At 42.0% G+C, this 72,089-nt stretch overlaps 1 protein-coding gene across 1 annotated transcript; it reads left to right on the top strand.

The window, feature by feature from the left end:
- Window positions 1–37,226: 37,226 nt before the first annotated feature.
- Window positions 37,227–46,355, top strand: LOC308092340 (hatching enzyme 1.2-like; the record flags this gene model as incomplete). The annotated part of the gene is made up of 3 exons (XM_080438191.1): window positions 37,227–38,025; window positions 45,691–45,800; window positions 46,284–46,355. The coding sequence occupies 3 exons, from the start codon at window positions 37,227–37,229 to the stop codon at window positions 46,353–46,355; spliced, it is 981 nt and encodes a 326-aa protein (XP_080294317.1).
- Window positions 46,356–72,089: the final 25,734 nt, after the last annotated feature.

Raw genomic sequence — 72,089 nt, 5'->3', positions numbered from 1 at the left:
TTTTATACTTTGCAGTCTCATTCAAAAATAGCTAAAATAAACAATCTACAACCTCTACAACATAGATTTTCTTTTTTCATTTCCTGGAAAGGAACGGTTCCGCCTCACAGCAACAATTTACAAGAGTCCTTTATAGCCAGAGAGACGTGCAGTGAGTGAGCAGTGAGCATGCGGTTCAGTATTTTCCCAAAGGCAATTTGACACTACACACGTTAGCTGTGGTGGGAATCGAACCTGTGATTTCTTTGCTTACAGGAAGGTCTGTCAAAAAGGTCAATTCATTTCAAGTGCTACAGTACATCAATATATGTCCTTCATATGACCGGCATATGTTCTTGCAAAGTGCATTGCACATACTATAGTATCTTCATGTAATGTGTCAGCAGCCCCGTGTTGAGGGTTATTTTAGTCAGACAACTTGCGTATTGCAAGAAATTATTTATGATATACTATGTCAGAGCGGTTTTATTTTTGGCATCATTGGCTCCAATTCAGTGTGTGTTTGTGCAGGGGTGGGGGGAGGGGGGTCATGGCACTACTGAGACGTCACTAGCTACAGAGACTGGCTATAAAGGAATACTCTAAAGGAATACTCTGCTTTCAACCTCATCGTCATAGCATTATCAATAGGAGAAACACGTAGGATCAGACAGCAAAAGCTCCATTCTCAGAATGGAACGGAAACAATTTGTTTTCTTAGGTGGTATTGCATGTAATCGAGACGTTTTCATCAATAGACACAATTAATGACACAATTTCACTGAATTTGACAGTACGATGTTCCTTTTAACAACCCAGCATCCGTATTGTAAAATAAAATATCAGATCTACAAGCTCACAATGCGTCAATATTTAATGTAAAGCGTAAACAGAAAATACACTTGTATAAAGCCCTAAGGGACTCCAATCAACCATGTAGGGTTTAAGTGGATAATGTTGGGTGGACACTACACCATGGGTTCAGACAGGGCCATGCACAGATGTTTTGGAGGGCAGCATAACCTTTCATTCTCTATAACTGTACTGCCCTTCAGCCAATTAGATGCCAAAGCACAATGTGCTCCACAGCACATAAATAAATTCAAACACACAACAAGAGCTAAACCGATATACGGTAAATAGGTTAGCTGATATATCCACCGTTATTGTAATCGTTTTACATCAGTATTGGCAGTTACGCAGCGGATGATTTTAAGCGGTTTCAACGTCCTTAATTTGGGTATGTCGTTATACAGAAGATTTCTTTTTTTTTACTACAGCTCACATTGCGACGCTCTGTGAGTTTATAGATCGGCTATTTTTGAAAATGTGTGAATAGTGGTAAAAATAAAATAAAACGGTTCATTTGATGTTAATTTTGTATCTATCAAAGTTATTTGTGTTCCTGTTTTTTTTTCTTTTCTTTTTGCTTACAAGTTAAATGTTCTGAAATAGAAGTTAAATGTTCTCAAATGGAAATAAAATCTAAACTTTTCATATCAATTAGATGATTTTGCACGTTTTGACTGTTGCGACCTACTGGGTCTAGGGCAAAGGGCGTGGTATAATGCAACTAATTTAGATTATATTAGTGAACAGCTTTACATAAATCAAATAAAGGTTAGTGAATTAAGGCTATGAACAGAGGTACTAGTAGTGCAGTGGTGAACAGGGCAGAACAGGAGCAAAACAAAGAACTCAACAAAACCCTAACACTTCCCTATACAACCTCTAAATCTACACACCTATCTAACTACTAACCAGAACACGATGAACGACACCTACCCTATCAAACTACTCTATTCTTACCTAACCAAACAAAAATACAAACACTGGCACCTGCTCTCTTACCTGAAGTGCTAACAAACAAATCCCTAAGTGAGAAGAAAATATTAATAATTTATACAGTTACTAAACCTGGCCCTGATTCTCCAACAGATTGCACTTACAGTACATGTAAAAACAGCAAACCCTAGAACAAGCACGTTTGTGTTAAGCCAAGACTAAAGATAACGTTTGCTACAGATGGCGAGTTGTCACTACAGATACCGCACACACAGACGCCATTACCCAAATGAATAAACCAACGCTGCTCTTATTATGAGGAGTGCTGGTTGGACAGATTCGGAAAGGGGCGAACCAATCGGGGAACGGAGCAGATGGATTTGAATGTTGATCATTCAGTTCGAATAGCCTCACACACAGGAAGCCACTCCAAGACTTTCCTTTTAGCCTAAATATCTGATTGTACCTCGTGCTGTTTACATTTCTGGCTAATAAAGTATTCCAAAAACACGTGTGCACACACATACACAGAAGACGAAACACATTCCGGATCCCCATAACCATATTCGTAACATTGACAAAATATTGGTCAAAACATTGGTAGCCTAATCGGTGGTTTAGGACTCCCCAAAACCAGGATCGGCATCGGACCCACAAATCTGGCATTGGTCAGGCTCTGCACACACTTTCTACTGTTTCAAAGTTGCTGTAAGCTCTACTGAAATGAATGACAGCTTGGAGGTGTGTTTAATGACTATATCAGTCCACTGTGGATTAATAGGATAAGTGGCCGACTGGCCGTAGGAGAACTGAAGTACTCTGTGAACAAGGTTAATGAATAGTAAATTAATGAGTAAAACAGTATTTCTATAGCTTCAAGAAAGACTCATAATGCTGTGCATTTTCAGTGATTAAAATGCCCTGTGAAATCTGGTGTGAACGTTGCCATGGGAGACGGTATTCTTATATTTCAGACATTTATAGCGGACTCACTCATTTACACCTATTTACATTATGTGCAAATATAGAGTCAGAAACCCAGATCACAGCACAGATGAACCCAAGTACCACTCAGAAATGCTGCTGCTATCAGGTTTTGCTGTCATCTTAGCCTTCACAATAATTGCAAGATAGTGAGCTGAAAGATGTCACAGTGGTGCTTTTAGTGGCGCTTTCCTTCTCCTTAACCCCAGGCCAAAAGGCACCACTCACCCCAATAATACTCCTAATAATAATACTTATAATAATAATAATGTTCCTATTTTTGATTTTTTTATCCCACTCACTATAGGGCCTTTTTACAATTTGCCGTCGCGACACGGTCGAACTGTAGAACTGCTATTTTCAAATGGCCGAAATATATATATAGGGCTGAAGTGTAAGTCTTTTTTGTAATAATAATCAGTATACTAATAATAGTAACTAGTAACTAAAGTTTTCATATAATTTTAGTGGAGTAAACATACCATATTTTCCTCTGAGGTGTAGTGGGGTAGAAGTAAAAACTATGAAAATTGTAAATACTGAAGAATACTTTACACTAGCCATGGTTCACATGACGCTTGTATACAAGCGTCATGGTGCCGAGTCCCCCTGGTCTAAAGTTGTGTTCGATTTTTTCACATTGCCATCTCTCACATAAACATAAACGTTCAGATTTCAAATATAAAGTGCTTACCACCGAGCCACGGATGTTACAAGGCGATGCGGACCGCGATGAGTACCCGTATCTCCCGTATTGTTCAATAAAAAGCATTTTAATCCCATCGCCGGCCATTTTCTCCAAATTGTCTCCGATACTTTCAACCATGCGACACTAATGGTTGGGAGGTGTATTGCACTCTGATACATTACAAAAAATAAAAAATAAAAAAAAAATGGCCGGCGATGGGATTAAAATGCTTTTTATTGAACAATACGGGAGATACGGGTACTCATCGCGGTCCGCATCGCCTTGTAACATCCGTGGCTCGGTGGTAAGCACTTTATATTTGAAATCTGAACGTTTATGTTTATGTGAGAGATGGCAATGTGAAAAAATCGAACACAACTTTAGACCAGGGGGACTCGGCACCATGACTGTCATGGTATGACAGTCATGTTTCAGGGCTAACTTTACACCACTGTGTAGGACTAATGCAGGACAAATGCATTAACACACTCACCGCCAAAGGGGAGAATTCTCCCCTTTTCAGTCAATGGTCTTTACCGCCAAAGGGGAGAATTCTCCCCTTTTAATTATTTTGTTTTATTTTGTTTTTGAATTCCTAAAATGTTTCTCTAATTTTTTAGTATAAATGTATAACCATAACCCTAACGAATTAATTAAATTTAATTAAATTAATTAAAAAAAATCCATTCACTTCAATGTTAAAAAATAAACGGACAAATAATTCACAATTTTTCTATAAAAAAATGATTAAAAACCCTGCCAGTGGGTGATTTTATTATGAAAAAACTTTGGCGTACCATATACCAGTGGGTACAGAGGTGAGATAGAACAACCTTTATTGATCCTGCGGAGGAAATGCAGTTGCCAGAGACAGTACAGCAGTTAAGATGCAGACGCAGAGTAAGAGAAGTACTGTAAGATACAGTACTTCTCAGCACTGTAAGATAATAATAACTAGGGGTCAGAGGAAGAATAACATCACAAAAAAAACACTATCAATAATGAACAATAGGGGGCACGGTGGCGCATTCGGTAGCGCTGTCGCCTCACAGCTAGAAGGTCCTGGGTTCGATTCCCGCAGGGGACGCTGTGGGCGCTGGGGGCGTGTTCTCTCCTCCGCGTCATCAGTGCCCACACCCTAGGTGGGGTTGGCGAAAGGGCCTTTCTGTGTGGAGTTTGCATGTTCTCCCCGTGTCTCCTAGGGTAGGTACCCTCACAAAAAACATGCAGTAATCCTGGTCACTATACTGCCTCCCCCTGGCCAGCCGGGGCGCCTGATGGAGGGGAAGGGAACTGGTTGGAATAACGTGTTCCTTCCACGCGCTACGTCCAACCAGGACGTAACTCTCCCCTGTCAGGTGATAAGAAGGTCAGACGGCTCTCATGCATTGAAGGAGGCATGAGCTCGGCCCTGGCCTCCCTAGGTTGGCAGAGGGAAGGTAGTGCCCAGGATTACACGCTTAGGCATTGGCACTAGGGTGAAAAAAATAAGGGTTACAAAATCGTGGGATAAAAATTTAGTAAAAAAAAAAAAAAAAAATGAACAATAATATACAGTATTACACCCTGTGCCTGCCTGTACTATGCAGAACAAAATACACACTGTCACAGTGACATTACAGTATCCCGCCCTATGCATATAGGCTAATATACAAACCGTGGAGACTGGGAATTAAGTCTTGCACTAACATGGCTGTTGTACTAGGTCTGTGTGTCACTTTCTTGTCTTTGTGACTGGTATATAAAAACTTAATATGACTATATACTGTATACACTAGGGCATTCACCGAATAGTCGAATATTCGAATATTCGAATATCAAACCGACTATTCGACAAACCACTATATGATTATAAAAAAATATTTTTTTATATTTTTTATAATCAAATTGATTAATCGAATATTCGAATACTTATAGGTCGAATAATTCGAATGCTAAAAATCACTATTCGTGAATGCCCTAGTATACACGTGTATGAAGTTGTAATTGTGCCACTGATTATTTCATAGCATCGAGACCCAGAATTCTCCTTCAAGGAATAATTGTCTCTTCTCATTCTGTTTTGTATTCCTCTACTGCAGGCAAGCTTGAGATAGAAATCCAACTTGCAGGGCACAATTCAAGTTAGGGTTCATTGCTGGTTTAGTTTTTCTCAGTTTTTGTTACAAAAGTCTAATCATATTTTTATAACAGCTGAATTAATCAACACATTCAGTTTTAATCAGTAGTTCAGCTACAGTACATTATGAGTTTTTGTGTGCCATGTTCGATGCCATTAGTTCATGTGGTTATTGAGTGAATATATCTGACAGGCAGGTTGTAGTTACAGAATTTGATTTCCACATAATTCCCTTGTGGGTGGAGCAGAGATGCAGCAATGTAGCACTGAGCCTTTGACAAGGCTTTGATGTTATGACAGGTTGAAATAATCTGGGTCTACTGTTGAAGTTAGTTCAACAGTAGCTAGGACTATTGAGACCAGGTTTAGACAACACTGACCACATTACTGTACATCATCCTGGGATTTCCATCTGGTCTGTCTTGCTTGTCAACCCACCTTCACAATTTTCTCCCCTGTTTCTCGGTAGGCTATATCAAATCAAATCTAGCATGTCTGATGTAGCGTCTCTACTATATGATCATGTAGGCCAAATTGATGAATGCTGAAAGTATCACTATTCATAGAGTTTTACGTTGGTGTATTTTACAAATGTGTTTCTGTCTTAAAAATGAATTGCATCCCGAAGGTAAACTATTTGTTACAGTCACTCCCTCTAAACATTCCCAGGAAATATTGTATACAGTTTGATAGGATATGTAACAATTTTATTTGGAACGGTTAAAGAGAAAGAATGCAAATAGAAAAGCTACAGCTACCTGTTGTTCAGCGAGTGCTTTGTAAGAACACACACACACACACACACACACACGCCCTTATTGGACCCCGTCTTGTCCATCTATTTGTTGCCGTTGGTAGTCATGGCTGCCAGCTCCCACCTGATGTCGTGTGTGAGTTCTGATTGGTCCAGATCGTACTGAATAACTGCTAGCTTGCATAATGTCTTCAGACTAGGACTGAAGTCTAACATGTACAGGTCATCAGGTGTGTTGTGTCCTCCAAAGAGGATGGCACGATCTCCCACAATGCAACAGCACACACTGTCCTTTCCCTTTGGGCTCAACCTTCCTCCAGGAGAAGGTCTCTGGACTGACTTTCCACAGATCTTTGAGGGTAGTATAATAACTTCCACCACATATGTACAGCTCTCCATTGTAAGTAAAGGCTGAATGCCACCAGCGTACATATGGGAGAAGCTGTGTTCAGCCAGCAGTTGGTCTCTGTGTCAAACACTCTGATGATGTTGTTGCCGGAGCGGGCTCCGCCCCCAAATACATACATCTTTGTACCGATGATGGTGGCAGAGTGATCATGTGAAGCAGGTGGTGGAGTGCCTCTGGTTTTAATTAAAGACCAGACCATTGTGGTGGTGTCCATCTTGTACATGTCATTATAGAATCCAGTACCACGGCTGCATCCTCCATGAATATACATGACCTTCCCCAAGAAACAGGCTGAGTGGTTCTTCCTCGCTTCTGGAACAGTTCCAGAAACCTTGGGCTTGAACCATCTGTGGGCGTCGACATCAAATGCATAAAGCACATTATAGTTATTTTCTGTGTCATAACCCCCCCAGATGTAGACGATATTCTCTATAAGCACAGCTGTGTGGCCCCAGCGCCTGGATGGAACCTCAAGGTGACATTCTCCTCTTCCAGTTGTCATTGGGGTCAACTTCCTCCAGCGTAGAGACACTGTGTTGAAGACGTGAACATCAATCTGATCCTAGTTGATGTTCGTGACCCCTCCAAACGAGTAGACTTTGTCCCCCACGGCAACAGCAGCATGACCGTTAAACTCTGGTCCTCTGTTCAGATGCAGCGTCCAGCAGAACATTTCTCACAAACGGCTCCTCCAGGGATCAAAGACGATTCCTCAAATTAGTCTGGTTCACTATGTAATTTTGTTGGATTTTTTTTGAAGATTTGCAAAACTATACATTTTTGGAAAGGTTATTGTCTAAGGAATCAGAAAATCAATGTTGCCATTTGCCCAGATGTGTATATGGCGGCCATATTGGCAATTACAAAATGGCCACCCTAAAATGTACGTTTTTTAATATCTCGGCCTCTAAATAAGCTGGAACATTGATTTTAACTGCTAAACCTAAATTGTCAGGGTCAAGGAATCCAATGGTGCAAGTTATTATTTCATTTTTTGTATCATCCCATTGACATAATCCACCATATGGGTAAAAAAACAGCACAGCCCAGGCAGTCAGTCAGATACTAACTGTTCTTTTTATTTATTTTAACTGTGACTCTATGCATCATCATCATCATCATCATCATCATCATCATCATCATCATCACATTCATGCATCACAGCTTGGGAATCATCATCGTTCTGGCACTGGCTGCTGCACTGACACATTTCAGTACAGGCTAAGTCCTTAGCTTTGCAGGAACATCTGCCAGAAGAACAGTCTGATTTACATTTGCATTGAACCATCTCAAGGATGGCCTTTGGAGCTGGGAGGACCTCTGTGGTCGTTGGTTTCAGCATGCCATCTGAGTGTTTGAAGTACCCATTTTGCAGGGGATCCAGCTGTGGATCCTGCAGAGCAATGGCTGCTTGTGCCCATGCCCTTGTTTGGACATGGACTCTCAAAATGTGCTGCTTCAGAGCTCCAGGTGTTGGAGGGAGCTTGTCACTTTCTGCCCTGTTTTTGCAGAACAGATGCCATCGCAGTTCAGGGATTGTCTTGATGTTGATACCCTTGGGTGAGTAAGCTGCACATACAAAGGACTCCAGTGTTGACAGCATTCCTTCTGTCACTTCTGCTTCATCCAAAAGCATCTGCAGAGCGTTGATAATATCTCCATCCATTTTGAGGTAGACCTGCAGCCAGGTTGCCTTGCCTATACGGGAGAACCTCCCTGTGTTGTCGGCCCCAGTGAATGCATGGAAGGCTGGCAAAGCCTTTGCTCTTTCTTTACCTAGAGCTCGCCACAGTGGTTCAATCTGCACAACACCAGAGGCCATAGAAATGGACGTGTTCTTCAGCAGGAGGTCATAGTTTGCTGTGACTAGCACTAAAACGTCCGTATCTGGGGAGAAAAATACCAACTGTGCATCAGGTGGGTTTTGCTGTGAAGCCAGCACAGCCTGGTGGATCAGCAGTGTGTCTGCTTCTTCGTGGTTATTTTCTTCAAAGACCAGGTCTTTGTTGCTCCTAGTGTATCCAGAAGCAGACGTGATGATCAGCTTGGAGGATCCCCTGTTGTACTCTAGAGTTTTGGTAGCTAGATAGTCAGTCAGATCAGCCTTCGTCTTGTCATGGGAGAGGAACCTGCTCATCGGGATGTGTTTGATGTTGGTGTCATCTCTGACTTGATACTGAATAGAAGCTTTTCCTTGTCTTCGTTTATCTCTGGTTGCACTCTTCAGAGAATCTTCCCTGTATGTGTCGAACACGAGGATGATTTCATCATAATCTCGTGTTAGTTGCATCAGTCTGTCATTGAAGCAGCCACTCAGATCCTTGACTGTCACTACAGTCGCTGTTTTTTTGCTCAGCTTCTGGACAAGCACCATGCCATCCACCAGTGCTATCTTCCGACTTGGCTGATCAGTAGATGTGGGGTCTGTAAATCCTGTATCAGTTGAATCTTGGTGGGTAGAACTTCCAGCTTGAGGTGGCTGGTCTTCATGGGGCATGTCTTCTTTTGTCAGCTTCTCAAGTTGATGGATTAACTTGGACTTGTCATGGCATGGCAGAATTGTTCCATCAGGAGCAAACAGTGCCCGTGGTGTCAGAGTGAATTCATAGTTTCCTATGGCCTCTTTCTGGTTGATGTCTCGGCTTGACCTGGCAAGTACCATCAGCCTTGCAAACAGGTCCTTGGTCTCCTTAAGATCCACAGTATTGTCTCTGAGTTTCACTGTAATCTTCTTGTTCCCAGAAAGGAACATCTTGTTGTTCACTTTCTTCACAGGGGCCCAGAGGCTGACATCTCCATTGATCCGCTCTGACACGTAATCTTCATACAATTTCTGTCCGGTGACATCAACATTCAAGATTTGTGGTACATACTCATCTGGGATGTAGGCATTAGTGATCACATTGTGCAGCTTGTCCCCTTTAGTGGTAAAGGGGTTTCCATGGCTGAGTATGGCTTCCTTGATCTTGTCGACTGTACCATGTGCCCTCTTGACTGCACTTGGCCCAAGCTCATGATGCTCTGTGATTCTGTCAGCTTCCATGTCAAACTGACTCTTGAACTCTTTTGACAGACGTGAAAGTTCTGGTGTGACCAGGAAAAATCTTTGTCTGGCATTGGCATTGTTGGAGATGCCAATGATCCCAGAGCTAGTCTTCATCAGCTTGTTCAGGTGTTCACATGCATGGTCTGCCCCAACAGACACAAAGGGAATGACGCTTTTGGTGACTGATATATTGCCTGCTCGTAGTTCCTCCCATGTCTGAGGGTGATTGGTCCTCAAGTCATGCATATCTGCGATGTATCTTGGCCAGAGTCGCTTGTACTTGATGCGGTCCATGGCAAAGAACAGTTTGCTCAGTGCTTCTCCAGCTTGCAGATGGAGTTCCAGGTCAGCATTCCGACTTGCCGCTACGAAGAACAGAATTGCTTCCACCCAATGTAGGTACCTCATCATGGCCTTGAACATCGCATTCTGGGATTTCTGTTCCTTCCATTTTTGGAATGCTGTGATGACCTCAGCAGTGGTCAAGGTTTCCAGGAGGGTGCTGTTTGCTTGCTTCACGGATTCAGCCTTCATGTCTTTCCCCTCAGAGCAGGCAGCTTCTACTCCCTCTGTTGCCTTCAGGCACACGTCTTTCAGTTGTGGGTTGTCCTGGAAGAACTCCTCCAGAGCCATTTCATAGAGTGCTATATATGAGTAGATATGGGCATGGAGAGCTCGCTTGTAGTGTGTGCATTTCAGGATTTGCCTTGTCGTGGCAGGACCATACACATCAGCTTCCACCCAGGCATCATCTATGCCCAAGTTCTCCATGGAGGCACCAAGAGCTCTGAGGGCAGCCATGATGATATGCAGCTCACCCAGTCTGGGAACAACCATCCGTTTCAAGTCAGGTCTGGCATCTAGGAGCTGTACCACCTTCTCATAGAGAGCCATGTCAAAGGTAATGACTGTGGGGTGATCTTCCCCAACTGCCAACTTCCTCAGCTGATTTGCTTGCATGATCACAGTCAGCAGAGTTGACCACTCGTGTGCCACCTCTGGGAGTAGTGGCAAGGCTCCAACCTGTGTCAAGGGAAGGCTTTCAGACAGCAGTGAGTTGTATCCTGCCCATCCTGGAATCTTGCTGGAAGTTCCTCCTGCTTTCATCCTCGATAAAGCAGATGCAACAACCCATCCAAGCTGTGTCAGCTGATAGGATCCTGAGATCCCCTGGCTGATGGCAAACTGTGCTGACCTCTTGGTAAGCTGTGGTTTTGGCTTGTCACAGTGAAGCATGTCTACATGGTAGGGTGTGACTGATAGACTCTTTGCATCACCTATGATCAGAGGTTCTGCAATAGGTTCTTTAGAAGGATCAACTTTCTGGTACACTGCAGTGATCGTTCCGTGGGTGGTTCCTTTCCCATCAGGAGTGTCCTCTGCAAAGTCTGTGTTATCTACTGCAAAAAACACGAAGGTCCCCTTCTTCAGGAATGGTGGTACATAGAGGCCTTGGTACGCTCTGGTGTTTTCTACAACAGCATTTGCCAGAGCAGTTTCCATGAGAAGGGTACGGCCATGTGAAACAGAGTAGCCATTAGCATTGAGAAGATCCATGAGATTCTTGTTGCGTGTGTCATGGTGGACAGTCAGTGCCAGTCCCAGAACCTGAGGGTTCTCTCGTGCATGGGGTGACCTGAATGATGCTGATTCACTGCTTGGCTTGTACTTTACCTGTGCACTGGATTTGAACCCATACATGATATTCTGGCTCACCGTCAGTGTTGCTCGGTCAACAACTCTGGTTCTCTTTGCAGTTTCCAGCTTTTCAGCAGGCCCAACCATCATCCAATGGATTAAGGTATATAATTCAGCTGGAACATCATCAATGTCACTAGATACCTGCATGACATTTCTCTCCTTGGTCTTGGTGAAGGTTGCAATGCTTTTCCTTATCACCTGTGCTGCTTTGTAGATTGTCTTCATGCTTTTCGCCTCCTCCTTACCAGTTGTCATTGTGGTATTAACCATGTCCTCTTCACATGCATCTGGGGAGTAGAGGACTGCAGGCTTCCTTCTGTTTGGACGAACAGACTTCACGTGTGGCAAATCAGTGAGGATCCTTTCTTTCAGCCATTTTCTACTGAATGCAGGTACATGACTTTGAAAAACTTCTGAACCAAGCATATTGACATACGTGGTTTCAATATCATCCATCCCAAGGTACGCTTTGTTTTGTGTTTCCACATCAATAAGATTGATCAACTCAAGCAAACTCGACCTTTGTAGAAAAGGTTCTTTGGCAGTTTTGCTAGTCTTAGTATCTCGAAGAGCATTGAACACATTTTTTGTCCAGCAAGCTTTGTGGTATAGGACATCAATTGCATGTGCATCACCTGGTGATATGCAGGTGTTCAGCCTTGTCTTCAGTGCAGCATTATGGGACCTTTCCACAGCATCTTTGAGATTTTTACCAACATTCTCAGTCCTGACCTGGTACAGTGGTTGGCCATTGTCCTGTTGGCAGAAGAAGCACTCTTCCTTATCTAGTGGATTTGTATGTGATCGTGTGAATGGCAATGAAGAACCGGAGGTAGAGGGTCCTGGCACAGCATTTTCTGTGCTTCCTCTTTTCTGTCCAGGCTTTTTGGCAGTGTAGTGTCCTGTAGCTAAAGCGTGTGCATTGCGATCTCTTGCACGTTGTATTTTGCTCTTGCTAGTTGCACTTGAGTGACAGGAGCGATGCCAGATTGCCTTCTCTTCGCACATTGTTTCTGGTGTGCAGTTTTGCAGTCGCCTTTGGACTTGGACATAGTCCCCATCATTCAAACTGGCCCTCTCTAGAATTACCTGCAGTATGAGCCCATATGACTCTAATTGAGGATGTTGGACCAGGACTCCTTTCTTTTTATCCTCAGACTGGCAAAGAATGCACTGCTTCCAGTTAATGGACTCGTTGGTTTGACATCCCCCTTCTCTTCCTTGTGACTGATCACTCATGCTTGACCTACAAAGACAGAACATAATCTTAACGTCATAGTTATTAATACAGTAATCTTAGCTAGCTTAGTTAGCAGTAGTCATAAATGTGCAAGTGTGTTGTTGAAATATATAACATTTTCTGAGGTAGAAATTAAGATAATACTTACTATACATGTATCAGATGCTGTGTAAAACAATGTTCTTGAGGGCTGACACTTAGTATGTTGTGTGGTCCACAACATATATCAGCAGAATATCAGAACTCTGAGTAAAAAAACTGTCATGAATGACATGCACAATGATAATGTTAGCCAGCTTAGTTACCAATAGTCATAAATATGCAACTATGCAAATATTTCACCACCCTTTTCTGTACATTTGTGTGTGGTTCTAATGACAAAGGAAATAAAAGCATTCACATATGACTTAACCAAACAATCATCAGTTTAGAATAATCAGAAATAGGCTACATGAAATATTAATAAAACTCAAACAACATTTGCATAAACAAATCGCAAAGTGATCAAAGACATGTAACACAAATACTTACAAATAGTTGCACGCACACTAGGTAACATCTCTGACATCTCTCTCCAACAGAGGACTAACATAGAATGATGCAACCTATTCATACAGCAGGCTCGAATCAGGCAATCAGCACTGATCAAACAGGAGACCTAATTGACCACACCTGGCCTGTGGGTCACGGTGACATGATTAGGTCATGGTGACATCAGCCAATTAAGAATGCCTGAACATGCCACAACATAAAATAATTAACAAATACAGTCTGAGGGCAATGATTACTGGCCTTTTGTACAGTCACTGCAAATAAAATGCTTGCAACGGGAACTATGGTGTGTGGATCTACTCTCAAGTATACACTACGTGTAGGCTACACTTTTTGATTCAGCACCCATCCTAGTAGGATTGGGATGTGCATGTCTTTGTAATAATTTCTGCAATAAATATCAGCCATAGTTTGATCATTTTGGACACACTTATGGAAGCTTAGAGTAGCAATAATACAAAAACAAAAATGTCTTTAAAAGTATCAGTGGTAAGTTAACATTTTCTTTAATTTTAATAAGCAAGTGAAACATGTTTTAGGAACAGCTGGAATATGAATTGATAAATGATTTTTTTTATTACAAAGATACTGCAAGAAAACAACCACATCTGGTAATTTTGGACTCAGTCATGCATCTAAGGGTTAATGTTGTAAAGTTTTGTAGCTTTACAATTACCACCATTGGATTCCTCGACACTAAAAATGTAGGTTTAGGAGTTAAAATCAATGTTCCAGCTTATTTAGAGGCCGAGATATTGAAAAACGTACATTTTAGGGTGGCCATTTTGTAATTGCCAATATGGCCGCCATATACATCTGGGCAAATGGCAACATTGATTTTCTGATTCCTTAGACAATAACCTTTCCAAAAATGTATAGTTTTGCAAATCTTAAAAAAAATCCAACAACATTTTAAATCAAAGCATAAGGAACCAGACTAAATACTTCTGTGTAAATGAATGGCATCCTGTTGAGTGCACAAGCACTTATATTGGTTCACTGATGCAAACATCACATACGTTTTGGCCAATCAAAGAAGCCGTTGGCTGTTGAAGTCCCTAATATGGCAAAATCATGAGTGACGTCATGAAAATGACATCATTAACATGGCGTCAGAGACCCACATTTAAACCAAACTGTTAATAGACCCTGTCCTGTAGAAAATAAATGTAATAGGCCTATTAGGCCAAATAAGTAGACTTTTTCTCCCACGGCAACAGCAGCTTTACATTTATTTGGCATCCATTCAGATGCAGCTTTCAGCAGAGCGTACGAATCGCATATTTCGCATCGCATATTTCCGCATATTTCACAACTTTTCGCATATTTCAATATTCCGCATATTACCGCCTATTTCCCGCAATTTCACCGCATAAGATTGCTAAAAATAACATGTATTTCATTGCAAAATCAAGGAATTTAGCCCGCATAATCAAGAGTATTAGCCCGCATAATCAGGGATTTTTGCCCACGTTTTTCTGGAGGGTCTAGTTAACAATGATGTAGCACCAGACACACTGCAGCAACATGGCCTGACAGTTACACTACTGTGTCATATGGAGCCCAATCTGGGAACCCAGAACCAAATAAGAATGAAAAACAGCGCCCTCTGCTGTTTGTACTATCTTACTTGGCTCTGGGACAATGGCGACGTAGCACCCGTGCGCAAAGGAAACCGGGGTTTTGGTCTGCCTTCAGCTTTCACTTCCGGTGGTGCCACTATGTTTTCATTCCCACTAACAATATTTCTACACGGAACACTAACACCACTTCTCCCAGAGAACAAGGATCGTTTTGGTTATAAGCCCACTTGTTTCTATGATGAAAGAGTAAGTTAAAATGTGAATATCTTTCCGTGGTTTTGTCTGCTCCGCGGACGCTATTGTTAAACTAGACGCGTCGCAATTCAGGGCAATTGCAGAGTGTGGTTGCGCCGACGCGAGTCGCGGGTCGCTGCCACCGGGACTCGAGGAATACGCTGGGAGGAATACCGTCGGAGGCTGCGCCAATTACATTGTCACATAACTCCTGAGATCACTTGCGTTTCATTTTGAGAGGATTGATCCCCCCAACATAAGGTTTTTGCATCAAATGGTTACATTTTCAGCATTTGTGGCGCCCCCTATGGATCAAAGTGGAAATGCTTTTGGGGATTTGTTGAGTAAACCACCCTTGACATGTGATTCAAATTTGGGATTGACTGGACGTTTCGTTCGTGATTTGTGGCCTTTTTTGTAAAACGGGCCCCTTCCGCTAACTTTGGAAGCCATTTACGGACGAACGGTATGGACTATCAAAATTCTGTTTCGGTCCAGATTATCGCATGGGTCCAGAGATCATTTGTTACACTACTGTGTCATTTAGAGCCTGATAGTTACACTACTGTGTCATATAGAGCCTGATAGTTACACTACTGTGTCATATAGAGCCTGATAGTTACACTACTACTGTGTCATATAGAGCCTGATAGTTACACTACTGTGTCATATAGAGTCTGATAGTTACACTACTGTGTCATATAGAGCCTGATAGTTACACTACTGTGTCATATAGAGCCTGATAGTTACACTACTGTGTCATATAGAGCCTGATAGTTACACTACTGTGTCATATAGAGTCTGATAGTTACACTACTGTGTCATATAGAGCCTGATAGTTACACTACTGCTACACCCAAGACGATTCCCACAAACAATGTTGCAGTGTTGATTTTGACAGCATATTTCTATTTAGTCTTAGTCATAGTCTTTTGAATGAAATTCCATTTAGTTTTAGTCATATTTTAGTCATCTGAAAAATTGAACTTTCTGTCCGTCTGTTTTAGTCGACTAAATGTCATAAGATTATAGTCGACTAAATGTACAGTTGATTTAGTCGAATAAAATGTATTTTGTCGGTGCCTTGACGGCGTCGTAATGGCTGATTTTACACTTGGTTGCATGCTGAAAATAGTCGATCTACAAGCTCACAACGCAGCGCAACGCGTTGTGAGCTTGTAGATCTGCTATTTTCAGAGCATGACACCAGAGCGCAACCAAACATAAAATGACTTGTCTTTTAGTTCTACTGGATCTCTTCTCCACTTGTCCCTCACTAACATTTTGGTCTACTTTTTATTCGATGACGAAATTGTCAAGTCATCATAGCTTAGTTTTTATTTCGTTTTCGTCAGTGGAAATAGGTAGTCGACGAACATTTTTCCTCTTAGTTTCAGTCGACGAAATCAACACTGCAATGTTGTCATGTTAACAACATGGAATATTTGTCCTGAACGACACTAATAGAGCCGATATTGTACAGTGCATTGTCTTCTTTACTCAAACTATTGTACATTGTACACAATTATTGAATAGTGGCTCTCCACACTGTCCTCTCGCACATGGACAACAAGCTGCTGAAGGACAAATATGTACGTATGCTGTTCGTGGACTACAGCTCAGCATTCAACACCATTGTCCCAGCAATACTTGACAAAAAGCTCAGAGACCTAGGGCTACACCCAAGCATGTGCGACTGGATACAGGACTTCTTGTCCAACCGACATCAGGTGGTGAGAATGGGCAGCATCACATCCGACCCCCTGACCCTCAACACCGGAGCACCCCAGGGATGCGTGCTGAGCCCTCTCCTCTACTCCCTGTACACGTATGACTGCATAGCCACACATGTCTCCAACACCATCATAAAGTACGCGGACGACACGACAGTGATAGGCCGAATCGTCAACAACGACGAGTCTGACTATAGAGAGGAGATCAACTCACTGGCACTCTGTTGCCGGGAGAACAACCTTGCTCTTAACGTCAACAAGACCAAAGAACTGATCGTGGACTTCAGGAGGCCGCGGAGAGACCATGCGCCCATCCTCATCGACGGTGCTGCAGTGGAAAGGGTCAGCGAGTTCAAGTTCCTCGGAGTACACATCGAGGAGGACCTCAAATGGGAGACGCACACCACACACGTGAGGAAAAAGGCTCAGCAGCGACTGTACTGGCTCCGCCGCCTGAAGAAGCTCGGAGTAGGACATCGCATCCTCAGGCTGTATTACAACAGTTCTGTTGAAGGCATCCTAACAGGCTGTGTCACGGCCTGGTACGGGAACTGCACTGCCCGAGAAAAGATCAGCCTACAGCGAGTAGTGCGATCGGCAGAGCGGATAATGGGAGGCGAGCTCCCAGCGCTCCAGGAACTGTACAAAAAGCGGTGCGTGGTCAAAGCCAAGCGCATCATCAAGGACAAGCACCAACCAAGTCACAAACTGTTCAAACCCCTTCAACGACCGCGACCGGGCAAGGGGCTCTACCGCAGTATCAAGAGTTCCACCACCAGGTACTGGTGCAGTTTTAATCCGGCTGCTGTCAGAATGCTGAATGAGGCATAAGCCTTGTTCAGCAGCCTGACAACAGGCGGTACTGTCCAGCTGGTCGCAGACTTTTCTGGCTCTTCCTGAACACACCTGTGGATTATACCAGGGACAAATGACTTTGACTTAGCTCCCCCTCGGACATACCTGTGGACTACACCAGGTACAAATGACTTTTTGTTGCACTCCCTCATGGAGCTACTTGCGGATTATACTAGGGTCAGTCCACCCTAGGTGGACACGCATTGACCTTTTGCACCTTAATCCCATGTATAACGCACTGACTTTTATTGTCTTTTTTTATTGTGCTCTTTTTTTTTTCTCTAAGCACCTTAACGTCCATAAGTACATCATGCACAGTATAAGTATATCATGCACAGTATACATACATTGCTGCTATGCTCAGGCACCTTAGTTTTTTATTATCTCAGGTACTTTGTAAATATGTAGATAACTTGTCTGGCCTTCTGTTGTTCTCTTGTTTTTGATCTCCTTCCCACTTGCCCCCCACCCCTCTTCTTCTCCCCCCCCCCCCCTCTTCTTTCTATGGAAATTAACGTTGCGATGGGAACGATGTACAAAAACGAATTTCACCCACTTTTTTACCTTGTAAACCTGTGATGTGACAATAAACCTGATTCTAGTGTTTTGTTCTCGTTTATTTAATTATTTTTCTGCTGTTTTGTGATTATAGACCAAAGCACATGCAAACTTGTAATCATGAGTTTCAGACTAACCAGACAATACTAATGAAAAAAAGATAGTTACCTACATTGGCATTGCGGAGAAAAATTATAATTTGCAACTGTAAAAGAGAATGGATAAGAAAAAAAGCATTTTTTTTAATGACCAACAACCAGCAGTTGAAAACCCTTGAATGAATAGACTAATGGTTGTGTACCATATATGAGGAAGTGACATGTATTGATGGTGACACGGTTCCTGCTTAGAGACAGAATATCTTCTTTTTTCTTTTTCAGTTTCATAAAATATATAGCTTTAAAAAAATATATATATTATTAAATAATTATAATGGAAGTTATTGGTGCTCTGATTGGGCTGAAACGGGGCTTGACATTGAAATATTCAACTTTAATTTCATAATGGAAGTCAATGGCAGTCGGATCGGGCTGAAACCATGCCCAAATATGGAGTCATAGATACATCATAGGTGACTGACGTAATAGATTGGTCATATGAAGTCTGAGATCAAAAGGCCACGCCCTAATTGGACCCCGTCTTATTTTATTTATTTGTTGTTGTTAGTCATGGCTGCCAGTTCCCACCTGATGTCGTGTGTGAGTTCTGATTGGTCCAGATCTTACTGAATAACTGCTAGCTTGCATAATGTCTTCAGACTAGGACTTAAGTCTAACCTGTACAGGTCATCAGGTCTGTTATCTCCTCCAAAGAGGATGATACGATATCCCACAATGCAACAGCACATCGTATACATCCCACACGGTCCTTTCCCTTTGGGCTCAACCTTCTTCCAGGAGAAGTTCTCTGGACTGAATTTCCACAGATCATTGAGGGTAGTCCAAACTTTGGTTTTGCCACCAAATATGTACAACTCTCCATCGTAGGTAAAGGCTGAATGATACCAGCGTTCTTCTGGAAGAAGCTGTGCAGAAGGTGTGTTCAGCCAGCAGTTGGTCTGTGTGTCAAACACTCTGATGATGTTGTTGCAGAAGGGTCCGCCCCCAAATACAAACATCTTTGTCCCGATGATGGTGGCAGAGTGATGTGATGAAGCAGGTGGTGGAGAGTCTTTGGTGTTAATTAAAGCCCAGACCATTGTGGTGGTGTCCAACTTGTACATGTCATTGGTGCTTCCAGTCTTGGTCCATCCTCCATGAATATACATGACCTTCTCCAAGACACAGGCTGAGTGGGCAACCCTCGCCTCTGGAACAGTTCCAGAAACCTTGGGCTTGAACCATCTGTGGGTGTCAACATCAAATGCATAAAGAACATTGCAGTACCCCCTCGTTTCAAATGTATAACTCCCCCAGATGTAGACGATATTCTCTATCAGTACAGTTGTGTGATAGCAGCGCCTGGATGGAACCTCAAGGTGACATTCTCCTCTTCCAGTTGTCACTGGGGTCAACTTCCTCCAGCGTAAAGACACTGTGTTGAAGATGTGAACATCAAGCTGATCCTTGTTGACGTTCCAGACCCCTCCAAACGAGTAGACTTCGTCTCCCACGGCAACAGCAGCATGACCGTCAAATTCTAGTCCTCTGTTCAGATGCAGCATCCAGCAGAACATTTCTCACAAACGGCTCCTCCAGGGATCAAAGACGATTTCTCAAATCCTTCTGTGTAAATGAATGGAATCCTATTGAGTGCACAAGCACTTATATTGGTTCACTGATGCAAACATCACATACATTTTGGCCAATCAAAGAAGCCGTTGGCTGTTGAAGTCCCTAATATGGCAAATTGTACTGAGTGACGTCATGAAAATGACATCATCAACGTGGAGTCAGAGACCCACATTTAAACCAAACAGTTATCACATCGAGTGCCAGGATGGACCCGGATGTAAACAAATGGTGTCTGCACGATGGTCGAGGGTCCCGTCTAACGTCTGGAACAATAATATTTCTTCCGCGATCCGCCATTACAGAGTGATCGCACGTCGGAAATGTCTCGTTTTGACCACTGTAAAAAGATATGGAGATATGGACCTTTTTCTCAAGATCCTATCCTTGGAGGGGATGGAAGTGACTTTTTTTGGGCCGACGTGACGTCGGCCCAAAAAAAGTCACTTCCATCCCCATCCCGTCCATTCCATCTTAAAGGAACCAAGGATCATTCCTAAGTTTCGTTAGAGTGCCCCTTGTGGAAAAAATTATAATTAAAAAAAAAATGTAGAAAAACCGGCTATGGCACTCAATGTGTTAACTGATTCACTGCCAATCACGTAGATATACGCGAACCTATTTAAAGCCGACACGTGCCAATCGCGTAGATCTACGTGAACGGGGAAAAAAAAGAAAAAAAGTTTTATTTAAAAAAAATTCTTCCAATTTGACCCAAAGACCAAGGAGATATGATTTTTCGAAGATCTAGACTCCTATCCACTTCCTTGTTAACTTAAAACTTTTCTGTATCTCGGCCCATGAGTACTTTTTTTTTTCAATGAAAAACTCTGGCACTGGCTAAAAAAATATGAAAATACCTCTGGCAGTTAATGACCCTGTCCTGTTGAAACTAAATTTAGTAGGCCTATTAGGCCAAATAAGTAGACTTTGTCTCCCACGGCAACAGAAGTTTTACATTTATTTGGCATCCATTCAGATGCAGCGTTCAGCAGAGTGTACGAATGGAACCAAATGGACCTTCAGGGTCCATTTGGTTCCATTTATAAACAACTAGCATTAAATGAACACTGAGCATTGTACATTAGAGATCGGGGGGCTAGATGAGACCTGCCCACTGCGTACAGTGCAGGTCATTTTACCACAGATGTTGGGGGACTTCCATGAAAACAAGGTCTCGAACCTCTGGGTCAGAGTTAGTTTGTTGGGAACATTGGTAAAGCTCCTCACCTTCCTTTTGATGAGCTTTTATATGATGGTTTCATGTTAACAATGATGTAGCACCAGACACACTGCAGCAACATGGCCTGATAGTTACACTACTGTGTCATATAGAGTCTGATAGTTACACTACTGTGTCATATAGAGCCTGATAGTTACACTACTGTGTCATATAGAGCCTGATAGTTACACTACTGTGTCATATAGAGCCTGATAGTTACACTACTGTGTCATATAGAGTCTGATAGTTACACTACTGTGTCATATAGAGCCTGATAGTTACACTACTGTGTCATATAGAGTCTGATAGTTACACTACTTTGTCATATAGAGTCTGATAGTTACACTACTTTGTCATATAGAGCCTGATGGTTACACTACTGTGTCATATAGAGTCTGATAGTTACACTACTGTGTCATATAGAGTCTGATAGTTACACTACTGTGTCATATAGAGCCTGATAGTTACACTACTGTGTCATATAGAGTCTGATAGTTACACTACTGTGTCGAGTCTGATAGTTACACTAATGTGTCATATAGAGCCTGATAGTTACACTACTGTGTCATATAGAGTCTGATAGTTACACTACTGTGTCATATAGAGTCTGATAGTTACACTACTGTGTCATATAGAGTCTGATAGTTACACTACTGTGTCATATAGAGCCTGATAGTTACACTAATGTGTCATATAGAGCCTGATAGTTACACTAATGTGTCATATAGAGCCTGATAGTTACACTACTGTGTCATATAGAGCCTGATAGTTACACTACTGTGTCATATAGAGTCTGATAGTTACACTACTGTGTCATATAGAGTCTGATAGTTACACTACTGTGTCATATAGAGCCTGATAGTTACATATAGAGTCTGATAGTTACACTACTGTGTCATATAGAGCCTGATAGTTACACTAATGTGTCATATAGAGCCTAATAGTTACACTACTGTGTCATATAGAGTCTGATAGTTACACTACTGTGTCATATAGAGTCTGATAGTTACACTACTGTGTCATATAGAGTCTGATAGTTACACTACTGTGTCATATAGAGCCTGATAGTTACACTACTGTGTCATATAGAGCCTAGTTACACTACTGTGTCATATAGAGCCTGATAGTTACACTACTGTGTCATAGAGTCTGATAGTTACACTACTGTGTCATATAGAGCCTGATAGTTACATTACTGCTACACCCAAGACGATTCCCACAAACAATGTTGCAGTGTTGATTTTGAAAGCATATTTTTTTTATATTAACTTTCTGTCTAGTTTCAGTCGACTAAATATCATAAGACTTTAGTCGACTAAATCTACAGTTGATTTAGTCGACTATAATGCATTTTGCCGGTGCCTTGACGGCGTCGTAATGGCTGATTTTACGCTTGGTTGCATGCTGAAAATAGCAGATCTACAAGCTCACAACACGTTGCGCTGCGACGCGTTGTGAGCTTGTAGATCTGCTATTTTCAGAGCATGACACCCGAGCGCAACCAAACATAAAATGACTTGTCTTTTAGTTCTACTGGATCTCTTCTCCACTCGTCCCTCACTAACATTTAAGTCCAGTTTTTTATTTGATGACGAAATTGTCAATATATTTAGTCTTAGTTTTAGTCATCATAGCTTAGCTTTTATTTCGTTTTCGTCAGTGGAAATAGGTAGTCGACGAACATTTTTCGTCATAGATTTAGTCGACACAATCAACACTGCAATGTTGTCACGTTAACAACATGGAATGTTTGTCCTGAACGACACTAATAGAGCCGATATCGTACAGTGCATTGTCTTCTTTACTCAAACTATTGTACATTGTACACAATTATTGAATAGTGTTTTGTTCTCGTTTATTTAATGTATTTATTATTTTTTGTGCTTTTTTTGTGCTTTTTTGTGATTATTAACACATCGTGTGCCAGAGGTTTATTAAAATAGGGTACATCTAGTGCCAGCATACCTTCCATCCACATACGCTGATATTATTAATGCTGTAGAAGCCCCGTCGAGGACGTGCATGTAAACAAAGCCTGCGTGCGAGTTGGGCCAAAAACGGTCCGGACCGTTTATGGCACATAACGCATAGCTTCTCAAAAACGGTCCGGACCGTTTTTGGCACTCAATTTGTTAACCAAAGTACATGCAAACTTGTAATCATGAGTTTTAGACTAACCAGACAGTACTAATGAAAAAAAGATAGTTACCTACATGGCATAACGACTACATTGGGGAGAAAAAAAGGTATAAATAATTGGCAACACTAAAAGAGAATGGAAAAGCAAAAAATGTTTTGCTTTTTTTTCATGGGCTACAACCAGCAGTTAAAAACCCTTGAATGAATAGACTAATGGTTGTGTACCATATATGAGGAAGTGACATGTATTGATGGTGACAAGGTTCCTGCTTAAAGACAAAAAAATCATCTTTTTTCTTTTTCAGTTTCATAAACATATAGCTTATTGTCTCCGCCAGGCCGACAGGCATGGCGAGAGAGTATGTTTTGCCCCCTGTCCGTCCGTCCGTCCGTCCGTCCGTGTGTGTGTGTGTGTGTGTGTGTGTCCGTCCTTCTGTCTGTGACCAGCTAATCTCTGCCACCGTTTGTCCGGTTGCTGTGAAACTGCGCACACACACTCCCTGGATGCCACAGCAGAACCTCTGCCCCACATTTTTCAGATCAGCCTGTCATAGCGCCACCATGAGGCCGACTTTTGCAAAACACATTTTTTGCTATTACTCCTACAGATTTTGTCCAAAAAACACACAAATCTGTACACAGTATCTCTATAGCCGTGTGATCAACACGAAAGTGTCTGATTTTCCATATTCCATCATGATTGGCTAAAATTGGCTTCCAAAGTTTGCAGGATTGGTTCATTTTGAACAAAATGCCTCAAATCATGAACGCAGCATGTGATTTCCGTGAAATTTTCCACAGATTCCCACTTGGCCCAGGAAGAAATGCCACCCTTTTCACATTGGCCTGTTATAGCGCCACCAGCAGGTCTAATTTAGCAAACCACATTTTTGGAACAAAATGCCTCAAATCATGAATGCAGTGTCCTATTGTCGTGCAAGGCACGAAATGGCACCCTTTTCACATTGGCCTATTATAGCGCCACCAGGAGGCCACAATAACCTACCTGACCTGGCGGAGACTTGTGCTCCGAGGAGCACTTTTTCTAGTTTTCTATTATTATGCTTTTGGTTTGAGACACTTGGCTCAGTGGTCATTGCCTCCAGAGAGGGTACCCCCCTGGTTAGAGGTGGAGCAAATCGGTTTGCCCTCTTTACCCCCCCTTGCTTGCCTTCTGGCCAATCTGAATTCTGTTCCCATCCTATTTATTATAACCCATATTCAGATGGTTTGGAAGAAAGTCTCCCAGATCACTAAACCCAACCCATACTTGAAGTCTGAATCGGGTATCTGGTTGAACCCCAAGTTACGCATACAGTAGGTAAGGTTCCCTTTTTATGGAAGGACTGGTATAACAAAGGGATCTGTACCCTTGGTGATCTTTATGAGGGGGACTCTCTACAATCTTTTGAGACATTAATTCTAGAATGTAATCAACCCAGGACACAGGCCTGGCTATCTACAACTGAAGCATCTACTGGTCAAAACATTTGTCTCAATCTCGTTCCTATCTGCTTGGCAACATAATCAAAGTATTTGGTCTGGGCCATGAAGCATCACATTACTATGCCATGGTCTTTAATCAAGCCCATAAGGGGACTTCTGCATCAAAGCGGGTCTGGGAAAATGACTTAAAAACTTCAATTACAGATAAGGAATGGGATAGCATCTGTCAGAATATTAAGAAAATATCTTGGGACATTAGAGTCAGACTTATTCAATTTGAAATACTCAATTGGTTTTACTGGACTCCTTCAAGGTTACACAGAATTGGACTAAAAGACTAAAAGACTAAAAGTTGTGAGAAGGCAGATGGTACTCTTACATGCAGTATGGTCCTGTTCCGTTATTGAAGAATATTGGTCCCAAGTACATAAGAAAATCTTCGACATTATGAACAGTGACTTTATTTTCAGCCCTAGGCTGTATGTGTTGGGTGACCCTAGCTCTGCTCCTTGCTAATTGTAGGAGACCTGATGCAGAATGGATCCAGACCAGTATTATGGTCGGAAAGCAGATCATAATGAGGGTGTGGAAGACATCAGGGGGACTCTCTCTGCAGGAATGGCTGATTGAGCTGGGAAAGGTTGCAGCATATTATGATCTATCTTACGGGATGCAAAACGGAATCGGAGGCGTTTGAACTGAAATGGGGGAAATATCTCATTTATATCATTGGGCGTGAGGTCTTGGGCAGGCTCCATGGGGCCCTGCTGCTTATGCGGCTTGGAGCCTGCACGGGGGGCATGCTGGCCCGGTGGAGGGCGTGCTGGCACGGGTGCTGCCACACACCAGGGCGCCTGGGCACCGTGTACCCTCTGCTGACCCTGCGAGCCTCTCTGTGGACTTTGCCCCTTTTGGTCGGTCGGTCGCAGGCTGGCCTGGGGTCTCCACCCTCTTTGGGTATCGATAGCCAAGGAGAAGAGGCATGTAGGTGTGGCACATAAATGTAATTCTGTCATGATCCTGTTGTGGACTGAGTGAGTGAGGCTTCGTTTTGGGTCGAGGTGTGTGTGTGTGTGTGTGTGTGTGTGTGTGTGTGTGTGTGTGTGTGTCTTTACGTGATTATGTTTTGTTTTTTTGTGGGATATTTGTATAGTGTTTTTGTCTCCAGTTGTGTCACTGTCTTAAAAAAAATATGAAAAAGCCAAATAAAATATATAAATCATAAAAAAAATAATGTGTTTCTCTCACCCTCTATATTTGGAAAATGCTTAATGCAATTAAGTGCAACCCTGTTGGCTATCGTTGCTGTCGGTTTGAAACCTTACTATGTCCAAAACTATTCCTTTTTAATTAACATTTTTAATAGGGAAAATAGCTGATCTATACAAGCTCACAATGCATCACGACACATTGTGAGCTTGTAGATCTGCTATACTATGTCCAAAACTATTCCTTTTTAATTAACATTTTTAATAGGGAAAATAGCTGATCTATACAAGCTCACAATGCATCACGACACATTGTGAGCTTGTAGATCTGCTATTTTCACTGCTTTTGTGTGACACTCTTGTATGATGAAGTAGTGCATTCCTTTACAAAAATAAGAGGTTTCTGCCCGACAAAGTTATGCAAGTCTTAGTGTGAAGCCACCCCTGATTTTCTCATTTCTGTGGAGAGATCAACATGGTCACAATGACATGCTCTTGGAGTTGAATATCCGGGTGATCTTATACCTATTCAGGCATCGTGCTGTCTGTGAATTAGACGCATGACTTCAAGCTTTAATGATAATTTGGGTCTGGACGGTTGTCGGTTGCTGATGTAACCTCCTGTATTTCTCATTTGTCTTCCTCCTCTTCCTACTTTACATCAAAGAGATGGTTCTTAACCTGTAATAAGTCTAGAAACTAGTAGTTTTTCGGGGTCTAACCCCTCTAACTTTGTACGGGACTTGCTGGGCCATGTGTGGTTCTAGTTAAGGAGAGAACTTGAATGTCTGTTGAAAGAGCTTAGGTCTGTCACAACAGGCTCTGCCACCTTAACGTCGCCCATTCATCCTTCTTCCTTTTCCATTTTAACGCAGTGTATTTTGACTGTTGAATTCATGCCATCTTGGAAAATACATTCCTCCATTTTATGGAGGAACATATACTTTACATGTAGTGTATTTATATACTGTATATGTTTACCGTGTGTGTTGGGACTGGGTACAGTATATACTGTAATTGTCTCCACAAGTCACTGATTACTAATACAATAGTTTCTCATTATTAGTGCCACCGTCTTGAGTTTTACTGTAAGTCGTTAGCTTTTCCTTTTTTTTCTCACCCTCACTAGCTCTGCCACCACCGTGCTAAGAGCCTTGGAGCCAATTAGTCTTCCTGCATTAATAATTCACTCTCGATTAAAAAATTGATTGAATTTCATATGGGGAGATTTTCCAAATATGTTTCTTAACTCCCTCATTCAATTCCTCCCCACAGTTTCTCAAGCCCTGGGGCACAAACTCGTTTGCGTCTGAACTGGAAGCTCAATTGAAGTCCTACTCACAGGCCAGGTGGCCGAGCAGGGAGAGTGTGTCTGTACCGCAACCAACAAAGTTGCAGGTTGACACCCTCAACAGCCTTTGAGCAATTATGCACCAAATCCCACAGTCTGTCTGTATAGCAGAGACTCAACAATGACCTAAAATGTAAATATATTTACAGGCTTGTGAACATAAGGTTGCCCGTTCAAATCCCGGCTATAGGACGAAATTGTACCATACATCTCTAGCACGTTTGCTGTCAGAAAAGAGCTTCAGTCGATGTTTTCCCCGGAGAAATATAAGGGAAAATGCAGCCGTGGGAGCGAGGCTTCAGCGTTGTCTTTTGATCCTGTTGAGAAGTCTCCTCTACCCCCATCGATCCTCGTCCTGGGAGCTTTTCCTCCACTAGTCACCAGACGAGAATCATTTAAATTTTTATGACAGGATGAGCGAGTGCTCAATCAATGTGTCCATACACATTTTAGTCGTTGTGATTAATTAATTCAGCCAATCTATGCATACATAAAAACTACAGCCCTGGGTGATCTGTCTGTGCGATGATCTCCACATCTATGAGAATGATTCAATAATTCATCGGTGCAGCTGTGAATCTTTTCCAGATTCTCTGTTCCTCCCAACTGCATGAAGTGCCAAGCTGTCCCATCGCTCACAATCTACCCCCTGCACTTTGTTCATGTTCCATCAGGGGTAGATGGTGTCAATTGTTTAGAAGAAAGAAGGTATGAATTTGACCTTTTATGGTATGGATTTACCATGCTGACTGAAGGAGTTATTTTTTTCCTGCAATACTTGATTGTTTTTCTTTTCAGGTTATTTCTTATAAAGGTTATAAAGGTCTGTATTATGTGAAATATGTCCTAGTAGTACATTTAATAGTACCATAATCGGTGTTAGGCAGTTTCCATACCAGTTCTTCACCCTTTCCAGAAGCATTTATATATTGAAATGTTAACAAAATCGAATACTGTCATACTGTATATATTGCTACTGTCAGTGCTTCAAACCGTGATAATACATTTTATTCCATGCCACCCAGCCCTACATACCATGAAGCAACACAGACAACATTTCTACCAGTGAGCTATGATGGAATACCTGCTTGGGCAGGGGAGATATTGCACTTTGAGCTTTAGGCAATACCACTTGTCAACCACTAGTGTTTCTACCCAAACGTAGGGTCTACATTTCTCAATGGAAGTGTAGGGTACTTACCTCCTAAGTAAGTAAAGTAACAAAAAATTGATTTATGAAAGCATGTGAGTGTGGTTAACTACTTAATTTTGACTAAACTGCTATTTTCAATTGTATGTTTTCTATTCCGTCATGGCAGAATAACAGTTATCTGGGTCCCCAGGACCTGAGCTGAGAACTAATTAACTTGCTGATACAGGAACTCAGAGTTTAGAACCTCCCCTATAGAGGTCCCCTGCTGAGCATTACAACATCTCCATGGAGACGCCATCAGCAGAAAATCGCTGTAATTCATGTTATTAAACACAGCAATTTGGTTTCCCACAAAATTGTTTCCACACACAAATGAGAGATTACATGTCAATCTGAACAATGGTGAAAGAGGTTTTTAAGATTCCCAGGCTTATCTCGCTCTGTGGAGGCTGCGTGCTTTGTTTTGTTTGACTGAAAGGTTCCTTCACAATGTTTCAGCCTTCAGACATTGTTGGTCTTTGTGTACTTAAAGGCACAATCGGTGATCGGTTTCTTTTTTCTCTAGCTGATTGACTGAGATCTCGGTAGAAGGACTAACATGATTTTTTAAATTGTATTCGCTGTATTGTTGGACTGTAATAGCTGCAATAATATTTTTTATATCGGCAATGTTTGTAAAACATACCTATATTTTAAATTATGATGGGTAAGAACATGTATGATTGTCTGATTCTTTTCCCCTGCTTGTACTGAGAGCTGCACACTGCATGACATACGTAGGGAGTGAGTTCATCAAGATGTGTATACAGTACGTACAATGTGGGTTGGGGTTCATCAATACAGTATTTACAGTATTAATTTCAGTAATTATACTGAAAAAAATATGCGTTGGTATGGTATTCATGTTCCAGCTTGGCTTGACAGACGTGTGGACTGAGCATTCTAACTTCAGCTGTAATGCAGATGTAGCAAATGTGTTTATACATGTTTTTCCCATTTACATAAAGATAATCCCACCTGGCAGTGAGTCAAAGTGGTTCATGGTCACAAATTAACCACTTGAACCATAGCAGCCCTATTCCGGGGTGTACTTTCAGCGGAAATAGCATATGGGTCACCTTGTGAGCTTATATATCAGCTGCTATTTTTGGCGAAGATATTTTGTGAAGCCCATGGGAATACGGAAAACCGAGTTTAGGGGTTAAGTGATTAAAAGTGTGAGACCTATGTTTCAAAGTCTGTACTCTGAAATGTTTGTTGATAAATAAAACGTAAAGAAATGGGAAAAACATAGACGAGGTGACGTGGTGGGGGGTTCATGGGTTTATGTCTGAGCCTTTGTCGGTTTTTGGAATTTAAAATGTTTTTTTCAATGTAATGGGCATCTAGGTGGCTATATAATATCTGGCGAACTTTCAATAAAAGTTGCTCACCCAGCACATACTCACCTTACCTTCTTCTGGGTTTGAGCCCATGGGTTTGATGACATCATGGGCCCATTCGTATTAGTGTCCTTTATGTATCTATGTCACGAACTACTTCGAACCACTCGACTCGTGCGCAAGCCTGTGAGTCGAGTCCATTGGTCGAGCCCGTTTTGCTTGTTCATGTTTTGGACCTAAGCCAGCTCAAACTTGCAGTATCTCATCCGTGAGACAGGGAGCTGGGGGAAGAAAGGTTGACACAGTATCTATTCACCCACCAGTGCACCCCACAAGTAATGCTGTTAGTTGAGTTATGCTAATGTGGGGCAAAGAAACAATCTGGGGTCGAATCTGGGTGATGACCTGTGTCACACATCAACCTTCATCTCTCTCCCCATCTCTTTCCCTCCCTCATTCACTCGCTCTCTTGCGCTACTAAAATACCTTTAAAAACCAAACGGCATCGCTAGCTCATCATGAATCTCCTGCTGGGCAGATGGAAGGTGTGAAGAGTGATGTGGAAGCTTGAAGTTGAGCTGGGACCAGCCTCTGTGGACCTGGTTTGAAGTCTGGCAGGACCTCTCCTGTTCTAGGTTCAGGCACCCGCTGGGATAGTTTATATCTTGTCTCTTCAAAGGTTTGGTGTGTTAAAGGGGTTGGATGTAGAGAAACGAAAGCATTGGTGCTGTGGAGAAGCACTATTCCCTGCTTAGCTCAGTGGGTAGAGCAATGCACCGAACTATTGGCACTCAATGGAACTGGGAGACAGCCTATATATATATAGGCTCATACATTGATTTTAAACTAATTTAACCATTATGAAACTAAGCATCCCTATTCTGGGCATGTCATAATGTTAACATTCTGCCAAAATAGGCAAACATCTAAAAGATTGTAGATCGGCAAAGAGATTTGGTCAAGAGGACAAAAAGTGTAGACCCTGTGGGACCCCGATCACCTGAGTATAGAGCGTTTATTTTAGTTTATTTGCACTTGTTTATAATCACATGGTTAAGGAAGAGACAATAAAACAACTCATTTGAAATGGTTGGATACAAAAGAAAAGAAAAGGCAAAAAAGACAAAAGATGTGCCGGAGAGCCAAAAAACCCGAAGGGGTTTAAGTTGTTAAAGTGCCACTTTTTGAACTTGGTGTTGTAATGAGAATCTCGTCGTGTCCAGTAGAAGCAATGAAAGCTCTGTGTGTGTCTTCAAACCCACCCAGTGCGGAAGCTCTTGCCACTTTCTGAATTATTTTCATGTAGTTATTCTAGTTTTACAGTGAACTCTATTCAACTCTTTCCTTTTCTTCTTCTTGCCATTAGATACCATACCGCCGGCGATGCAGGAGTGGGTCATTTTCTGAAATATAATTTCAGGCTGCACACAAAAAAAGTCCATAAACTGAAGCACAGGGGTACAGTTCCTACCCTCCAACGTGGAGACTGAGGTTTCCTCCGCAGGGCCTGCGGCTGGGCGCTCCAGTGAACACAATTGGCTGTGTTTGCGGGTGGGAAGCCGGCGAGGGCAGGCGCATGGGGAGAATTGGCAATGTTTCAATTGGGTAGGAAAAAGAAAAAACAGTTGATCATAACAAGTCCATAAACTAACCTTCTTTGCAACTGTATGGCTATGTTCGGCCTGTCAATGGATCATGTGGGTGAATATTACACACAGCATAATACTGATTTGTCAAACACAGGCAAGCGTCCAATGCACACTGTGCCACAGTGGCAGTTTGTGTGCAAAGTCTGTTTGTTTATTTATGATCCAAACCTCTACTGGCTGGTCTTTCTACTGGCTCAGCCAGTTAGTACACAGACCATAATCCTTTTTTTGAGAGCGCGAGGACCTGGGATCAAGTCCGAACCACGTCTTGTCTCACTCACGTCTCTCCTCACGGTCTGCCCTTGATTTCCTGTCTCTCTACATGGAACTATCTGAAATAAATTATAATCTGCCAAAATAAATATAAACAAAAACAAAACAAACTAGTTTGAAAACAGCTGGCATAAACAACATGATTTAAGTGATAGAGTTTAGCTTGGAAGGCACTGCAGTGCTAATATAGTTGGCTGTTTTCATTACTTCAATTGCCAACGTTGTGATATCACCCATGCCACATCACTTTTACAACAGATGAAAATGAAGTCGAGCTCAGTCCCCAGTTTTTAAGTATGCATACTTTGAAGTTTAAAAACTGTATATAGTGTTTCTCTCAAAGAATCTCTTCCTAAAATCACTTCCAATTACACATAAGCATTCTCATATGTATGTATTGTGAAGACTGAACCAAACCAGCCCTCGGAGACGGTATGTTGAAAGCCTTAAATGGGCATTTATTTAGAATAATGGCACAGAGGTAATGGAGGAGCGCTCCAAAGGCAAATAAATAAGGTGAGTTCAAACATAGGTTCTTCCCAATCTGGGTTTGTGCCATGCACTTTTCCATGCGTTTGTCCATGCACATTGTCATGCGTTCCATTCGGATGCAGATTTCCATTAGACTTCAGCAGGGTCCTATGTTGCCTAGATTAGAACAGAAAATACTACTACAGTTAGTCTAGCTTAAACACCAAGAAATATGAGCACCCGTCTGGTCAACGTGGAGAGCCAGTGAATACGGTGGCAGAGACTGTGCTTTTCTTCATAGTGTGGGCTCCCAGCTGGCCAGCGCAGGTGCGCCCAAATAAGGTTGATTGAGTAGGTAGATTGGCAGGTAGCGTCTCTCGATGACACGTCCCAGACTGGGACAGTGGTCTTCTTGGCTGAGCTCTGCATCTGTCCCACTCTCTCTCCCTTATTGAGGTGCTTACCTGACTGGCGGTTGCCTAGCGACACTCCACAGTATATATATAAATATATGTAGCAGTAGTGGCTCAGATCCTCTGCCTGATGACCTAAAACTCTAATATCTCCCCCAGTCTATGGGGAATTACCTTTAATCTAGCGGTTAAGATGTTGGCTTTCCTCACGGGAGACCCGGGTTCGAATTCCGGGCGTTACATCTGTGTGTGTGTGTGTGTGTGTGTGTGTGTGTGTGTGTGTGTGTGTGTGTGTGTGTGTGTGTGTGTGTGTGTGTGTGTGTGTGTGTGTGTGTGTGTGTGTGTGTGTGTGTGTGTGTGTGTGTGTGTGTGTGTGTGTGTGTATATATATTCTATATCTATGATTTGTATTTTTATTTGACATGATGGCATTGCAGACTTGTGTGTCTTTCTTTCTGGGAGTTTTGTTCACACACATTTTTTATAAATCATCTGCGATCATGCCAATCACTTGGCCATGTAGATCTATCCTCGATTGAAATATCTTAGCACAGTCGTCCTCAAAGTGGAGCCCAGGGACCTTCAGGGATCGTTGACGGGGTTCCAAATGGACCCTTACAGATCTATTATTCTGAGAGTTAATGGGGGGTCCTTGAAATAAGAACGTTTGAGAACCACTGTCTTAGCCTACTCATTATAAACCCACTCATTTTATGAACCCAATCAACTATGACTTGATGATCATCTTTAGCCTGCACACAGGTGGTTGGTTAAGGTTTCTGCTGTCTTAAGCCCCCTCGCTGTTCCCTTCTGTCTCCTTGCCAGCACTCCCTCATCGCAAATGAAACTGGCATCGTCATCGAGGGTGTGAAATAAAGATTATGGCCTTGAAAGCTGAGACCAGCTGGTGCCTCCTGTGTAGAGCTTCGAGGGCCATGGCTATTTTATGCATTCATGTTCTGTCCAATGTGCAGGAAGTTCACCCCTCTGAGTGTCTGTCAGCCTTCTGTCTGTCTGAAGGGGTGATATACAGTACACCGCCCCCATACACATTCACACACTCCAGTTCCACATCTTCATGGCAACAGTCATTGTAAAAGAACAGCTTACCCAGTCATCCCAACACTCCCAGTGGCATGCCGTTGTGAGCGTTTTGTACGGCACCCGTACAGAGAAAATAATTGTCTCCGCCAGGCCGAAAGTCATGGCGAGAGAGTATGTTTTACCCCCTGTCCGTCCGTCCGTCCGTCCGTCCGTCCGTCCGTCTGTGACCAGCTAATCTCCGCCACCGTTGCCTTGATCGCAGCGAAACTGTGCACACACACTCCCTGGATGCCAATTCCGAACTTCTGCCCCAAATTTTTCACATGGGCCTTTTATAGCGCCACATTTGTGCAAAACATATTTTTTGACAGTACTCCTACAGATTTTGTCCAAACATCCTGCAAATCGGTACACAGTATCTCTATAGTCATTAAACAAAACTGGTCTTTCAGATTTTTCATATTCCATCCTGATTGGCTAAAAATGGCTTCCAAAGTTTGCAGGAGTACTCCGTTTTGAACAAAATGCCTCAAATCATGAACACAGCATGCAATTTCCGTGAAATTTTGCTCGCATATTTCCACTATGCCGAGGAAGAAATGGCACTTGAACATTTTCAAATCAGCCTCATGGTGGCGCTATAACAGGCCGATTCATGTTTGTACCTATAACTGCACCGATCTGTGTAAAACTTTGTATGCGCACTCCCTAGAGGTCAAGGAAAAAACCTTTGCCCTGCATTTTTCACATCTGCCTTTTACTGTATAGCGCCACCAGGAGGCAGACTTACATAAAACATTTTTTTTATATTACTCCAAATTTCACGCAAATCGGTACACATGATCTCCATAGTCATGTGATCAAGTCGGATGTGTCATACTTGGTAATATTGTGATCCGACTTAATTTTTCATATTCCATTCTCATTGGCTAAGATTGACATATAAAGTTTGCAGTAGTGTCTTGTTTTGAACAAAATTCCGCAAATCATGAACGCACCGTCCGATTGCGGTCAAACTTTGCACGCACCTTCACACTATGTTGAGGAACAAATGCCACCCTTTTAACATTGGCCTGTTATAGCGCCACCAGCATGTCTAATTTAGCAAAAAACATTTTTTTTGCACAAAATGCCCCAAGCCATGAATGCAGTGTCCGATTGCCGTGCAAGGCCTAATAAGAAATGGCACCCTTTTGACATTGGCCTGTTATAGCGCCACCAGGAGGCCACCTGACCTGGCGGAGACCTGAGCACTTTCTCTAGTTTAATTTATTATACATTATTTGGACATCTGTGTAGAATGATGACAATGTAATTGTTGATTTTAGTTTTTTAGAGAAATTAGGTTAAGTTTAGGCTTATCAGTCATCCCTAATGCACAGGTACTGTGTAGTCAGTCAACTGTCTGAATGAATGTTGTGTCTAGTCTACTGTCTAAAATCGCTGTTGAATTTACTGTAATGTATACTCTACTCTATACTACTCTCTGAATGGATGTTATGTCTAACAATCTGTCTGAATGGAGTTGGACATATGATGTGTGATGTTATGCAGTGTACTGTTGCCACAATGTGTTTGTGTGCATCAGCAATCTTGTCAATTTATAAATGCATTTTAAGTGGTTGTCGCAGCACCAGATGACAAAACAACATGCCCAGATTTGCAGCATGAACCTCATACTTGGTAATATTGTGATTGTGGGTCTCCCTCTCTGCCAAAACCGCCAAATGTCATTCTAACAAACCACCAACCCCCTCCCCTCCTCACCTCATCTATCTTTCCATCACAACACGCACAGCACTGCCAGGCACAGATGTAACAGTAATGAAATGGAAATTATGCACTTTCAAACCCATAATGAGATGTAGTACGATCCCATCTGTGTTGGCCGTGTTTAGCTTGCGTTTGTGAGAAGGTCACGTTTGTGTACCGACGCAAGCCGCTGTCGCGCGTGTGTGTGTGTGTGTGTGTGTGTGTGTGTGTGTGTGTGTGTGTGTGTGTGTGTGTGTGTGTGTGTGTGTGTGTGTGTGTGTGTGTGTGTGTGTGTGTGTGTGTGTGTGTGTGTGTGTGTGTGTGTGTGTGTGTGTGTGTGTGTGTGTGTGTGTGTGTGTGTCACAATGGGGGCCAAAGGTGTATAGTAGTGAGTGAAGTAATGCTTATGGTTTAAGACTGTGGCAGCATCTGATGATGGAGGGATGCTTAATGACGCTTAATTCTTTTTAATAATCTGAGTGCAACAGTGGTGTTTCTGTCCTATTAAGCCTGTTGCCCAGTCAGATCCAACCCTTTTGTAACAAATAAAATCCATTAGTCCACATTAACTGTCCTGGTCACTGACAGATGTCAGTGTAAGTTAAGTCATGCATAAAGCACAACACTTCATGGACGGCCCTAGGAAGGATGTGTATGAGTCGCTTCCATAAGGTGACAGGTTCAGACAACCACAGATGGTCTCAATTTGATGACAATTAAGTGCATTGCATTGGTAGCTATGGTTGCTGAGAGAGATGAGTTTGTCATGTCAGTGTTTTGTCTTTCCTGAACAGAGTTTCCTAAGCAAATTATGGATTTAGTTTAACTTTATAACCTGTAGGGAAAAATTCCTCCCTTATAACTCGTTATCGCGAAACAGTCTATTATTGCTCACCCCCTTGTTTGAGTTTTCGACAGTTTTTATTGATTTTTCTCTTAGACATACTTATGTTATTGTACTTTTTCCTAATAAATGTTATACAGTGTTCTCATGTAAAGTGACTTTGAGTACTTAGAAAAACGCTATATAAATCTGAGATATTATTCATTATTATTATCACAGATATTCTGCGTTGACGATTTTCCTTATTGGCTAGAATGTTGTAACCATCCAGGATAGACTCACCACAAACTATGAGATTGTGAAACAATGGTATATGTTCCTGTAGAAGCCACAAGTCTGTGTATGGAATCAACCTAATTTAAAGATTTTTTTATTTATTTGTGATGTCATAGAGAAGTACTACACTACCCACAATCCTAAAGTGTAGCAGAAACGTCTCTTATTGGTGGAGCTTGCTATTACCATGGAAATTATTACTGCCCCCGCAAGTCAACTACAATATAGAAAGTGTGTGTGTGTGTGCATGTGCGTGTGCATAATTAAGTTTTATTTTTTCATCAAGTACTTTACATAATGTAAACGACAATCTTGAATCTCAGTGGGACTTCCTGGTTAAATAAAGTACAAAAAAAGAAACGTCAGTGTACAAAGCCTCAGAGTCCCATCCACACCCAAGTAGAGATTTTAAACCACTGGGTGAGGTTGTTGTCAGAGATTATCCCTCCCTTGCAATGCTTGCTTGGGCTTCAGTGTGTTGACATTAAGTCTTTGGACAATGGTGGTCCCTGCCCTCTTTGACTGTATAAAAACCCAAGACTGAGACCATTCTAGTCACACTGACCTCTCCAGCCAAGGATCCTCTTCTATCTTCACCATCTCCATCTGGAAGGAACACCATCTTCATCCAAGGAAGGAACACCATTTGGACCATGGGTCTGAGTTTCTTCTCTGCTGTCCTGGCTGTACTGCTGGGTGTCTCTGCAGTCACCACCCAGGTGACTCCCAGTACAGAAGACACCACGACACAAGAACCAAGGCATTTAGACATCACCTCAAGAATCCTAGAGGTGAACAAAGACATTAGCCAAACGTTAATGGAGGGAGATATTGCTGTTCCAAGGAAGAGGAACGCCATGAGGTGCTGGACCGACAGTGACTCCTGCAAATGGCCAAAGTCCTTTAACGGGCTGGTTGAGGTGCCATACTCCATCAGCGATTACTTCTATGTTTCTGAAAAGGCTACGATCGAGGAAGCTATGGAAACCTTTCACATGAACACCTGTATTCGCTTTGTTCCTTACACTGGGCAGGACGATTATCTCAGCATTGAGAGTCAGAGAGGGTGCTGGTCTGATCTGGGTAGAAGTGGTAGAAAGCAGGACTTGTCTCTGTCCGTTTATGGCTGTGTTCACCATGGTATCATTCAGCATGAACTTCTCCATGCCCTGGGCTTCCAACATGAACACACCAGGAGCGACAGAGATGACTATGTGAGGATCAACTGGGAGAACATTTCCGAATTTTCTGCCTACAACTTCCAGAGACAGAACACCAACAACCTGGACACCCCTTATGATTACAGCTCTATCATGCATTATGGAAAGACTGCTTTCAGTACAGTGTACAGAGCAGAGACCATTACTCCCATCCCAGACTCTTCTGTGCAGATCGGACAGAGGGTTGACATGTCCGACATTGACATCCTCAGGATCAACAGGCTTTATGGATGTAATAATTGAAGACCTGAAGGGTTAAAGTTGAGAAAATAAGTATATGTTGTTTTTCTCAAGAGCCCTCATGAGTGTTGAATGATGATGATTCATAGTCCGATTGTCATAATTCGTTTGTGAAAGTTCCAATGAAAATAACAATAAAAGTGAGTTAAAAAAAATGCTATCTGTTCTCTGAAATGATAATGTGCTGGGATGAATGAAAACAAAGGCGTAAGTATTATTATATAAATGAGAGGTGTGTGTGTGTGTGTGTGTGTGTGGTATTTATACACACAGTATAAAATCAGGCATTGCGACGAGCATTCTTCATTCTTATTCCTGTCCAGATTTCTCGTGCTGCTCTTAGGATTCGAACCCACAACCTTTTGGGTTTAGCGAAGGCCTTGAAGTGCATTGGTTTGACTTCCTCGATGAGCTGTGCTTAGCGGCAGCAGTAGGGCCGGTACTATTTGCAGTGGTGGAAAGTAATAAGTACTCTAAGTACTCTACTGAAGTGCAAAGTATTTTAACTTTGCTGGAGCATTTCCAGTTTTATATTTTCTGTAAGATTTTCATCTTTCAAAAGATGTTTATACATTTTGAAAACCTGTGAAATGAGACATATACTGCCTAATGAGTACTTTTACTTTGGTACTTTAAGTACATTTTGATGACTACACTTTTGTACTTTTACTCAAGTCAATTTTGAATACCGGACTTTCACTTGCAGCAGAGTATTTCTACATTGTGGTATTGATACTTGTTCTTCTTCCACCACTGGTTCTCACCCCCAGACTGATTGTGATTCTCAACCACACCTCAGAAAATCAATGAGCTCCACCCGGGGGGGGAGGGAGGTAGGGTGAAAGAACAGGCAGCAAACGCATCAATCATCTCCCCTTCAAACCACAGTGACGCAGCGCCAGATCTCTCAAGAAAAACACAGTGAGGCAAAGAGCACGTACACATGAAACACACTGCTGCTAGCTGGACTGGGCTAAAGAGCGTCAATTCTAATAGTGTGTGCGTGTGTTTGTGTATGTTTGTGTGTGTGTGTGTGTGTGTGTGTGTGTGTGTTTGTGTGTGTGTTTAAGTGCATGCCCGGCCCCTGCTCTGACACCATGAAGGGGGTTGAAACTCAATAAACGATGCTGAGTGGAGACATGAGGCAGACAGATGATGGATCATCATGTGATCCATTCTTCGAGTCACAGAGAAAAACAGACATGGCCATTCCTTAAAGGGCTAGTTCACTAACCTTTACAAATAATAACAATAATAGGTTAAATCTTACAGCTACATGGCTGAGGGCTTCAGATTAGTTGGATAGGAATTGTGCTCTAAATACCAATCATCGTGAATCCACTCATTTGTTCTGAGGACTGTATAGTGATATGATCCACTTTTTTGGTATTAGTAAAGACTGAGGCGGCAGTTGTAATGAATCAACTGCAGTTGTCTAATAGATATTTTTTTAAGGAGACATGTACAGGCACTGTTGTATTCAAGTCTATTGAAGATGAACGCATGGGCACGCTTTTCTGAAGACTTAAGTCCTTTTCATCCTTGGTATATTCTTGAAGTGATAGTAGGCTGACTTTGTAATCAAAACTCAAGACACAGAACACATTGGGATGTGTACATGTCTAATAGAACGATAGGATTCAGGCGAACATTTTGAGAAGCTGTCCTTCATAACCCATACTCTTTAAAACATGTATAAAAAAAAAAACCCTACAGTAACACAGTCGCTGATCCTGTAATCACTGGATCCAATATAAGTATGGAGGTCATTATCAGAAGCAGCAGATTCCATTCCATCTGAAATACTGTTCTGCACAAGTAAAAAGAGGACATAGAAACTAAAGCCTTCAGCATATGAAGTCAAACTTTTTTCGGCTTCAGCAGCAAGAAAAAAACGCAATGATGAGCAAACAAACAAACGAAGTTTGTTTCAGCAGTTCTTGCACCACCAACAAGTAGCCGAACATTGCAAAATCAAATGATGTCAAAGCACGCCGAAGGTTGCAAATAGTGGAGAAGGTCTGTGGTAAAATCACTGTTCCAGCCGTTTACTGTGGGCATGGTTTAAAGTTCAGAACTTAGAGCGGCTCAGCAGCGAATATAAAACACTTTCATCAGAGAAGTTTGGTCCTGCCAAAGCCTTTTTTTAAACTTCATTTGGAGTATGCTGCAAGCTTTAATCTTTATCAGGATGAAACAAGACACCTCAAGACGCCTAGAGAGATAAGAGAGGAGTAGAAGAAGAAGAGGGGGTGGGGGGAGGTGGAGAGGTTTAAGTCAGTGGTTCTCAAAGTGGGGTCCGGGGACCCCCAGGGGTCCTTGAGGGGGTTCCAGGGGTCCCCAACAAAATGTGTTAATGTACAGCCAGTTTGGTTACTTTAACCCTATATGCCTATAAATTATATCGGCTATTTCAACATAGCCGATCTACAAGCCCATAACGTGTCACATTGGTATTTTCTGGTATTTTCCAAAAAATCTCTAAAAAATAAAACATATCTTGTTTAATGGGGTCTCTAGCAACAAATATTTTCACATGGGTTAGGGTTAATTTGGGGGTCCTTGACATGAAAATGTTGATGAAAAAGTCTCCTAAACCACTGGTTTGGGAGACTGGGAAGGAGGTAGGGAGAAGGTGAGAGGGAGGAAGAGACTGAAGGAGACAAGGAAGTGTGGAGTGAGAAGAGGGAGGGAGATAAACAGGAGTGTCTTTACTCTGCTCTGTCCTAGCTCCTCTATCCTTACTCCTGCAATTATGGGTTATGTAAAGATGCAAAGGACATACAGTATATGATGGAAGATTTGTCACAAGATTTGATTTGACTTTCAGTAATTGAAATTTGAACCTATAACCTGTAATCCCCACACACGTAAGTCCCACAAAGACAAAAGTGAAGTCATAGAAAATAACATTCACACATGTGTAGATCGACAATTGCACACCTTTGTATTTTTACTCAAGTAAAATCTTTTAATACAGGTTACTTTTCTTGTAACAGTATTTTTATATTGTTGTATTGCAACGTCTACTTAAGTAAAGAAATATCAGTGGAGTGCACAATACGAGAGAGTGCTATAGTTCTCCAGTACAACGGTGTGCGACCGAGAGAGGAAACATCGTCCGTTTTTGTCTGTCAAAACACAGATTTTAATATTAATAAAAAAATATTAACGGAGGTAACTGAACTGAACTGTGAGTGAGACGTGCTGAGCAGCTCTCACTCACATCACATCCATTTTCTACAGCGTTACAACTCCTCTCTCTCAAGGATCAGTGAGTCTACACACCCAGTCAGCAGCAATATCCGTCCTCTGAGATACTTTGAAGATGTGACTGTGGCCGTGTCCAAGATGAGAGACAAACTAGAGAACATTCTTACAGAGGAAGGGACAAACGTCTCAGAGACAGTGAACATAGTGGATGTTTCACTGTCAACACCATCAGAACCCAAGACCATCACGTCCAATCACACTGGATCCAAACACAGCTCATCAACGCCCTGTCTCTGTCTAAAGGGAACGGAAAAGTAACACGGATGAACAAATCACAATCATTTCCTGATCACCCAGAGAGATTCACTGGATGTGTTCAGGTTCTGAGTAGAGCGGGTGTGACTGGACGCTGTTACTGGGAGGTAGAGTGGAGTGGAGGCTGTGTTCTTATAGCAGCCTCATATAAAGATATCAGCAGAACAGGGTCTGGTAATGAATATGGATTTGGATGCAATGATAAATCATGGTCTTTACAGTGTACCACCAAACAAGGTTATAGTCTCATACACAGAGACATTGGAACCGACATCCCAGGCCGTGTGTCCTCCAGAGTAGGAGTGTACCTGGACCACAGTGCATGCAGGTACTCTGTCCTTCTACAGTGTGTCTGACACCATGACTCTCCTCCACACAGTCCACACCACATTCACACACAACCTCCATGCTGGATTTTATCTTTATTCAGGAACCACTGCTGAGTTGTGTGATCTCAAGTAGATCACACTTTTGTTTTGTCTCTCATGGCATGAGTCCAGAATAGTTTCTTTTTGATTTTATTGTTTTTATGTCAGCCGGCAAAATGTCAACTTTTTGTTAGGGGAACAAAAAAGATGATTTGATCTTAGAAAATAGTAGTGTTGTTCCTAAACTTTTTCACTTGAATCATGTTTATTTTATTTGTCTAATGGGAAGATTTTGTATAATTTGTTTTCCACTTCCAAGCTATTTTGATGTGATGTTTGGACAAAATCTGTAGGAGTAATATCAAGAAACGTGTTTTGCAAAAATCGGCCTACTGGTGGCGCTATAAAAGGCCGATGTGAAAAATGCAGGGCAGAGGTTTTTCCTTGGCCTCTAGGGAGTGTGCGTGCAAAGTTTCACGCCGATCGGTCCAGTTATAGGTAAAACGCGAATCGGCCTGTTATAGCGCCACCATAAGGCCATTTCTTCGTTGGCCTAGTGGGAATGTGCGTGCAAAGTTTCACGGCAATCACACGCTGTGTTCATGATTTGAGGCATTTTGTTCAAAACGGACCACTCCTGCAATCTTTGGAAGCCAATCAGGATGGAATATAAAACATCTGAAAGACACGTTTGGTTTAATGACTAATAGAGATACTGTGTACCGATTTGTGTGATGTTTGGACAAAATCTGTAGGAGTAATATAAAATAATATAAAATCGGCCTGGCGGAGACAATAACGATGACAAAAATGTACATAGGTACAATTCAGGCTTTTAGTATGTTTTTCTAGCCTGACACTCAGCCTGAATTTTCATTTCGTTTCACTCCATTATTCAGTCTGAAAGCCCTCTCAATGCAGCGGAGTTCTGAGATGGGGGCGTGGCCAAAGTGGGACTCCACTATGAACCAACGCGATTGGTTCATACTGGATTGTCCCGATCCCGATTCACCTTTTTCAACCAATAACGCGGTCAGTGGTTGAATTTGATGAATGAAAACAAGTAGAGCTACAAAGTGAAAACAATATGCACCAAACCTGGCATCTATTTAAATAATTTACTACTTATATAATATTTAAACGGCATAGGATTCGCCTATAGGGAAACAACATTCCTAGAATCTGTCTGTGCATGAGCAGAAATGCACATTCTGTACAAAAGCACATACAGTACATGCACATAAACCACATTGTTGTCTCCTGAGTGAAGCAGTTTGCAGTATAGAGTCATTACCATGGTGATGTGCTGTGTTGTAAACAACCAAGCTAATTGTAGGGACTCCCAGAAGTTTCGTTGTTTAATTTTCAGATGGTGCATTATTTTCCAATTATCTGACCACAATGTTTAGCTGCTGTGTAGACAGACTGTCTACACAGCAGCTAAACATTGCTCTGCTCTCTCTCTCTTGCTTCAAATGGACAATTTAAGCATTTAGCAGACACTCTTATCTACTGTGATTTACAAAGTGCAAGATCAGATTATGTGGCATGGATGGACCCTAATCAACAAATGACTGTAAGGGTAATGGTCAAGTACAATAGTAGGATAGTAGAAAGGTAGAAATAAACTAGGTTATCAGCTAAACATCAAATGGAGTATCTGTTTTAACAACATATTGTATAGATATAGTACAATACTGTACATGTATATACACACATATCCTGTACATAATGTGAACAAGTACCCTGTATACATCTGCATGGTATAACTTTTATCTACTCTAGCTACTGTATCAAAAAATAGGCAACTATTACAAGGAATGAGGAGTGCCACATTGGACCAGTGGCGTAAAGTAACCAAGTGCATGTGCTCAAGTACAATTTTGAGGTATTTTTCACTTTCTTCAGTATTTACAGGGTTAGTTTTACATCACTAAAACATTTTTTTAAACTTTAGTTACTAGTTACTTTCTAGATTTTGATTATTATTACAAAACATACATTAACCACTTCAGCCCTATATATCTACAAGCTTCTCAACGCATTTTGAGCATGTAGACCGGCTATTTTCAAAAGATCTCTATACATATTGAACTTGTGAAAAGGGACATTCTGCATAATGACTACTTTTACTTTTGGTACTTTAAGTATATCTTTATGCCAATACTTTTGTACTTTTACTCGGGTACATTTTGAATACCAGACGTTTTCTTGTAACAGAGTATTTCTACATTGTGGTATTAATACTTTTACTTAAAAGAATTTGAGTACAGCCCGGACCGCTGGCCTTGCAGTCGGGAACCTAGGCTCATCATAATAGCCTGACAGTGCACCGTGGATTCGATTCTTGTTCCCTACGGTCTTTCCTGCATGTCTCTCCCCATCTCTCTCCCCCTGTTTCCTACAAACTATGAAAAATGAAGGCAGAAAAAGACCCCAAAAATATATCAAATGTTTTTTTTTACCCCTAATGAGTACTTCTTCCATCACTGCATCTACTGTATAAAAGATAGTGCTTACATTGGACGTACAGGGTTTCTGCCTGCCAGCGACGATATAGCTGTTGGACAGTAGACATCCCTGGGTTTCTCTATGTTCTTGGGGTAATAAGCAGCAATGAGTCTATTTTCTATGATATTCGTATGGCCTCCAGCCTGGCCGAGGGTCAAACCCAGATGCCATTTTATTCCTAATATTTCTACAAAATATATTATACTGGTTGTAAGTCATAATATTCAATCTTTATTTCAGACCCAAGGGAGATCCATATCTCCCTTGTATATTATTAATAATAATGTATATGATGTCAGATAAAGGCCCCCCACTGTACATCAATGATATATTCATCATGGCTATAGATTGACGTTAGTGTGCCATCAGTCTAAAGCTCACACTGTAAAGGTGTTTTCCACAATAGGAAGCATGAACCAAGCCACAGGGAATGGACCAATAATTCTCCACAATGCAATTACGAAGCAACCTATACAATATGAGTCCAAACCCCTTTTCTCATGTCAGTTTCAATGACTCCTGTGTCATAGAAAAAGCCTGGTATTTATGGTGCTTCCTCTCCGTGGCGCAGACATTTTAATATCACCCTCTATTGTCTGTACGCTGCTCTGACACAAACGGCATACATGTGGCTATGCCCCGTCGACCATGGTACATATTAAATACTTATTGCTAATTCTATCATCGTGGTGTGTGATTATCTCCTAGTCTCTATTGTACCCTCTCTGGTGGCTGTATAATTTACAGGCCAGGGTACCAGGGATCCTGTGACACCACGGTAATCTGAGAAAATGAAATAATAACAAGATTAATGTCTAAAGGAATCGAGTCATGTGACACTGGTGACAGGGTGGTTTACATGCAGACTGGATATTAGGGATGCACGATATTTCCATTTTGGCCGATATCTGATTATTTGCATGGTCAAATTGACAGATACCGATATTGCAATACAAGTTTCCAGTAGGGTTTACCTTACTCTTATTATACAGTTACTGTGATTCTGGGTGCAGATGCAGAATTCTAACAAACAGTGTTAGGCCTACTGATGCACATATTAGTTCAGACAATGTAAATCGTTTCAATACAATATTTCATTTGTAAGGCTGAAATTGCCGATACCGGTGCATCCCTACTGGACATATGTATGTATGTATGCATATATGTTACACACTACTGTATGGCTATTATGGTGAGTGCAGTGAGCACATCTGCTTGTCTCTGTATGTCTGTCTCCTTCCCCCTGATAGATGATGGCAGTAATGACCTCCCTCTTCTGGGATGGACATTACAGATCTCTGGGGGTTCTGAGCCAGCAACTCAGCCATCCAGGCAGCGGGGCAGTTACCCATCGAGCCAGGCAAGCCTGCCATCTATTCAGCCAGCCAGGCAACCATTCAATCAGTCAGCTAGCCAGGTAGCCAGTGCAGGTGCTCTCCCAGACTCTGTGATAGATTAGGGCTTTCGAAAATGCCCCCTCCCCCCCTGTTAGCTTACAGTTAGCCAACACAGCAGCTGTGGGTTTTACTCAGTGTGCGCGTGCGCTTGTGCGTCTGTGAGGCGAGTGCGTGATTGAGAGAGGGAGAGAGGAAGCAGCAGGTCATTGTTGAAGCAGAGCAGCACTGCTCCGGTGGATGGGTGTAAATTAATAAATAGCAGTGGATGGTACTGTGGTTGTGGTTGGGACCTCCCAAAATGGCGCGACCCACGTCACTTGCTGTTGCGGTCAGTCTGCCAAGGCTGTGCTTTTATTTCGTTTTTCTTTTCTGACCGCAGTAGACTGGATATAGGATTATGTCGTATCACCAGACTTCTGATCTCCTACTCACATCTTTGTGGTCAGGGAAGATACTTCATGGGCAACGGCGGTAACCACCACAACAATGGCACCTCTTCCCCTACAGCCACTGGGTAAAGAGGCAACGGCTTAAGTCAAAATCGCATTGAGCTCCACTCACGACCATAAAGCTTGCAAACGTCCAATCGATGAAGATGTTGAGGGCAATGATTAATACGATCATGGACTGAGAGAATGTAATCTTATCTGAGACATGAAACAAACTTCTACTGAGATGGACTTGGAATCCATCCAAGGACAGTTCTCTGTTTTTGTATGGACAGGACAGTGGAGAACACATCCAGGGGAGTGGTGTTTGCTTCATAACGAAAATAACTGGTATAATCCACAGGAAATCTATGGTTCTCACTCGCTCGTGTTCGGCCGATACATACCTTACATACCTTATCACACATTATATAGAAATGATACTAAAACAACCCCTCCCGACTCTAAACTTTCCCTATTGCACATCTCCCACTGCTGCTAAGGTGTTTTGCCACCAAAGTTCCATTTACAGAAGGATTAGAGGTTTTTTAACCTTATTTCAAAATGTTCTTTTATTTTTATCATAAAAATCCAGTAGGGGAGAGTGAGGTAATGTGAGACACCCCCCTTATCACCTGACCACAACACCTGTGTGGTCATATGACCATTAGATTTTGAAGCCCCTCCCATTTCCCACTTACCATGGAGGAGAGGACCTCATTGTGTTGTGGTAAGCATGTTTTTTTCACTAAAATATGTTTTTTGCATGTAAAAGTAATTTTTTGGGCTGTCAACATAATCAGCTGTTGTGTCAAAAAAAATTGATTCAGGTAGAAAAACTTATGTCATGCATGTTGATGAACTACAAACCTATACACCCATGTGATTAATGCTAATTGTAGATTAGCCAGAATTGCTAAAAGTGGTCCTTTTCACCAAAATGTGGCTGTGGGGTAAAGTGAGACAAATGGCTTGGGGTAGAAGTCGGACACTGTCTCACTTTACCCTAAGTGTCTAAGTTTAGTACTTAAACATATTTTAATCTAATATTACATTGCATAATTATGTTTTACTTTTTATGCCAAGAACATAGGGGAGAGTGGGGTAATGTGAGACACTTTTTACATTGAGTGGGGTAATGTGAGACACTTTTTACATTTTCTCCCCTCTAGATGAGCTAAAATGATATATCAGTAAAATTTACACATTTCCCATACATTTGAGATGTTTCCTAACAATGGAAATTATCAGAATGTATTCAAGACAAAAGGCAGTGAAAATATGATTGTTTTAAAAAAAGTGGTCTGGTGTCTCACTTTACCCCATAGATTTTTCTGGTTTGTCTCGGTTTACCCCAGACCTGGGGTAAAGTGAGACACCAGAAAACTTTTTTTAAAACAATCATATTTTCACTGCCTTTTGTCTTGAATACATTCTGATAATTTCCATTGTTAGGAAACATCCCAAATGTATGGGAAATGTGTAAATTTTACTGATATATCATTTTAGCTCACCTAGAGGGGAGAAAATGTAAAAAGTGTCTCACATTACCCCACTCTCCCCTATTATCTTGTGTATGTTGCATTGCTGCTGTTTTCTTGTGAACATGCCACACCAACATTTCGCTAATTGTATTTTGTATCAATGGGTGAGTGACACATAAAACCCTCTTCATTATCTTGGATGGATTGAATCCTCTGTAATAATATTATAAAGTGAATTAAGACAACTGTACTGTATGACTCCGTATGTACATGAATTAATGAGGTATGAATTACTGCAGGGCTCCCAACGAAAATGTGAAGTTATTGTCTGAAGAAAAATACATGGTCTTTATAGGTTCAAAGAATATTTTGTTTGCACTGTGCCTTATCCTTGTACTTACCAGTGGATGATTGTAATGTCACTGATCTAGGATCAGAATCTTGTACTGCTTAAGCTGGGCTCACACTACAGGAGTTTTCAAATCTTAAATGATTTTGAGGTATGGTTGCATCACGCAAGACAGCATAATTGTATAAGATTCTCTTATAAGATTCTCTTAAACATGCACACACTACAAGATTTGAAAATAATGGGGCGTTAAAATCGGATGACAAAAACAGCTCAGAGGAAGTAAGTACAACCTTTATATGTTTTAACTTTACACACACACACAGTACAGGTACTCACAAAACCACACACCACAACATGCACACATGCCCCCTAGTGACTAAGCAGGGTAATCTCCTCCTAGATTGACACCTCCAGTGTGAGACTAGCTGACTTCAGGAGGATTCTCTCTGGATTAAGACCCGGATTAGGCTGAACCCAGAGACGTGGATGGACCACTGGCTGCTTCACTGTGTGTGTGTGTGTGTGTGTGTGTGTGTGTGTGTGTGTGTGTGTGTGTGTGTGTGTGTGTGTGTGTGTGTGTGTGTGTGTGTGTGTGTGTGTGTGTGTGTGTGTGTGTGTGTGTGTGTGTGTGTGTGTGTGTGTGTGTGTGTGTGTGTGTGTGTGTGTGTGTGTGTGTGTGTGTGTGTGTGTGTGTGTGTGTTCTCGCACGTGCGTTTTCTCGCACGTGCGGGACTGGTATCTGATTACCATCCAAAAAATTAAGATAATTGCCTAATATTTAGTATTACATAGTTTCTTGCACAGGATTTACCTTCACTCACAAGAAGAGCTAAAAGTAAAATTAGTCTATTAATTCCCCTGTCTTCCTAGCTTGTATAATGGAAACAAACCAACCTTCATTAGGTGTGCAGAAGCTTCATTTAATTTCTCTTTCAGTAATTAATTAATGATTGGAACAAGAAAAATATTTTGGAGAGATATTGTGAGTGTGCACATTTGTGATTATGCGTGCCGTCTGTGCAACTTGATTCGAATTTGTCTGGCTTCTGTTCTTGTCTACAAAGGTATCACTGAGGCATTAACATGAAATGCTTCACAAACTGCTGTGAAGTCTGTCCTTTAGAACAGTGGTTCTCAAACATTTTCATGTGAAGGACCCCCAAATTGATTTGTATTTGGCCACGGACCCCCATCTGAAAAGATTTTGTGAAAGAGACCCCATACAACATTAAACGTGTTGAACGTTCTCACATCTCTCTTTGACTGTTGATATGAGTTGTCAGCTGATTTGGGATCATGGATCGGGTGGGTTTGGGCTTACAATAGATTGTTAATTCTGTCTAGTACCATTTTCTTTGTGTTACCGATATTGTGATACCATGGGAAATTGAATGTTTTGTTTTTAGCAGAAAAAATCGATGAAAAGAACTTGAGAAGATTATATTGGCAGAATCTTCTTTGTTTGCGACTGTATGTATGCGTTGCAAGTGTGATTTGGAGCCCTGCTTTGCCATTCCTTGCCTTTCTGTTCCTCGAGCACAGATGCAAGAGATGAAGATGATCGATAATATTTAAAAAGAGAGGTAAGCCTATAAAGCTCCATAGTCGGCATAGTGTATATGTTTTCACTTTCACAAGAGTTAGGTTTGTAGTTTTAATGTGTTTGATGTCTAAACATTGGCTGGGGAGCCCTGATAGTTGATCTATTCCATATGGAAATCCTGTTGCAGAAGACACACGCATGCAGGCACATAAATGTATGTGTGGGCCTGCTGAAGCAGACTAGTTGAACAACATACGTGTGAGCACACAAGAGCATGCACGCAGCCAGGCAGGCAGAGACACACACACACACACACACACACACACACACACACACACACACACACACACACACACACACACACACACACACACACACACACACACACGCGTGCGCACACTCGACTAAGTGCAAATCCTTCATCTCTCTCTCTCTTTCAAAAAATCTTCTTTTGCCAGATAAGATGGAAAGATATAAAGATCATGAGGTTATGACAACCCAACAGCACAGTAGACATAAGTGAAAAACAACCATCGAGCGCTCCCCTCTCCACACCGCAGCCCTCAATAACACTCTCTGTTTGCCTAATCTGCCCTTCAGCTACAGTATATGGAACCCTTGAAAATGAAATTTTATTTCAATCCTCTTCGTTCACCAAAGAGTTGCAATGGGAGTGCTGCTTATTTTTCTTTTTTCTATTTTAACGATAACCTTTTCTGTTTCTCCTGCCTTTTGGCAGCTTTGTCTTGTCTTTCTGGATGCGCAGCTCATTTAGTGCTTCTGCTTTAGCATTTTGTTGCTGTCGGGCAGAAACCTTGTCTCTTTCAACTTTTTCATGTTTTTTGGTAAAATGAATGCGCTACTTAATCGTACAAGAGTGTCAAGCAAAGGTAGCCAAAATAGCTGTGTGTGTGTGTGTGTGTGTGTGTGTGTGTGTGTGTGTGTGTGTGTGTGTGTGTGTGTGTGTGTGTGTGTGTGTGTGTGTGTGTGTGTGTGTGTGTGTGTGTGTGTGTGTGTGTGTGTGTGTGTGTGTGTGTGTGTGTGTGTGTGTGTACACGCGCGCGCATGTCCCGATAACCTGAAATGTAATATTGTGCACCATACTTCAAACACTGTGTTCACAATACCAGGTCTAGTGGTTCTGGGAATGTATCATCAAGAGGACAGACCTAAAAAAATAATATAATCGTATGGGTCAGACCACCCTGACCTAATAGAAAATCTATCTGTAATTCCTCTTCATATCGTTAATAATGAGATACCATTTCTAAAATGTAAACTGCACACGTTTATGTAGCATGATCGTATTATGGCTGCATTGATAATGTTTCTTTTAGGTTATTAAAAAAACGTCCAAAGGGCATGAGATTCTAATTATTTTTGAGTCAGGATTGTCAGACTGATTCCTTAACAGAAATTCACAGAACAAAAACATCATGTTAATTATCACTTTATTAAATACTTCTACAAATGGTCACACACTATACACTAATACACTATACACTAATCATACTAAGTATGATTAAAGCCCAACAATATGCAGTGAAAATATATGGCAGTACAATCAATGAGTGAAAGCATGAACAATCTATGAACGACTTGATGCAATAAACCATTGATGAATGCTAATGATCACAAACTTAATAACCCCAGTATAGCTTTTCACAGTCCGTTCAATGGTGGGGAATATAAAATACGGTCCCATATGGAATCTGAACTGACAGGAGATTAAACAAGTCAATAAAGAGGAGGTAAAAAGAGGTAAAGAGTTCCTCACTAGAGGACAAGCAGGACTAAACTGCAAGAAGAAGAATTGGCTACTCTAAATAAATAATTAAATGAGGAAGAGCCAACTTAGCCGTATGATAAACTAGTTCTAACTCAATAAATGATCTAAGGCTGTGGATAAGTGTTACTGAGGACCAATTATTTAAGAAGGGCTGAAGTTGTCCTTTAACTAAAATGTTTTTTTTTTAAATATCTTGTAAGTTTTATTCAACTGTAATAAGAACCCTGAGCCAGACTTGCAGGAGCCGAACTGACAGAGGATCAGTAAGCTGGAGTCAGACAGAGACAAAGTGTAGAACTTGCAGCACAGACTATTTGTAGGACATTGCAGCAACAGTAACAAGGTTGAAACACAGATGAGAAACAGAAGAGTAAAAGTCAAAAACAAGATAAAGAAATAAAAATTCTTAAGCTTACATCGTTAAAGGGCAAGACCACTTTGGTAGAGGTTTGGGTTGTGTAGTTACCTTGCCATGATGTAACTCCAAAGGTGGACAAGAAATCAAAAATAATTTCTCCAGTGATTAGAAATTGATGATTCAAAATATGCTCCTCATTGACTGACGCTGAAACAGCTCTCAAAGTCACTCTTATAGCACATAAACAAATGCAAACAAAGTTGATTCAGACAATATAAGAGCTAGAGGTATTTTTTTAAATAAAAATGGACTAGATCTCTGGATCCTGATCCGGATCTTGAAATAGTCAAATCAACAGGAAGTTAACAAACAAAAAAAACAGTACTGGGTTTGGTGATGTTCTATATTGTCTGAATCAACTTTGTTTGTATTGTTTATGTGCTAAAACAGTGACTTTGAGAGCTGTTTAAGCGTGCAATGTGAGCATATCTTGAATTATCCATTTCTAATCAATGGAGCAATTGTTTTTCTTGTCCACTTTTGGAGTTGCATCATGGCACACAACCCAAACCTCTACCAAAGTGGTCTTGCCCTTTTAAGCTTAGGTGCTGGCACTAAATCGATGGGCTCTTCCATTGTATTACAGACTACATTAGGTGCTGTGTGAGTGTGAAGTGAACACCATCAAAAAGGTACACTACTTTGCCCACAACAAGCCCTGGATCAATGGTGCCATTAAAGCACTGTTGAAGAGGAATAGGAGGGCTTTCATGGCAGGGGACGCTGACAGCGCCAAGGCTGTCCAGAAGGTGCTAAAGAGGGAGCTGGCAGTGGCCAAGGACAGTTTCAAGGACAGACTGGAGGGTAGGCTACAGGCCAATTAACAGCTCCAGCGAGGTGTGTGTGTGTGGGGGGGTTATATTATCATTAAAATCGTTGCCAATTATTTGGGGGCCCACTTGTTGCAATACCCGTGCAGCCCGCCAGTGGGCTTGTCCCTCTGGTTGGGAATCGCTGAGCTAAGCACTGCTTTCTCAATAGGTTTAGCCAACCATCCTCCTTAAGCTCGGCAGGGCAGCCTGGGTTGCCACTCACCAGCATCAGTGCAACCATTCTTATCCTACTCGTTGAGACAGGCCAACACCTGACCCCCATCCCTGACCATCACAACCAGCCATGTGAGGAGGCAGCTCTCAAAGATCAGTGTGAACGAAGCCAGAGGACCAGACGACACCATCCCCAAAGTGCTCGAGGCATGTGGCGAGCAGTGTTGCCAGATTCTGCGAGAGAAATAAGCAACCACGGTCTATGAAAACAAGCCCAAAAGAAGCGAATAGGCTACATGAGCACTTTAGACCTAATATGCATCGGACATTTGAAAATAGCAGATCTACAAGCTCTCAACGCGTCGCATCACTTGTAGATGGGGGTCCTTGACATGAACATGTTTGAGAACCACTGGTTTAAACAACATCTAGGAAGCAAGCCCAATTAAGCAACTACACACACAAAGAAAACGCAATCCGCAACTACCAATAGTTACCAGCAACTTTACAGAAATAAGCCCGCTTATAATAAGCAGACATGACAACACTGGTGGCGAGCAGCTGGCTTTCCATTGACAACACCCTGGTGACTCCTGCTCAAACTCCCAAGAACACGAGCGGTCCTGGACAGTCAGCTGTCCTTCAAGTAGCACATTGCATTGATCACACAGGGGTGTAATTTTTTTATTACTGGCGGAACGCTATTTTAATGACGGCACGCGCACGTCGCATGCATTTTATTTTACCTTTGTGTGATTCATTTTACTTAGGTTTACGGGTGTATAAATAGTAGGAAATTATAGGAAACTAGAAAAAGTGCTCCTCGGAGCACAGGTCTCCGCCAAGTCAGGTACGTTATTCTGGCCTCCTGGTGGCGCTACAATAGGCCAATGTGAAAAGGGTGCCATTTATTCTTGGGTCTTTCACGGCAATCAGACACTGCAATCATGATTTGAGGCATTTTGTTCCAAAAATGTGTTTTGCTAAATTAGACCTGCTGGTGGCGCTATAACAGGCCAATGTGAAAAGGGTGGCATTTCTTCTTCTGCCTAGTGGGAATGTGCGTGTGAAAATTCACGGAAATCGCAAGCTGCGTGCATAGTTTGAGGCTTTTTGTTCAAAAGGGACCAATCCTGCAAACTTTGGAAGCCAACCATAGCCAATGAGGATGGAATATGGGAAATCGGACAGATTCGTGTTGATCACATGACTATAGAGATACTGTGTACCGATTTGCATGACGTTTGGATAAAATCTGTAGGAGTAATGTAAAAAAATTGGTTTTGCACAAATCGGCCTCCTGGTGGCGCTATAACAGGCCCATGTGAAATAATTGGGGCAGAGGTTCTGAATTGGCATCCAGGGAGTGTGTGTGCAAAGTTTCGGAGCGACCGGACCAACGGTGCCGGAGATTAGCTGCTAACACACAGACAGGACGGACACACACACACACGGACACACACACACACACACACACACACACACGGACGGAGGGTAAAACATACTCTCTCGCCATGCCGGAGACAATTACTATGGTGTTTAGCTTAGTTTTAGTCTTTGTAAATCTTTTCAAAGAATGCCTTGAATTATAGAAGCTGAAATAAAACTGAACAGTTTGCTTTGAACGAAGTGTCTTTCTCTTCTTTGACAGTGGCTGAGGCATTCTTGTTGCGTGCAGATAGGATACTGCAGCAGCACTGGGCAGCAGTACTGTAGCCAAAATGCTGTGTATGTGTGGAGTGACACGTACATTTGCACACTCACCTGTAAACCTGTTATGCAAAGTAGCCATTTGGGTACTTGGCTCATGAATCGAGGGGATCGCGTTCTAGCATGCACGCGCGTGCACATCTGTGCATGTGCGTGCACGTGATCCTGCAACAAAAAAAACCTGGCGGAGCGCCGTGGTGTTGCATGAAGCGACCAGTGCGACTCTGATCACACATCCATTCATGTAGGTTTGTGCCATACAACATCTGTTCCCCACCAAGAAGTCTTCCCAGCTCCTTACACAAGCCTCAGTCATCTTCTGGCTTGACTATTGAAACTCTCTGATTGCTGGGCTGCCAGCATGCTCTGTCAGACCAATCCCGGAATGCAGAGGCACACTTGGTCTTCAGACTCAAAGAATTCTCTCGTTTACCCATTTCTGTGCTCCCTTTACTGGCTTCCAGTTGCTGCCCACATCCAATTAAAAACACTGTTGATGACCTATACAGCAATCAAGGGCATGGCACCTTCAGGAACTAATCGAACCCTACTCAGCTTGTATCAGCACACTCATGATGTCTGTCCTTCCCTGGCCACAGCTCCATTATTGCATAACCATCACTGCTTTATGAACCCTTTGTAATGATACATAAACTGGATCACATTTGACCCACAGTAGGACAATTGTGCTGTTCACTATAGGCTAGTAAATGTGTTTGAAAAGCATGTGATTGGTGTGTTTGCATGCACAGAAAAACTAACATATAACACTAAGGAATCGTCGTGTCCCCCCCCACACACACACACAGACTGCTCTCCAACCCCAGCCCTCCCCCGCGACATTGCACTTAATCCAGTGAAATGCTAATGCGAGGGCAATCAATACTGCAGTATATTTACTTCACCTTCCCTGCTGATATTGCAAAGATCAACTCATGAGATGTCAAGTGGGCGGTTGTGGGGGGAGTGTTTTTCCCCTACCCGAGAGGAGAATGGAAGGCCGAGATAGAGATACACAGTGGGACATGATAAATCAGTTTATTGTTAAGCTCAGTTCAACACAGTTTACTGTTCCAGGTGGTTCGACGTGGCAATGGTTGGCGGTTTGGAGGGAAAGGAGGGTTTTCCTTCCTTTTTCCCCCCCTTTTTTCTGAAAGAGCTATACGTGCCAGGCTGTCGACTGTCCTTTCTTAGAGCTGTTTCTTCAGAGACAGGAGATGGTGTGGGGAGACACCGAGGTAGACGGGATGCAAACAGTCAAGTGATGGCAAAGGAAATGAGATGAGCGTGGGAGAGCTACAGGGGAGAAAGACCTGTCAGGATTAACCCATTAAGACCTGAGGCTGATTGTGAAAACTGGATCTGAAAAGGCTGGATGTGAAAATGACATGTTGATTAATGTGCACTGTCCCTGATTTAAATAAATACATTCTACAAATACACTTTCCAGAGTAAAGCTGTGAGCTTGTACATCTGCTATTTTTGAGAACCACTGTTACATCGCGGTTCTAAATCCTAAGAGTTTCTGAAAAACATATGTTGCAATATCTTTAGCTAAAATCTAAAATGACACAGATTCTTGCCCGGTTTTAATGGGTTATGTCCCTGGCCCTCTCACAATATATGTGTGTCTGGAGACGGAGAACCACAGAGGCTTCAGTGGGCTTTTCTTTACAGAGACATTTTTTGGCATGTCTTACTTTAGCAAGACTTATGCCTGATTTATTCTTAGTTGTACGCCAGTGTCGTGCATGAAAATAGGCAATCTACAAGCACACAACTCTTCACAGCATGACAGGTTGTGAGCTTGTAGATCTGTTATTTTCAGTATATGACACCGGCACTTAACTACAGTCGGTTTAAATCAGGCTTCATGATGATTGCACCTTTCCAGTAATTAAGGTTTTTGGTACCATCTGGGTGGGCAAATTCTAGTTGTGATTATCCCTATATCCCTGGATTGTGTTTTTATATGATAGACCTTGCTGACTGGTAGCTTATTTCTGTTTTCACCTCTTAAAGTAATGGACTGGTGTCATTCAAAAACGGGAAAGTCAAGATGACTTTTAGTTTTTTATTCTTTTTTTTTTCTTTTCTCAAGCGCAGATGTTTTGTATACAGTTCTTAAGCACAACAAAACATTTACCTGCATAGCATATGATTCCTAATAGGGAGCCTAAATACATTTCATACATCAACTATTTTGATTAATACAATCGACAAGGACATGTCTGTCTGTCTGGCTGTCTTGTCTGTCTGGAGCAGGCTTGAGGAGTGAGTTTTCACTATATGAGCACAATATCTAATTCTGCTGCTCTATACTTGTGCAAAGGAGTATACAATTCCCTGTGTGTGTGTGTGTGTGTGTGTGTGTGTGTGCGCGCGCGTGTGCGTGTGTGCGCGCGCGCGCGCGAGTGTCCATGGCCAATGATCCAGACAGTACTGAAATGGCCTGAGGATGAGGGTTGGTCCAGTTGGAAAGCTGTAGGGGGTGGGAGGGGGCTAGGGGGGTTAGAAAACTATTTTGGAAGTGTCCCCTGGAGGTTGGCCTGGGTGGCATCATTAAAACTTATCATTTATATCTTTGCTTTTTCCTCTGCTCCCCAGGGTGAGAGTCATAACTAAGGTTAGAAAACAAACATTCGGTTACTCTCCCCAGGGGGGGCTTTGAGAAGAACTCTTCAGCTACATGCCAGGTGCAGGGCACGGGGGAAGACATATGGCATGACACAGTGAGGTGGAACACAATATATTTTTGTGCTGTGCTCTGGAGTCCCCATGACTCAGAAGGTGACTAATAATAACCGCTTACCTCCTAACCCTGAAAGAGTATGAATTTTGTATCTTTTATTACCCACTATTGCACAGTCTGGTCTCACCAACATTTCACTGCTCATCATGTATGAGTATGTCAAGTCAAGTCAAGTCAAGTCACCTTTATTTATATAGCACATTTAAAAACAACAGAAGTTGACCCAAAGTGCTTTACAATCACAATAGTATAACCTAATAAAAATACAGCATAGTTAAAGAAACATAAAGCAATACCTAAACAAAAAAAAACAAAAAAAAAACACCAAAGATAGGAGAACATAAAAGAAATACAAAAAAAGGTGGAAAAATACATTCAATGGCCATAAGTTAAGAATGCCCTCAGACTGAGCTGAAGGCAATGGAGAAGAGGTGGGTTTTTAGGGTGGATTTAAAACTTTCAATGGTGGAGCTGGATTTAATGTGCAGTGGTAAATTGTTCCAGAGTGTGGGCGCAATAGCGGAGAAAGCCCGGTCACCTTTCGTTTTAAGGTTTGTTGGGGGAATGTCGAGGGGCATTTGGGAAGATGACCTAAGAACTCTGAGGGTAGGAGGTGCAGAAAGTAAGTCAGAAATGTACTGTGGCGCAAGGCCATTTAAGGCTTTAAAAACAAAAAGTAAAATTTTAAAATCAATGCGATATTTCACTGGTAACCAGTGCAATTGGGCCAGAACCGGGGTAATGTGCTCTCGCATCCTGGTTCCAGTCAGGAGTCTAGCAGCAGAATTTTGGACCATCTGCAGACGGGAGAGAGTAGACTGAGCCAGCCCATGGTATAGCGAGTTACAATAGTCCAATCGAGAGGTAATAAAAGCGTGGATGACTGTTTCCAGGTCCCTGTGAGTTAAAATGGGCTTCAATTTGGCTATGGTTCGTAACTGATAAAAACTGCTGCTCACTACACTTGAAATTTGTTTGTTAAAATTCAAGGAGGAGTCCAAATAAACACCCAAGTTTTTTATAGTGGTGTGCAAATTCGCAGAGAGGGGGCCAAGAGCGCATTTTAGGCCAGTGATGGACTGTTTCGGGCCAAAGATAATGATTTCAGTTTTGCTTTGGTTCAGCTGGAGAAAATTTGTAGCCATCCAGTCTTTGATGTCATCAAGGCAATTTTGAATTCTATTTAAGGAGGACGTGTCGTTTGGTGTGACTGGGAGATAAAATTGTGTATCGTCGGCGTAGCAGTGGTAGGGGATGTCATGTTTCTTAAAAATGGAGCCAAGTGGGAGCATGTATAAGGAGAAAAGAAGGGGCCCTAGTATTGACCCTTGGGGGACACCGCAAGTGATAGGGGCTGAGGAAGATGTGTAGGTACCAAGTGTAACATTAAAAGTTCTGTTTTGTAGATAGGAAGTAAACCAGTTTAAAACAGTGCTCTTAAAACCAACCTCATTTTCCAGGCGTTTTAAAAGAATCTTGTGGTCGATCGTGTCAAAGGCTGCGGTGAGGTCAAGCAGAATTAAAATGGCGCAAGAGCCAGAGTCGACGGTTAAAAGGATGTAATTTTGTACTTTGAGCAGTGCGGATTCTGTGCTGTGCAAAGTTCTAAAACCGGATTGAAATTTGTCAATAATGTTAAATGAATTTAAAAATGAGGAGACTTGGATAAAAACTACTTTTTCTAAAACCTTGGAAATAAAAGGCAGCTTGGAGATGGGTCTGAAATTATTGTGGTCACTAGGGTCTAGACTTGGTTTTTTTAGGAGAGGTTGAACGGTAGCATGTTTAAAACTGGAGGGGACAACTCCAGTTCCAAGACAGCTATTTATGATTGCCAGGGTGAGGGGGCAGATGGTGTCAAAAACCTCCTTAAAGAGGCGGGAGGGGATGACGTCAGAAGGACTGAAAGTGGATTTCAGGTGGGAGACCACTTCAGACAGAAGGGCGGATGACACTGGCTGAAAATGGTGGAGATGGTTGACTGAGTGGCTTATTGTTGAGAGAGTTGAGACTGGGGGTGATATGGATGATCTGATGTTGTTTATTTTGTCCAGGAAGAACTTCAGAAAGGACTCACAGGACGCTGCGCTTGGGGCTGGGGTAGTGGTGGCAGATGAAACAGGGTTTAAGATGGAGTTGATTGTATTGAATAATATTTGTGGTCTGTGGGCATTTTTATTTATTAGATCTGCATAATATTGGGATTTAGCTGACTTTACGGATGCTTGGTAGGCCTTAAGGCAATTTCTGAGAATGTCATAGGAGACCTGTAGTTTGTCCTTCTTCCATCTTCTTTCCGCACTCCTACAGGCTTTTCTGAGAGTGCGGTTGGTGTCGTTTAGCCAGGGGGTGCCAGCAGTGTCAGACTTTTTTCTAGTGAGTTTTTGAGGAGCTACACAGTCCAGAGTGTCAGTGCAGGTGGAGTTGAAGAGTGTAACTAAGGTTTCAGCATCCGTGCAAGAGGTGATGGCATCAGATATGAGAGGTGAGTGGGTGAGCGTGAATGAATTTGAGAAGTTAGTAGCTGTCGATGAGTTAATACAACGAGTGAGGGAAAGGGCTTGAGGGGGAGCAGAGGTAGTGCAGGACAGCATAGCTTCAAAATGTATGAGTAGGTGATCAGAGACGCCAGTGCTGTTTATATCAGTGACGGATATGGAAAGGCCAGCCGAGAGCACAAGGTCTAGAGTGTGGCCGTACTTGTGTGTTGGACCTGAAACTGACTGTGTGAGATTAAAAGAATCCACAATCTGGAGAAACTCTTTAACCATGGGTTTATCGGGGCAACAGACATGGATATTTGTGTCACCTAAAATCAACAGTCTATCAGAGCGGGATGCCATAAAAGATAGTAGGTCCGAAAATTCCTCTATAAAATTGCCTTTGGATTTTGGAGGCCGATAGACCAAGGCACACAGGATGGGGATGGTGACATCGATTTTCAGGAGTTGGACTTCAAAAGTTGAGTATACCTCCACTGGAAGGCATCTGCATTTAAAAGTATCCTTAAAAATTGTGGCTAAACCTCCTCCCCGACTAGCCCTTGGGGAGTTGAAAAAGCTGAAGTGGGGGGGGCATAGATCACCAAGTAAGGTGAGATCACCAACATTTATCCATGTCTCTGTCAGAAAAAGAAAATCAAGTTGGTGAGATTTTATTTTATCATTTAAAATGAATTGTTTATTATTTAATGAGTTTATATTTAATAGGGCAAATTTAACTAGGTTATCTGGTGTGGGCTGAGTGTGCTTGGTTGATGAGAGGCTGCAATACTTTAGCGGTTTGAGGTTTGCCAAATTTGCTCCACCAGCTGCCCTGTTAGCTGGAAAGGGGCGAGAGGACCAATAGCTGGGAATGAGATTAGGAAAAGAGGGCTCCCTCCACACGGGGGCAGTAATCGTGCTAGAGGGGGCACAGTGAATCTCAGTGGACGGGGGAGGGAGAGAAGAAGAGCAGCAGGGGGGATGTGACATCAACCGTCACTTCCTTCCAGGAAGTGAAGGTGGGGGAGACTCAGGCTGTACCTTCAATAAACAACTGTACTGTACAGCGTGCCGGATGTTTTGAGCCAGCGTACGACTCCCCAAAGGACTAGGATGGAGACCGTCGCGTGAGAAAAGGGGCGAGCGATTCCAAAACAAGTTAAAATTGTCGATGTAATTAATTTTTTGGGCAGCACAGAACGAGGGAAGCCAGGTGTGGAGATAGAGGATCCTGCTAAAACTACCAGCTCCGCGTCCTAACGTGGGAAGTGGGCCGGACAGAAAGATGGACTTTCCACAGCTGCTGACCATCTTGATTAAGTTTTTGAAGTGGATTTTCAGAAGCTCCGAGCACTGTAAGGCTGTATCGTTTGTTCCCAGATGGAATATAATCTTTTCGATCGTTGGTGGGAGAGAGGATAACAGTTTTGGGAGTTTTTGGATGATTTCGGGGACTGTGGCTCCAGGAAAACAGCGTGTTAATGCATTTGGAAAACTGATGTTTTTGAGAATGGAATCGCCAATTAAGATAGCAGTGGGGGGGATCAGAGGCGGCACAGTAGGCGATTTGGGAACGGAGATGCTGGCTATGGAGGAGGGAGGCGATTTCACAGCTGACTGCTGGCGAGGGGGACCTCCAGACTGTCTGGCGACTGCTGACCGCAGCAAGATGCGGCGGGCAGAGGGGGACAACGCTCGGCGCTCAGATGGTGGATGGACAGCTACACCAGCCGTCGTAACAGGGGAGATGATGGCGGGCTCAGTGGTCGGCAGTGCGTAGGACGTGGACGGTGTGGACAACTTGGACCTGGGTTTGGGGGTTGGAGTGGTCGAGCGATCGGGCTCCAAGGACGCTGGGAGGCGACCCTTTGGAGCAAGTGAGGGGAACTCATGCATGTCCAGGATGGAAAATGCATTCCTAGTGGACAGCGGGGGGGCATGGTGTGGACGGGACTCCCTACCGTTTTTTCCCCGACCGACCACACTCCAGGGGACAGGAGTAGAGCTGGCGGAGGGGCGACTTCTTGGCCGAGCACCCTGGCCGTTCCACTTTTCGGTGGTCTCCAGGCAAGGGACGGTGGAGTCCAGCTCAGCGGGGGGGTCCAGCCGAGTAGCTCGACTCTTCTGATGGAAAATGGCATCCATATCAGCGGCGACGGTGGCATCGAGCTCAGCCACTGCTGAAAGGACACCTCCGGGAGTATGTGCCAAATAAAGTATTTACATCAGGAGCGTGTGCGATTGAACACAGATGCGCCACTCTGATCACGCCGAGAACCCCCACATTAATATACTAATACTAATGTATGTAGCGTGGACCCCTATCTGAATTTTCACTTATTTTTTTTGTTTCAAGATTTTTTTGAAAAAAGCAGATCTACAAGCTCACATGTTGTGAGCTTGTAGATTGGATATTTTCAAACATCCAATGTATATACTGTAGGGTTCAAATGGTTTAAAGGAGTAGTTCAGCCCCAAAATGACTTATTTTCTATCAATTACACACCCCATGAAGCATTGAATTCATGGAGATGTTTTAGCTTTTGTCGCATTCCTAAGCCAATAATTTGATTACCGGCGGAAATATGCTAATGTATCCGGTAGGAGACTCAAAGGAGTCTCTTTTGAGTCTCCTACCGGAAATACACCCGGTCATCAAATGATTGGCTCAGGAATGTGACAAAAACATCTCCAAGAATTCAATGCTTCATGGGGTGTGTAATTGATAGAAAACAAGTCATTGTTTTGGGTGAACTACTCCTTTAACAGATTTTTATGCTATACTAACACATTTTGCTGGGGACCCCCTGGAACCCCACTTTGAGAACCACTGCATTATGTGACCCTCTCAGTGATGCAGGAAGTTACAAATCCCACATTTTGTTCTGGTTCCTCAGTCACATGTTCTCCTCCCCTCAGCTATCTGCCAATCCAATGAGTTGCAGACTGTGGAATGCGGCGGGATTGGATGATAATAGGTTGGACGGCTGACCCCTTGTAACCGTTCTGATTAGACTACCCTGCTTTCAAATGATGCCTGGCAGCAGCATACTTCCCCTCCCCAAACAATTAAGACGGTGTCACGACATTTTCATTGATTATTTGTCAGCTGAACCTTACAGGAAATGGCTATTTGACCATAATGTAAACAAACATATGGCACCATCGAGAGAAGTCTAATTCGGTGTAAGATTTTGCACTTCATTTCGCAGATATTTACTTGTACATTTTATTGTTACTCTTTTTATACACACAGTTAGTTTTACACACACACATGATGGGCAATCACTTTTGGACATCAGATCATGTGATTGCTCACCATATTTCGGATTCGATGCTACCAAGTGAAGCGAGTGGGCAGCTTAACACAAACAAGACACCATGTTGATTAGCCCCTCTATCACCCACTCTACTGGCAAATGTGCAGTCCTAGGAAAATATGTTATGCAAACTTCAATTACACCGACACCAGGCATTCTATTATTATCGGCCTCATGGAAGCCCGGATGCAGATGATTGAGCCACCAGGATATAGGAACTCTCTGGTGAACAAAGGGATGAGGGATGAGGGGTATGTGTTATGATAAATTCCTAGGCTGTTGTAGGAATCTGCAAACCCTGAAATCCCTTTGTTCTTCTGATCTGTAAATGATGCTAATGTGTCATCCTCATCCATACTATCTCCCGAGAGAGTTTAGTGCTCTAATATTTAACTGTTGCAACCACCGCTCATCCCAATGCTTTATTGTTGCAGCGCTAACCTAAAGAAAGTTCTCCCAAAATTCGATAAACACATGTGGGGGTAGGTCCTCCATCCACCATTCGGCAAATTGTTCAGCTACTCCCCGCCTACAGACAAAGAATCAAACAAGAACCAGTCGATAGAGACACACGTGGACTACAAATTCACACCCACTATTGAGACAGTGCAGCTGCTCGAGGTACGGGAAAACGATGTACTGCAGCTGTCAATGCAATCCATATGAGAGGATATGAGAGTTAGCCTACTTTTAAAATAATCCTACATGAACTGGAGACGATATAGATTTGAATAAAAATGTTTCCAAATGTATGGAGTGCCTTTGTCAACATATCTTCTTGTTTTCTCAATAGTTGATGTGTTTCACATTTAATTTGCCACTTGAATGGGTTAATCATCCTCCTATATCCTCCTATAATTTGACAAACCTCTGTGGCCATGGTGTCTTGGTGTCTGTCTTGGTAAGCAAAACTGTGTGCCCGTTTCTCCTCACTGGCTGGAGCACTTGATCTGATTTTGCACACAGCCATTGCCCATTACCATCTGAACTTAACTGCGAAGCCCGTTTCTCAAAAATGGCGGTAGATAATAGTAATTATCTACTAAAGTGCTTGTGCCTGCATGGCTATTTGTTTGCATATTGTAAATATGAGAATCATCTCTCACTTGATGGACGTGTTATTTTGTAAGAATGCGAATAATCCAAAATCTTTTTTCTTCCTTTCAAGTTGTGAATCACTTTGATAAGCTGTGTTTTATATGCTGTCCTGCCCAAGAGGTTTCAGATAAAATATTACTTCAAATGTTGTAAATATGGAGTTAAACAGATGGAGATAAATGTGACCTGAAGTTTCTTACGTAACTATTGACGTTGGATTTTAAAAGCCATATATGTCATAGACTCTTTGTTATCGGCTATGATGTATGCTGTGCTGTTTGCAGTCTGTTAGACTGCATCGCTTTGAATGATGGAGAGAATGAACCCTATTTATCTGTCTACACAATGCTTCTCCTGGACTGAAAAATAACTGATGTATTTTCACATGCACTTTATCTTACACTCATGTAAAGCACATTCAGTTTTGATGTATATGAATTAGGGCTTGACTGAATTGAGCATATTATTGTAATATTGTGATAATGGCAAGTGCTGTCTTGTCCTGGTTTTAAAGGATACATTACAGTAAAGTTATGTAATTACCTGACTGTATTGGCTGTTCTGCGAATTACCTTTTTCTAGCTATAGGCATTACTGATTACTAACACTAATGAAATCTCACTGTGTAAATGTTTAGTGAAAGCGCCAGTTGTCATCCCCACAATATCATCCTAATATCAATATTGAGGTGCCATTAGTTTAGATTAGTTTGGTAATTTATGTAGCAACGTAATATTGTATTTCATAGGTAAAGAAATACAAGAAAATATACAACATTTTGGACCAAAAGGGTATATAGGCTGAAGCCATAGCTTATTTCATCTACCCTTTACAAAAAAGAACAAAAAAGAAAAACAGTCAAAGAGGGGAAAAAAACAAACCAAGGACACGATACTTAATGTACGTATTTTCTGTGCTGTACACGTATAACCGTATGCTATAATTAATTACTATTTTACTCGTAAACATGTTTAAAGATAACATTTTATGTCACGTTATTGTCATGTTAGTTACAGTAAGAGAGTGCTCTGAAGGCTCTGATGGCAGGGACAGGGTAAGAACATTGTTAATGCAAGTTCAAAGCAGTCCTGCAAACCCAGAAGCCGTTTGAAGGCTGTTGCTGGACCCAAAATGAACAGAGATCAAAGGCACAACGGAGCCGCTCTTCAGACTCCTTTCTGAAGAAGAAAATCACTCTGTTAGATGTCTTAATAAATGTCACTTAAGGGAGCTACAGTGTGCAGACCTCCTTTGTGCCTCAAAACATTGTTATGGACATTTCCTCACAAAGCCTATAAAATGCCTCCGTATGTGAATATTGAGACAATTAGTGTCTAAGCTGTGTGCACTGCATGTTCCCAGCAGTATCCTTCACTGACCAAGCTGTTTTATTTTAGTAAAATAAAACACTGTATGACACTGAGATTTGCTGTGTGTATGACACTGTAGTCTGGGAGGCTTCGGCTCAAAGCCTGAACAACAGGGGCGCGGCCACTGAGTTCTGATTCAAATCAACAGCCAATGAAGAAAAGGGGGCGGGATCCACATGCAGTGGGTGTTACATGTAAATAGGAGCGACGGGAAGCAATTTCCCCTTGAGAAATTGCGGCCGCCATTGTTGTGTACTGCTGTTTGCCTCTCGTCTGACTTTTTAGACGAGTTGCACAGCTCTCAGACCGGTAAGAGGCGTGTCCGCTCAGATTCTGAGCATAAGTTACATCCCGCCCACAAATACCAGGGCTCTGGCCCAGAAGTTCCTCGCCGCTCCCGTTTGTATGCGAGGCGAAAAACTTCTGGGAACTCAGATTAATGACACTGCGTATTTAACAATAAATCAAGTAATGTCATTGTTACAGATCGTAACAAATCAGTGGAAGATGGTCTATGCCTGGTCAAGGATGTGGTTGAGATTATGTGTAGAATAAATCAGGTGTGTTTTTAGCAGGGCTCAAAGAATGGCAACACATTCAAATCAAATGGACATACATTAGAGAAGATGGTTCCCAACATCGTGTCCGGGGACCCGCAGGGCTCCTTGAGGGTGTTCCAGGGGGTCCCCAGCTGAATGATTGATAATTAGGAACCAAATGGACCCTTACTGGTCTGTAACTCTGATTGAACAAAATGGACCTAATGGCTCCATTTGTTTCCACGTGTACACTCTCAAGGTGCGTTCACACCAGAGGCAGAGATATTTTCTAGTTACTTCATTGGTGTGAATTTTCTCACTGGAATGTGTTCATTGGCGTGTTTATGCGGAAATGATGTCAAAGCTGTCAATCACTGTACACATTCTGTTTCAATAGTATGTGTAGAGTGATTGACAGCTTTGACATGTATTAACAGTTTTACTTTTAAAGTACAGTAGCAATTGTATGTGTGAAATTAATCAAGATTGAGCAACTTCTGTGTCTATTTGTATAGATTGTTTACACAAGCTGTCAAATATGCACACCGAGTGGGTGTGTGTTTTTTTCCTCCTCGCACCTCAGTCTCCTATCTAGGACGCTTGATTGTGGAGATCCTGCTAGACAAGGTGTCAGACGTTAGAAATAAATAGAAAGCAGCAGTGTGTTGACTCAAAGACCAACTAGGAGGCTTGTTTTGTTTGATGGCACACAAAAGACAGACAGAAAATGTAAACAGGGACTCCTCCGGGATTAATTTACCAGTTCTGTTGTTGCACACGCGTCACACAAACAAAATATCAGTTCACTTTTTCTTTTCAAACCATGTGCTATCACTGGTAAACATGTGGTAACTTTTACTGTGCCAAATTGGAGAAACCTCACTTCACAATCATCTACACAACTCAACACATACATGTTTCTGAACTTCAACCTTTCACCAAACAAATTCATCCGCATTTTTAGGGAGAAAAAAAAGTCTGCTTTCACATACTACGCTAGCCGTATTTATATTTATTTGTTTTGTTCTATTTAACCTGTTTTCTGTCTCTTTCCCTTTGCTCTCACTGATCCACAGAATAGTACAAAACGATGGAGCATGCACGAAAAAAATGATTTTGCGCACTGCTTTACTCCTATGTGATGTGACAAATACAACTGATTCTCATTCTGATTCTAGTGTGAACACACGTTCAGAGTTAAATTAACACTGAGGATTTTACAGTGTAGATTGTGGTCCCAGATATCCCCCAAAAATATGATCAAACGGGGGTCCATGGCCTAGAAATGAAAAGGGTTGGGAATAGCGTCCTTATTAACGCCCCCTTTAACCTGGTTTCATAAAAGCAGACAAGCAGCGGCAGCCTGCCATTCTCAGTGTTGATCAAACAAGATCAGGTTATTTTGCAGTCTACTACCAGAGTGAAATGCCAGCTTCCTCTTAACGATTTTAATCAGCACCTCGTTAAGTCTCACACACACAGCAGCCAATCAATCATGTCAATTGGTTAATTAAGTGCAGGGGATGTCTGGGGACCCAGGTGACAGTTTGGCCCCCTAAGGGATGTGAGGTTGGAAAATGAAACAGCCCTGGACTAGAAGGCCTCTATGGCGTTGTAGACTCTCAGTCATTCATCTGCTGACACTGGCATCCCATCCACTTTATTCCTATTGTTCTAAAAATGTTGACTTGCTTTTAATAATGACACTGTAATGGAGGCTTATCTTCCTTTTCTCCCCCCTACTTCTTCCCTGTCCTCTCCTCTCCTCCCTCATCCCTTCGTCTCCTCTTCGTGAGGAATAGAGAGACAAAGCCATCTTTGACTCCCTTTGTTTGAGGGTTTGGTAAATAAGGCCCACTGCTGCTTTATCCATTGATTCAGTTTATTGAATAGCATTAACACAGGGAGCAGCAGTGCCGCACACCACAGGAACAGTGCTGCTTTCAAAATTATCCACCACTGTCGTGACATTCAAGCAGTTACCATAATGGAGAACCCATTGTACAAACAACAAAGAATTGAATTGGACTGGGAGGGGGTTCAGCTATACCTTTTACATTTAGATTTCAGACAATTATCAGATACTTAACCACTGCTGTGAACAAAGTAAACCGACTGAACCTCCCTTCCTTCATCACATAATAAAATGTTCTTGGCATTGCATAACATGTCATCATCATCAGACATTTGATCAGTAATGAAGTGCCCCAGATACAGTATGATGTTTTATTTATTATTACACTCTCCCTGACAGATAAAACTGTGGAAAGTTGAGGTTCTTATCCTCTTTTGTTTAATCATGAAAACACATTGTGTTGCACATCATGTTTGACCCCATAATCAGGGCATACAGTAGGCTAATTATATTCAGCAGTTGTTAAAACACAGCACCGTCAGGAGAAATGTGTAGGCCTAATAGCCATAAGATGGTTTATTAAGGTTTTACCCATCATACAAACAGTCATATAAATCATTCAGGTTCACGTTAAAGAGGGCTTGTGAAAGTAGCCCCCCCCCCCCCCCTAGTCATACACTACCGACACCAAAGGGAGTGGAAACTTGATTGCCTCATTTGACCCGCATACTCTGGTTGGCATACAGTATCAGTATGCCAGGATATTTATCATGCTGTCAGGCATGCCCCTTTATATCAATTTTATTAACGGATTTGGGAGATTAACTTGATCAAAAGGCTTTGAGACATCAATAAAGCCATTTAGAACAGAAAAGTATGCATACTGTACCTTTCAGCTGCTTCTTTCAAGGCGTGGATACACTAATGTAATCAGTACCATGCTTAGCCTTGAAGCTAAACTGGTTGTGGTACTGATGTTGGACCTCCAAAAGGTGTTTGACACTGTAAATCACTCAATTCTACTGCAGAAACCGAAGGTTTTGATAGCACATCAGTAAACTGGATGAAATCCGACCTTGAGGGAAGAGAACAGGTGGTTGACATCAATGGAACCATGTCCTCTTCCCTCCCAGTGAACTGTGGGGTTCCAACAAAATCCGTACTTGGCTTTCCGATAACAAACTGTCACTACACCTTGGTAGTACAGAATCCATTATTTGTGGGTCCAAACATTCCCTCAGTAAGGTAAATGTAAATGATTTAAAGGTCAAAGTTAATGACATAGTAATCTCTAGCAAAGATGAGGTTACCTATTTTGGCTGTATCCTTGACAACAAACTGACAGGTGAAAGCATGGCATCAAAGGTGATCAAAAAAGTAAATTAAAGAACAAGAGTTTTGGGCAGAATGTCCTCTTTTGTCAACAAAAGTGCTCTCAGGACTCTTGCCGGAGCCCTCATTCAATGCCACTTATACTATGCTTGCACCTCCTGGTTTTCCGACTACTTCTCGGCCTGGGGTACATGACCCGCCTTTTTCCAATACATTTTGCTAGCCTAGGATGGCTCAGTCTAGAAGACAGGGTTAAGCAATTAAAAATGGGATTGGCTTTCAAGATAGTCAATGCGACTTTGCCCTCAATGCCCTCAATACGACACTCAAGTGTTTTATATTTGTGAGGATATTGTATCTTGGTGTTGTTTTTGTATGCTATGTTGATTAATTGAATATAGGATCTCAATGGAAACAAGTCCACTGGACTTTTTTGTGTGATCCTTTTAGACTGTGTATGACTGTACTCGTGCTGTTTGCATTTCTGAAAAATATGCGATAAAAAAATTATTCACAAACAATCTAATATAATCCTTTCCAGGACTTTATCTTGTCAGCTTTGTCCTTTGATGACAGGCACAGGAGTAATGGACAACATAGTGTCTGGCAACAGTCCATGAGTCATAAAACCAGTCAAACAAATGTCAAGAAGAGCTGTAACCTTTTCGCTTGCAAACTCGACATGCTCTGCAGTGAGCTGAACCACAACCAAAAAGCTATTATCAAATAGCTTTCTGTAGAGCTCACTTGTAACAGTATTTAAATGAAGCAGAGAAATGGTGCCCCCACAACTCTATATATTCTATATTATTGCCTACAGAAACTACTCCCTCTATAGTGGATGGTAACGTGGAAGTTTAACGGTTGGTAGTGTAACCGGCAAGAGGACTCGATCACAAGTTGAGTCCTCTTTACTAGCAAAGTTTGGGTACACAGGGAATCAGTCAGAAGATTCAGAAGATCAGGCAAACAAGGAGAAGACAAAAGTAAGATCCAGGTGAACAAAGCCGAGTTAAAACACATCAGTAGTACTAGACATAGACACAAGGGGAAATGCTGGAATGCTTGACACTGGGTACAAAGATGAAGTTGGCAAAGAGAGGGGAACACAGACACAATACACCATGGAGGGAAGGATAATGAGGGACAGATGAAACCGACGGGGGGTACACAATCACAGAGGTGGGAAACACACATGGGCAGAAAGTAGAGTATCTGAAATGAGATAAGGAGCTGAGTATATCAAAATAAAGCAGGACATGATGAAAGAATGACAAAACATAGGATATCACACTGTTTTGGTTCGTGTCATTATGACACACTGCTCATTGTCATGTCTCAGACATTATTCTTAACGATGTGCTTAAATGACTGATTCCTCTGCAGGTACAAACGAGACCAATCAGGCTGTCATATTAGCACTGTATTGTATGATATGCACGATGTACAGTATGGGCCTTGTAACACATGCACTTCATACGAGTTGTCATCAAGCCAAGACTCGGGACCATAAGGATTAAAGCTCCTGGATTATCCGGGATTATTTTAATGAACAAAATCATTCTCTGCTTTTGGTATGGTAGAATATGGCAACGATAAAATGATCACATTTTCTATTGTTAGAGACACTCGCGCTGTATTGAGAAATTTCTGCTGTAATGTTGGTGATGTGTGGGGAGGTTCCCCATTATGTTGGGCCATATTTCCCGGGCTGACAATGTGAACATGAGTATAAAATTTAATTATATATATATATATACGTAGTATATATATATTTTTAATGCTTTTGATATATAATGATGCATAGTAATGCTGTCATCAATGCCACATGGCAGCACAGCTTTATTTACATTACACATGAACTGGTTGTACGGGTCAGAGGTTGCGTTAGTCTGGTAATTCTCTCTCCGGACATCCTAACCGGTTGACAATGGCACGGCAGTTCATTATAAAAATGATCTCCGCAAATCTATCTATTACGGTATAGCCTGTGGTTAGTCTATCATTTATTTCCTTAACAGGTCAGCTGAGCCACGTAATGAAGGATTAATCTGAAGTGCCCATTTTTGTGCAGTACCCTTTGATTGTTCGTTATTCTGAAGAAAATATGTTCAAACCCAACAAATTATTGAGAAACCATTACGCGTGCAGAATACGCTCATTGTGCAAATGGCTATATAAAATGTGTATTACTCGTTTATGTTGAAATAGTTCAATCCAAATTATAATAAATAAGAAAAAGAGGTTGCACATCAACAATGGGTTTTCTCAGTGGAGTGCTGGAGTGCTAGATCAAAAAAAGGAATTAAAATAATTCCAAAAGGGTAGCACATCCAACATTTTCAATTAAATGGAGGACACATTACTCACATTTCCACTTTTTTATTGGCACACCAATAAAGTGAACGCTTACACGTTTCGGCTATGAGCCTTCCTCGGAGCATTGACCAAATTATAATACTGTAAGAGCTAGGATGCATTTATCTTTATCAGATATCAAAAAAGCAAAGCAAAAGCTTTAAGTACTTTTAAGTATTTTTACTCATTTTAACAAAGTCCAAGTATTTTTACTCATATTAAGTACTTAAGTATTTTTACTATACTTATTTACTCTCTTATTCTTTTACTGAATTTGTAGAGCGGCCATTTTGTGTGTGTGTGTGTGTGCGTGTGCGTGCGTGCGTGCACATGCGAGCAAAGTCTCAATGAGAAGTGGCAATCTCCGGGAATGTTTGTACATTAGTTGTAGGATAAAATTACATCAATGTGGAATATACACATCAATTCCAAACA

This window comes from Gymnoscopelus braueri, assembly GCF_963280865.1.
Source record: "Gymnoscopelus braueri genome assembly, chromosome: 9".
NCBI lineage: Eukaryota > Metazoa > Chordata > Actinopteri > Myctophiformes > Myctophidae > Gymnoscopelus > Gymnoscopelus braueri.
The sequence above is the reverse complement of the archived record's forward strand: the minus strand, read 5'-3'. Positions and strand labels throughout refer to the sequence as shown.